The 72,089-nt window shown below is 38.2% G+C and overlaps 2 protein-coding genes across 4 annotated transcripts in view; one reads left to right on the top strand and one right to left on the bottom strand.

Moving 5' to 3' along the window:
- Positions 1–1,654, bottom strand: part of FLK (RNA-binding KH domain-containing protein) — a 6,370-nt gene extending 4,716 nt beyond the window's left edge. For 2 of the 3 annotated variants that reach the window (XM_090314603.1, XM_039021330.2), the window contains exons 1-2: positions 1,425–1,576; positions 379–790 (exon numbers count right to left, since the gene is read on the bottom strand). Coding sequence is in view for 2 of the 3 variants with exons in the window: in XM_039021330.2 (XP_038877258.1) it covers positions 379–771 (393 nt within the window). In the remaining variant the exon portion in view is untranslated. Of the gene's footprint in view, positions 1–378; positions 791–1,424 lie in introns of all 3 variants that reach the window. The other variant, XM_039021327.2, reaches the window with a different exon arrangement.
- A 48,365-nt stretch (positions 1,655–50,019) lies between these two features.
- LOC150035762 (uncharacterized) lies at positions 50,020–51,573 on the top strand. Its single transcript, XM_090314420.1, has 3 exons — positions 50,020–50,659; positions 50,894–50,952; positions 51,028–51,573. Exons 1-3 carry the CDS (start codon positions 50,020–50,022, stop codon positions 51,571–51,573), a joined length of 1,245 nt encoding a protein of 414 aa, XP_090170546.1.
- Positions 51,574–72,089: the final 20,516 nt, after the last annotated feature.

The following is a 72,089-nucleotide window of genomic DNA, read 5'->3' as shown; positions in this document are numbered from 1 at the left end:
ACAGCCATATAACTGATGTCACATGCTTGAATATGACAAACCAAGAGTACAATAGAGATTAAACAATTAACTGAAAAAAGTTAACGATCACCCAAACTTGATGCTCAGGCAAATTGGGCTAATCATCACCCCGTGCAATTCACAATATTTACCTACCTTGATACAGGTGCTATACATATTGAGAATACAAAACTTAAGAAAACCTAAGACAATAAATTTTTAATAAGCTGTAATATCCATAATGAAAGAAAATAAAAAATGGATAATCGCATTAATTTGATATTAAATCATCTGCATTTCACTAAATCCACATAATTTACACCAAAATACTATCCAATTATTAGGAAACAAGTTATTGTCTCAAGAGGGAAAACTTACAGCTCTTTCTGCTGTTCCTGGAGGACCATCAAGAATTTTAATCCGAGCTCTCGTTTCCTCAACTATTTTCTTGATAAACTCACCTTTGCGACCAATTATACTACCAACCTTTTGGGCAGGAACCAACATTCGAAAAACACTCTCTCCTGGCCATCCAGGCCACTTTTTCTCACTTACTACGGTCAGGGGATCCTCATTATGAACCTGTTTTGGCTCAGACTCTAAAGTTTCTGGTATGTGTTCATTCTGAAGATCGTGCAAGTTTTCTGCCTCCTGTGTATTTTCCTGTTCAAGAGTAGTCTCATGTACCTGAGCATTCTCATAAATTTGTGCACTCTCATCTACTTGATTGTCATCGACAACATGGGTATAGTTCTGTTCCACATCAGCCATGTGTTTCTTACAGATTAAACTGCAACAAACTACCATAATCAGTAAAAACAAACAAAATAATAACAATAACAATAATTAAAAACTGAAATTGCTCTCATTTGCATCAAAGTCCAGTGTATAAATTTCAAAATATAAAATAGAAAATCCCCAGGCCCTCAACTCCTATTAACAAGAGAAATTAGTAACAAGATTTGCATTCCTTAAGAGTTCCAACAGGGAAACCTCCAGCTTACATTTTACTTTCTAGAATAAGATAACAATATCCTGTTCTATCGCCATCGATAATTGAAAAACAAAAAACAACTCTAAGTGAACTTGACTATTAAAAAAAGATAAAAGAAAATCCCAACAGAAGAACGTACAAAATTGAAACATTAAGAAACACACAACTTTCAGGCGTACTCCCATCGAATTGAACCCTAGCCCTTCGAAAAATAAGACATTCAAAACATGCTATAGACCCAAAGACATATAACCATTCCATAACTTCCATTACAAACATGAACGCGAAAAAATTCAATAAGCCAACGAAATACGTAACAAAGCACAAGAACAGACAAAAAAAGACTACGGAAGAAACAAACCCTAAACATATCATTCACAAAAAAAAAAAAAAAAGAAAAAAAAAAGAAAGCAAGCTTATTTTGGCATACCTACAGAAGAATCGAGAAGAAGTAGAAGAAGAATGAGAGAACGGAGTAATTCGGACTGGAAAATCGAATGTGAGCTTCTAGGGTTTTAGAGATTTGGAGAGCAAGAGAGAGAGAGAAACAGAGGTCTTGCGAACACAATGGTAGACAAAGCCGGTGGATTTTATCTTATAAGCGATCCTTTTCTCTTTTTTTTCTTTTTTTTTTTAATTTTTCTTTTTCGTTTTTTATCCAAAGAGAATTGAGGAAATATTTTTTCTTTAATTTTGTAAAATTTATATATGTATATATAAAATCATGATATTAATTTGTCATCGACATTTAGACCGATATTTCTATTTTTCAATGAGTTTGACATCTTAATCTACATTTTTATTATATTATAAAAAAATCATAAAACATAAATCTAAACAATTTTGATTTTAAACTTTTATCTCGAATCCTAAAATTTTAATTTCATTAATTTTTACCTTAAAACTAATATAGTTGTTGCAATTTTATACAAAGTACTCATAAACTTTATATTTTGTGTCAACAATACTCTTTAACTATCAAAAATTTCAAAAATACTTTTAAACTTTTAGAAAGTGTTCAAAACTACAATTACCATTAGTTTTAGATGAAATTTTCATTTCGAAAATAACCTTGAACTTTCAAAATACCCTTAAACTTTAAATAAATAAATAGATATATAATTACCGTAAATATATGAATAGAAACTGTTAAAACTATTTCAAAAATATTCTCGAACTTTCAAAAGTTAAATTGATACTCTTAGAGAAATAGTTTTGCAACAACTTATTAACAATTTCTAATCATATATTTATAATAAAATTATTTTTTTCAAAATTTTTATTTAGGAGTGTTTTTTAATCTTTTAAAAGTTCAAAAATATTATTGACACAAAAAGCAAAGATTAAGGGTATTTTGTATAAAATTGCAACAATTATATTGGTTTTGAGGTAAAATTGATTTTACAATATCGAACTATATTACTTAGTACGTACAGTTAACGAAACAAATTATTTAAATGACTACAATAACGGTTGGATAGTCATTACACTTCTAAAATTATCAACATAATACAATTAATCCACTCTAGACCGTATGAAAACATAATAATTCTACTTTAATGGTAGATTTTTTGTGATTGAAATATATTACATAGCACATTCGATTAATGTTTTCTAAGAAAGCATACAATTCAAGTGACTACCATAATTTACCACTTGTGAAATTGGAAAAAGAAATTAAAGACCCTCGTTTTGGGCTTTTTTCTTGACAGTCCATGTTAGAACATTATGGGTTTTCTTGACTGGCAATGTCGAGGATTTATTGAAAGTACAAGGTTTTCTCGACGGCTATTATACTTTTTATTAGAGGTAAATTTAATCTTGGCATTAGATTTTTTTTTAAAAATTTTCACCAATATTTGCTGCACTCCCTTGCAATTTTGATGAATGTGAATTATTTTTACTTTTCTACTCCGCTTTTCAACAATTTTTTACATTGTAGTGGTGGTAGTTAAAAAAAGCTTTTACACGTAAAATTTTAATATAGACAATAAATATATAAAAACATGGTTTACAAATTAAATTTCCACTAACAAAATAAAACCATGGTTAGCAACCATGGTCTAGAATGGGTTTGGGAGTTGTGATTTTTTAAAAGAAAAATAAATAATTACAATTGATTTTGTAAAATTAATTTTTAAGCCAACAAATTTATTGTTTGGTTCTGAGCAATTTGAAATGATTTTAAACATTTAAAAGTGATTTTAAATTATTATGTTTAATTTAAAAAGTGATTTTAAAATTATCAAAATATTGAAAAAAAGTATTTTATATTTGATAAATTATTTTAGAAACTAAGAACTATTCTCATGGGCTCACACAATCACCTCAATCCCATTCTCCCGTAACAAAATTTCTCACTCATTAACAATTACATTATCTTGTCTATTATGCCCCCTCTTCTATTTCACAACTCTAAATAAGAATAAATCAATACAAGGGAGAAAGAAATGATTTTAGGGTTAAATCAAGTTTATTTAAGGTATTTTGGAAAATACATAAAATAGGAGGGGATTTTGTTGGTGATTCCCGATTAATCACCTTCTACACAATGACCATCCAAATGATACTTCAAAAACCAGTTTGTAGTGATTTAATTTGTTTTTTTAAAAATTAATTTTATTAAATTGTCAAACATCATCTTTTTAGGTAAAAATGATTTTGGCAAGGGGGAAATTGATTTTAGCCACTCCGAACACACTCTAAATAGTTTGGTCCGATAGCCTATTTTCATGTGTAACTAATTTTCTGTAAGTTTTTTAAATTTATTAAATTGACTTGAATATTACACTAACTGTTAATACCTTGTTGAATAGAAACTGTTAATACTATTTCAAAAATATTATTGGACTTTCAAAAGTTATATTAATACTCTTTAAGGTATTTTTGCAACAAGATACTGACGGTTTCTAGATCATGTGTTTACAATACAAATATTTTTAAACTTTTATTTAAGGGTGTTTTTTAAACTTTGAAAGTTCAAGAGTATTATTGACATAAAGTGCAAAGTTTAAGGGTGTTTTGTATAAATTTGCAACAACTATATTAGTTTTGAGGTAGAAGTTGATTTTACAAAATCAAACTATGTTACATAGCACGTACAGTTAATGTTTTCTAAGAAAGCAAATCATCTAAATGACTATCATAACTGTAGGATGGTCATTACACTCCTAAAATTATCAACATAATACACTTAACCCACCTTTGAACGTATAAAAGTATAATATTGTACTCTAATGATAGATTTTACGTGATTGAAATATATTACATAGCACGTTCAATTAACATTTCATAAGAAAGCATATCATGTAAGTGACTATCATGTCCTCTATTTTGTCACTCTCACAAAACATAATATATTGGTGGAGAATTGGGTTCTTTTGGTGCTAATTAAACTTCAATTTTCATAGGTTTTCTTTTTCATATAATCTTTTCAAATTTTTTTTTTATCTTTCATCTTTAAATTCATAAAATATTAAAAAAAAAATATGGCTTCTACTTTCATTTTTCAAATACACACATTCCCTTTAATACTTTTGTAGATAGTTGAGTTTGTCAAATTTGTGTTGGGTTTTAGCACTAGTATGTCCACTAATACTCCAAAAAAACAATTCTTGGTTTGTTACCACTACACTCTAGATACATAAACATTGCCAATAAAAAACAACGGGTCATACCCAACTACAACCCTAGATTACTGTCAAGTTAAAATCAAATGAACTATAAGAAATCAAATCTAAAGGCAACCAATTGTAAATCCCTAAACTCGATTTACTAGTTAATTATGCTTAAGTCCTCTTAATTATATGTTTAATGCCATATGAATCTATGTTTATGATAATTGTAATGTTTGTAATAATATGAAAGTGTAAGAACATGTATGTGATGTTAAGGGAGAAGAAAATTTCAAAGTCTTAAAAGAGAGCTCTCAGGTGGCGAAGGGAATAGCTAACACTTAGTAGAAAGGGGAAGTTTGGGTGTGAGGTATGCCAAAGGAAAGGATAAATTCTCTAAGTGTGAGAATGTAAGCTCTCGAGTACTTTGAGAGCAAAAAATATTCTAAGTGTTAAATGTTGAGCTCTCAGGTGAGTGAGAGGGACTAACACTTAGAAGGAAAACGAAAGGTCCAGCGACAAATTCATGTCAATGTATGCGGCCAGCCCTTCCAAAACGCTATGCGACCAAGTATTTAAGGAAGGGAAACTATGCCAGAGTATTGCCCATGAAGTATGTGGAAGATCATGAAGGAAGTTAAGTTAGCTATCGAGTTTAATGTTTAGCTGAGGATGGTGAGAGAAGTATGCAATCAACCTCATCTAAGGTAGAGAAGGCTAGTATAGGCAGCAAGTAAATAGCTAAGTTTCCTAGACAAGCACTCCAAAGGAGATGCTAAGGTAGAATGCTAGGATGGTCACAAAGGAATCAACAACCGCGAAGTTTAGGAGTTGGCAGGTAAAACTGCCATGGACGGATGCGATGTTGGGCCACCCAGTTGATATGAAGAGGTGTGTTAAGGAAGTAAAGATTGAGTACGTAAGGTGTGCTAAGAACACCTAAGACGAGGTAATGCAATTATGGCTAGGAGTATGCGATAATTATTGATGGCATCTAAGTGATCGCAAACTCCATGTGATGAAAATTAAGCTAAACATTCGATTTAAACACCGGTTAGTAGGCACAGTGGCAACCTTAGAGATGCTAAATTAAGGATTAGCATTCCAAATGGCGTGCAGTTGAGATTAGCTCATATGCAAGCTCAAGTATAAATATGGCTTGCAAAGAAGAAATTAGTTTTGCCAAATTTTGCTTACACCTAAGAAGAATTGTGAGTGCCTATGAAGCTCTGAAGGTACTAAGGGATTGTTGAGCAAGCTTGAAGAGACTTGAGACCTTTCAGTTGAATTAAAGAGGATTTGGTGCTCAAATTCCAAGGTAAACAACTAAGAAGTTTTGAGCAAATTCATGGAAAGGAATTTAGTCAATTGATGGTCGGAAATAGAGTTATGAGACTTAAAAGATTGAAATCTAAAATGATGTTATGGATGAATAAGTAGGCAGCTAGCTTGCCAAAGTATGCGACAACATGTATAGGCATGAAGTACGACACGTAGAGGTTGATTGACGCATAGCACAGAATTGTGTTCGTGGCCATTGAGCACCCAATAAAAAGAATAGCCAGACTTTAGCCAAGAGGAAGGTAAAGTGGCTAAGTAAGTGAATGCGATAAACTCAGTCATGATGCGATAAGATTTATATGTGCAATAATGAAAAGTTAAGTGTTATGTTGAGCTCAAAAGGGAGCTGATGATACTAACCAAGAGACCTCTTCTTGTTACAGGGTAGGTGCAAGTAGGGGAGACTTATAGACCCCTTGGATAAGTAACTTAAGACTGTGAGTGACAAGTTTTAATAAATGCTTTCAATGATAGTTTTCATGAATGGTTTTCAATGCATATGCAATGTATATGAAATTTCTATATCATGATTTATTTGACACAAGCCTTTTAAATGAATGTTGATCACATGATCCATGTTTCCAAAGGATGAAGTTATTTATGAACTTAGCATGCGTTTTTAGTATGTTAATGTCTACGCTCTTGTTATTAATTTAATTATATCATATATAATAAAATTCCCTCTTGTTAATTTGAACATTTCAAACTAACCCAAAAACTTATTCTCAACTTGAATCCATTGAGCTACCAAGGGGATCTTATGGACCTGTAGCTTAAAGCTCCAACGGTACGTGAATAGCTGGCTAAACTCTTTAATCACGATATCTACTATCCGTTAATTACCAGGCACTCCACTAAAGATCGATATCTGCACTCTTCGCACTACAGATATATTTCTGTGTCCATGGGTATAACCAATCAACAGTATGATGACCCTTCACAAATTGCTCGTAAGTACAACTGGGCCAAATTATCGTTTTGCTCTTGTAGTTACATCTAACTCATTAAGTACCACTGATTCTTCTAATGAACAATAGATCATAGGCCCACTATGACTAAACCCTTTTTTGGGCCAAGAAAAGGTGTGGCACCACATTGTTCAAGCCCCAAAATCAGCCCTTAAGGGAGCAATTTATCTACTTATCCCTACTTCGGAGAAGAAGTGAATTCCATCTTGTGTAGCTGAGTTTCCAGCTCCCCAATCAGACGAATTCCAAAAATGGTAGGCTTGTTGAGTCGGCGATCTGATCACTCTCACCCATGTAAATCAAAGGACCACCCTCATAGGCAGGAGTTCATAACTCACTCAGGACTAAGGTCATGTTACTTATGGTCATCCTAGTGAAATGAAAGTCTCAGTTATGAATGATGTTATATAACGAGACTAAACATTTCGTTGTCTGGTCTTATACAAACTCCTTTGTATAGAGTATCCCCGCTCACATGTCTAATACATGAATGATCAGGATCAGATCATTTGTAACACTTTACAATATTTGTAACACCTACAAAGTGAGCCACACTTGTATTGTCACTAGGATAAGGTATCCCTCCTTTATCCATATGCTACAGACCATTTAGGTTATCACTTAAAGCACGATTCACTTGTATGTTTCCACATACATGCTTAAGTTACAATGATAACCATGGATCTTAGTTTATTGGTTTGTGGTTAATGCAACTAAAATATCTCATAATTCATAGACTGAGGTGAATGAAATATCATATATTGTAAATCACAAAGTATTTGTTCATACATGTATTTACAAACTACAGAATCCTATGATATTTAGGGCATCAACACCAATAATCTCCCACTTGTCCTAAAGCTAGTGGGGTGTACAAGATAATCTAATTACAAGTACACTAAACAATAAACTAGGGCACAAACGCCCAGTACAAGATCTCTCACTTGCTCAAGTCCAACCGTGGTCTGTCCCATAGACCTATACTCTGCAAGTGACCCTCAAACACTGTATCCGTAAGGGCCTTCGTAAATGGATCAACAACGTTGTGCTCCGAAGCTATATTCGTGACAATCACGTCCCCTCGATGCATAATCTCTCGGATGAGATGGTATTTTCACTGAATGTGCTTGTTGCACTTATGACTCCGAGGCTCACGGGAATTCGCCACAACACCACTATTATCATAATAAAGGGTGATGGGCCTAGACATGTCTGGAATAACTTCTAGATTAGTCAGGAACTTCCTGAGCTAGACGACCTTCTTAGCAGCTTCACAAGCCGCTACATACTCAGCCTCCATGGTGGAGTCAGCGGTGCACCCCTGCTTGGTGCTTTGCCATACTACAACCCCTTCATTAAGAGTGAACATTGATCCTGAAGTGGATTGTCTAGAATCCTTATCAATCTAAAAATCAGAGTGCGTATATCCTGTAAGGATCAAATCCTTAGAACCATACACAAGCATGTAGTCCATCGTTCTCTAAAGATACTTGAGAATGTTTCCTGACGGTTGTCCAGTGACCTTGTCCTCGATTAGACTGATATCTACTGACTATCCCCACAGCGTAGCAGATGTCAGGTCTAGTACATAACATCGCATACATCAAACTGCCGACGACAGATGCATAGGGGACCCATCTCATTTCCTCAACCTCTTGAGATGTCTTAGGACACTGTTCCTTGGACAATGTAACTCTGTGCCGAAATAGGCCTCTCTTGGAGTTCTGCATCGAGTACTTGATCAACATCTTGTCAATGTACGATGCCTGAGACAGTGCTAACATTTTGTTCTTTCGATCCTGAAAGATCTGAATCCCAAGAACAAACTGAGCCTCTTCTAAATCTTTCATTTGGAATTGGGTCGCTAGCCAGTTCTTAACTGAAGTCAGTCTACCTACATCATTCTCAATGAGTAGGATATCGTTTACATACAACACTAGGAAAACTGTTGTTGTTGATGATTTTCTTGTAGACACAAGGCTCATCAACATTTTGGTCAAAGCCATAAGATTTGATTGCAATATCAGACCTTATGTTCCAAGATCGAGATGCTTGTTTTAGTCCATAAATAGACCGATTCAGCTTGCAAACCTTTTGCTCTTGACCTTGGGCTATGAATCCATCGGATTGCACCATATAAATGGTCTCCTCAAGATTGCCATTCAGAAAAGCAGTCTTGACATCCATTTGTCATATCTCATAGTCATAATATGAGGCAATGGATAGAAGGATGAGGATAGACTTCAGCATGACAATAGGTGAGAAAGTCTCCTCACGGTCAACTCCCTCTACCTGAGTATAACCCTTTGCCACAAGTCTAGCCTTGAAGGTTTGCATCTTCCCATAAGCACCCCGTTTCCTCTTGTAGATCCATTTACAACCTATAGGTGTAACCCCATCAAGTTTATCTAAAAGATCCCAAACTAAGTTGAAGTACATAGACTCCATCTCGAGATCCATGGCTTTGACCCATTCGTCTCTGTCAACATCCTCCATTGCCTTCTTATGAGACAACGAATCCTCAAGTTCGCCATTAACTACCATAGCTAGGATTTCAGTTAAACTCATATCGCAAACAGGTGGGTTTGCAACCCTCCCACTACATCAAGGTTCCCTCAACTCTTGAGGTGGATTTGACCTACTAGATGAACTTACATCAACAACTCTTGTTGAGGTAGCAGACTCTTCAACAACTCTTGTTGAAGATTCAACAATTTCTTTGGAAAACTCATTCAACACGATTTTGCTTCTAAGACTATGCTCCCTTATATGATCCTCCTCAAGAAAAGTAGTATTTGTCGATACCAACACTTTGTTTTCCTTAGGATCATAAAAATAACCCCTTCGTGTCCCTTTGGGGTAGTCTATAAATAGGCACAGCCTCGAACATGGTTCCAATTACTTAGTATTAGCCTCAAGTACATGTGCTGGGCAACCCCAGATGTGGAAGTGGCGTAAACTAGCTTAACGCCCATTCCACAACTCCAAAGGTGTTTTGGCAACACTTTTGGAGGGAACATAGTTCAGGATCTAAGCTACAGTCTCTACTGCAAAACCCCAAAACGAGTCCAGTAAGGAAAAGTAACTCATCATCGACCGAACTATGTCCAACAGGGTTCAATTTCTCCTCTTCGATACACCATTCTGCTGAGGTGTACCAGGTGTTGAGAGTTAGGAAATTATTCCATGTTCTATCCAATAGTTCTGGAACTCATAATCCAAAAACTTTCCACCTCGATCAGATCAAAGCATTTTAATCGTTTTACTTAATGCATTTTCAACTTCATCCTTGAACTCTTTGAACTTTTCAAAGGAATCAGACTTATGTTGCATAAATAAACATACCTATACCATGAATAATCATCAGTAAAAGTGATGAAATATTCATAGCCTCCCCTGGCTCGCACATTCATCAGACCACAAAAGACCGAATGCACCAACTTTAGAGACTCTTTGGCCCTATAACCTTTTCCAGTAAAAGGTTTTTTAGTCATTTTGCCTTAAGGCATGACTCCCACACAGGTAAAGAATTTTCTCCTAACTTGTTTAAAAGTCCATTCTTCACCAACCTCTCAATCTTATTGAGATTAATGTACCCTAAACGTAGGTGCCAAAGTTGGGAATTTTACTTAGGAGAAACTTTAAGTCGTTTGTTTTGAGTTACGACAATTTTAAACTTCTCTATGTTATGAAGGGAATTTGTTGCTAACGGCCTCAGCACATACAAATTGTTTTTCAGTTGAGCCGAACATATATCAACACCATTTTTCATAATAAACACTTTATTATCAGAAAAATGTATTGAATAATTGCATTCAAGCAATGACTTTATACAAAAATTTAGTTCCTCTTTAATTTGGGAACTATATACACATCATTCAAAATGATAAACCTATTTTTTAAAGTCAACTGGAGGCCTTCCACTGCCATAGCTGAGATGACGTGCCCGGTTCCAACTTGCATCGTCATCTCACCAGCATCAAGCTGCCGCCAGGAACTAATTCCCCAAAATGAAGAAAAAAACATGGTTAGTGACCTCAGAGTCAATAATTCAGGCAGAATCATCATTATGCACTAAACAAGTCTCCAAAACTAGTAAATCGTATTTACCTTATTCAACCTTCTTCTTCTCAGCCAAATAACATGGACAGTTCCGCTTCCAGTGCCCATTCTGGTTGTAGTGGAAACATTTTTCCTTTTCAACCTGCACTGGTTGCCTATCCCGTGAAGCGGCAGGTTGTGGGTTAGCAGGTGCCTTCCCCTTTTTCTTCCACTTGCTGATGCCGGAAGAAGAAGGTACAGACTTAGTTCCAAAGGTCAAACCTCTATGGAACTTCTTGGAAGATGAAGCAACATTTACCTCACCAACCTTCTTCTTCTTACTTTTCAGTAAAGATTGGAAAGTTTACAAATCATTCAGTAGAGTTGTAAGGTTGTAGCCAACCCTATTTAAAACAACATTGCTAACAAAGTGAAGGAAACTTTCTTGTAATGACCCCAAGATTATGCTAACCTAGCTGGCCTTATCGATGCTCGACCCGTTCATCTTCACCACGTTGAAATGGATCATCATGTTCAGAACATGTTCTCGAACAAATGTACCCTTTTTCATCTTGGAGTTGAAGATGAACTTCAAAGCATCGTTCCTGAGCTATGCGAACGATTATCCAAACATTCCCCTCAGGGACTCCATGATCTCGCGTGCAATGACCATGGGCTCATGCTTCTTGGCCAAAACGTCGTTAAGGCTGGCCAAGATATATGCTTGGTTCTTCTCGTTTGCCCGTGTCTTGCGCTCGTACGCCTCTTGAACATTTCGAGCAGCGTTGGGAGGTAGAATAGGAGGACACTCCTCTATAAGGACGAACCTCAGGTTATCGATGAAAAGTATCATGTTTATCGTGTTTTTTCAACTAGCGTAGTTCTCGCCAGTCAGTTTATTGACAGCTAAAAGCGATAAAGTAACGGTTGCCATAAATAAAAGTTGTTGAAAAAAGAACAAACTCAATAAGTCTACTTGCATTACCACTTTTAGCACCAAATAAGTTTTAGCAAAAAAAATTCTATTGTACCCTAAGTGACATCTATTTTGCAATGATGCTCCAGTGAGGCAGGACAAAAGTCATCGTTTGAGTGATCAAGTGCCCCTTCACTGGAATGAGACAATCTCAATCATTAGACAGAAACAACTCCATGTAACTAAATCTAACAGTCACCATTGTTCAGTCGAATTTTTTTTTTTTAACATATTTAACAATTCCGTGTAAGTGTAACCCCTCATTTTAGGCCTTAGAGTCCCACCCTAATGCGCCCATCGTAATGAAAAAGCAAATTAGGACAAGAGACTAAAGCAACCCTATCCATTTCTGGAGATCATATAAAGATTTGTGCAAATACAATCATCCTTTAGTGGGACACTCCCAAGGTGCCTCGAGGCGATGCACGAAAACGTTATCCAACCTAATGAGAGAAACTGAGGGATATGTTGTCACACGTCCCGCTCCCACTTACTATAAACATTCTCTCCATTCACCTTGGTATTGACCTACCCAAATTCCATCCTATAGGGGGACACTCCCAGGGTGCCTCAAGGTCGATCAAAGATAGATCTCACGGTGTGAACTTTTAGGGAGAAACATGTAGAGGTAAAATGAAGTATCATATACCCCAATTCCTCTCACCGAATGTTCTACCTAGGGATTTATTAACTTAGAAAATTCGGCTACTGATTTTAACTAAGTGAGTGTTTAATTTACTCAAAAACAACATTTGATTTTGATAATTAAACAAGATTGATTCAAGTTTCATTAAACACTTTAACAGACTATCATCAAATTTGCATGCATGCAACAAATCTATCTAATTCACCTTTCCAGGTAGGTTCTCAGGTAGTGTGCGACGTTTCCATCAACTTAAGTACCCCAGCCTAGCCAGAACAAGTCTTAGACAAAAGGTCCCTTATAGATAGATTTGGTATATATTTAATCTTTGATTAGTTAATTTAATCCTATTAAACCGAATTAAAAGATTAAACTTAGGTTTCTAATCTCATTAGACCCGCGATCTTAGGTTTATCTCAATCAAATTTTAAAACTCTTTTAAAACATGATTAAAGCCTAAGTTTGCATGCACCTCTTTCTTATTGATTTTAATTCTAATTTCATTAATTATAACTCTTATAAAAAATGAAACAACTAATACCAACCACACTGCTAAGCTAGCATTCACAAGGTATTTATAACTTTTATAAATAAACCTAAGTGTCATGCTTCATGCAATGTTCATTCATTACTAATATATAACTTTTATATAACAAGTAATGAACTAAGCATACATGCTAACATACACCCTTATACTATAACACTTATAATATAAAGATGATGCAAGAATATGCTTTGATGCATGCATATATTATAACTATTATATTATATGATGCATGAGTATGCTTTAATATAATTTAATCATGCAAACTACTATACTATAACACTTATAATATAAAGATGATGCATGAATAAATGCATAACCTATGGTGGGTTTTAAAACTATATAACATGCACTATGGCATATAAGTAAACATACATCACATGTACATTCAATAAAAATTGATGGATCGGGATAATTAGCCTCAAAACAAGAAAATTAAAAGCTAACTATCCGAGTCAACTAGTTTAAATAGGCGAACCAGGTCTTGAATTGGCCGGGCGAAGCCTCGTCACTTGATCATGTAGCATCTCCTTTAGATCGTCGAGTAATGCTTATCGAGTATAAACGATCGTGTAGCATGGATTGTGTGGCTAAGGACTATGCGATGAGCATGGAAGTTCACACGATCGTGCAGTGCACATTGAGTAACGCATGCCATGCAATCGTGCAAACAACGACTATGCGACGAGCATGATTGTCTACACGATCGAGTAGCAAGCATCGAGTGTCGTATTCGAGTGATCGTGTAGTTACTGGCTATGCGATGAGCATGCTAGCCTACACGATTGTTTAGCGCGCACATCATGCATCGAGTATCACATACTCTGCGATCATTTACTTCAAGTGTCTACGCAATCGAGTAACCAATGCAATATGATCGAGTAAACTCTTTACTCGATCACTAACATTAGCTATGCAATCGTTTAGCAAATACTACACGATCGCATAGTCAAATCTAAATGATCGTTTAGCTTGGGCTACATGATGCGACCATCGATTCATCTTCTTCCTCGAAGCGAACAACAACTCCTTGCGTCTAAAGCTTCATCATGAACAACTCAAACAAACAAAAACTTGAATACAGACTCGATAGCAAGTTAATTATGCCGAAAAATGTAGGGGCCCTTACAAATTAACTTTTGTAAACATAAAGAAAGCTTAAACAGAGGAAATTATCCCGTAAACATCCATCAACAGCATCCACAACCACACTTAACTCTTAAACACATTGCAAAATTCTTAAAACCCACTAAGATTGTAAATGACATTCAATACAACAATGGATTTTGGAAATCAGAACAACCTAGCTTTGATACCAATTGAAGGAACTCTAATTATAGAGGACCTTTGAGTGGAAGGGGATCGTTCCAAACTCCATTATGAATGAACTCAAACATTTACAATCATACAAAGACGATTATGCATTATAGATAAATTACAACATGCTTCTAATAAAAAACAAAGGATAAGAGAGACAATACCTTTGAAGAATTCTTTCTTTACGTATTTTCCTCGATCAGTCAATGGTGATGAAAATTATGGAACACATATGTGATATATGTCTTAGGGTATGCATTTATTCTCATGCATCGGTGGTCATGCGTTGGAATGGAAAGTATGCACTAACCTCATGTGCGATGATCATGCGTTCCTATCACAAGTTTTCTTGCGCTCTCGCCAAGTATAACGAGATCGCAAGTTTCTCGGGTGATCTGAGGTCGAACTTAGGGACTTGTAGCTAAATGTTATGTGGTAATGTATTTGCGGCGAAGAATAAAAAAATGTTGAGGGTTATGAGCTATGCACTACTCCTACTTTTAACTATTAGATTAAACGGTGGAAGTATGACCGAGAGGTAGAGACACGACAACTGTTAACGCGTAGTAAAATGCATGGAAAAATAGTTAAAATGGCGAGGATGTCTTCACTGCAACACCAAGCTTGACCGCAAGGGTAACCCCAGTCAACACAAGTTATGCGATCATGCTATACACACTTGATGAAGACACATGCGATGTATATGCGATAGTGTCGCGAGGCCTTATTTATAAGCCTCTATTCTCGCTCACGTGCTCTCACATATAAGCAAGATGACCGCATACCACCATGTCCTACTTAAAGGGTGCATACACTATATAGTAGCAAACGGAGCTTATTCCTAAGTTCCCCATTCTTGCTTATGCGATCCAATCCGCTCTCTCGAGTCTAGATTTGGTTTTTAACTACTCTCCCAAGTATGCCTAAATGATGAATGATGCACTCATAAGATAAAGCAATCGCATAAACATGGTTGACGTAAGATTATTCCTATCTCTAGTGAACACTTGCTTACATTACTTAATGCGATCAACTACTTACCCTCCCCGGTAGTTGGTTGCTGCTGGTTCTACTCATAGACAAGCATTGTGTTCGCTTATAGACAATTGTTGCTACAGCTTCACACTAAAAAAATAAGGTTTTCTCACAACACTCACGCAACGCACACCTCTCGGTGGTTTGCTACATGCTTCATATTCCTATGCCGCATGATTAAGTATGTGATACTCTAACAGTCTAACTTAGTGATGCATTGAAAGTAAAGGATGCTAAATAAATGAAGATATAGATGGAATCGAAGGAAAATATAGAAATGCATTGATCACAAAATATATTAATCTCTTAAGCCAAAATGTAATACAATACAAGGATAGAAGAGATATGGCGGGGCGGATGGAAGCAATGTCTTGCTTCCATCATATGTGTGTCAAGGCTGCTGGTGGTGCCATGGATGGGCGATGGAGTAGATTCTCTCGAGCTCTAACTCCGGCGGAGGCTCCGGTCGTCACTCGGAATGGTTGAAGGGATGAAGAACTCTCAAGACTATCTTCTCACGCTTTGGTCTGGATCACAAGGATCCACCCGAAGGTAGAAACTTGGATGATTTGAAGTTCTGCTCAACGACTTCTATTTATAGAGCTTAATCGCCGATAGCATCAATGGTCCTTCTCTGAAATTTTGTAGCTAACGGTGTGATGGACGTGATGGACCTGCTCTGAATCTCTGTTGCTAACGGTGTGGTAGGTGAAATGTCAACTTCACCTTTTGATACTCCCGAGGTATGCGTTCATGCTTGGTTTTCGGAGTATCAACGCATTCCACCACCCTTGCGGTCATCCCTCTATTATGGTTATACTCTGTAGCGCAACCTCTATGTGATGGGCGCATGCAGTTAATGGTCGCAACATCTATAAGTCTAGCGTATGCGACGCCTCTGCGATGGTGAGATTTCCCACATGCGGTCATCTTCACGATAGCCTGGCTTCTGCGCATGCGATCGATTTCTGCGTTTGCTACAAAAATGAACAATTGAACGCATAATAATACATAATAGTGGGTTAGCCGAGATTCTTAATGTCGATCGACGCAAGCTCTCTTTCTCATGAATTCTTAATATAACCGCTGCATTTTCTACTTAACAACCCTCATAATTCTAAATAAAAGGCCTATAATGACGTGCATTTCTACCCGTCATCAATCACCAACGCGTCAAATAGCACGAATGCAACGAGCAACTAGAACTTCCTCGATCACCAACAAGTAAAACTCGATCCTCGAATAGAACTAGACACCACCACAAGATTACCTTGGTATTCTCGGTTTGAGAATCCAGGAGTTGTGGGCTTTGTATGATTTTAGATAGAGGGATGGAGGAATGGAGGAGGAGAAGACATCGAGTATTGGACAGAAGGATTGTATAGAAAATGGAAGTCGATCGTGTAGTAAACGAGTACTATCGTATAGTAAACTTGATCCCTATCGTTTAGTCTCTCGATTAGCAATCTAATTACTTGTGAGTTTCGTTGAATGAATTTGAAAAACTATTTTTCACTTTATCCACTTTGCCATAATAACTGTGTATAACCACCCACGAAGGTCGGTTATTTAGAAAAAGAAATATCAATTATCATATAATTAATAAATTATAAATAAATACAATAACTAACTTATCATATTATATTTATAACCTATAATTTTAATATTTCATCATATGCAACATATAAACCATAGTTCTTTTCCTATTTTATGACATTTAATATAAATCATATTTATATTAATTCGTCCAATCAAATAATGTATCAAATACATCATACCAATTATATCATATATAATTGAATTAATTGAATTATATCATATATAATAAAATTTACTCTTGTTAATTTGAACATTTCAAACTAACCCAAAAACTGATTTTCAACTTGAATCCATTGAGCTACCAAGGGGACCTTATGGACCTGTAGTTTGAAGCTCCAACAGTACGTGAATAATCGACTAAACTCTTTAATCACGATATCTACCATCCGTTAACTATCGGGCACTCCACTAAAGATCGACAGCTGTACTCTTCGCACTACAAATATATTTCTATGTTCATTGGATATAACCAATCAACTGTTCAATTGAAGGAAATCTAAACATAGAGATCCAGTGAGCAAAAGCAGATCGTTCCAAATTTCATTGTTAAAGAACTCAAACAATTGCAAAATAGAGTTACCTTGGTATTCTTGGTGTGAGAATCCAGTAGTTGTGGGCTCTGTGTGACTTTGGATAGAGGAATGAAGGAGGTAGATGATCGAGTAAGTGGGAGATGGATGAATTCTATCATATAGACTAGATACTCGATTGTTTAGTAAGAAGAAGCCTATTGTATAAACTTTGCTACTCGATCGTGTAGCAACGAGTAACGAGTAACTATCATATAGTAAACTCGGAACTCGATCATTTGGTATCTATATGCCATCGTTTAGTAAAACGCTTTTATCGATAGCTTTTCTGTGAGATCAATCTGAATGAAATATCTGATTTTGGAAAACACTTTTATCTCACAGTTACCATAACTGTGTATAATCTCCCACTTAAATTGATTATTAAAGAAAAAGAATAATTATCATATAATTAATATATTATAAATAAATATGATAACCAACTTATTATATTATATTTATAACCTATAGTTTTAATATTTCATCATATGAAACATATAAACCATAGTTCTTTTTCTATGTTGTGGTATTTAATATAAATCATATTTATATTAATTCTTCCAATTAATGTATCTAATACATCAAATCAATTATATCACATATAATTTAATTAGCTCACATATAATTAAATTTCCTCTAGTTAATTTGAACACTTCAAACTAACCCAATCTTATTCTTAACTTGAACCCATTGAGCTACCAAGGGGACCTTATGGACCTATAGCTTGAAGCTCCAATGGAACGTGAATAACTAACTAAGCTCTTTATTCACGAGATCCACCATCCGTTAATTATTAGTCCACTCCACTAAAGACCGATAGTTGCACTCTTCGCACTACAGATATATTTCTATGTCCATTGGATATAACCAGTCAATAGTGCAATGACCCTTCACAAATCGCTCGTAAGTACAGCTGAGCCAATTTATCGTTTTGCCCCTATAGTTACATCTAACTCCTTAAGTACTACTGATTCCTCTAATGAAAAATAAGTTATAGTCCTACTATGACTGAATCCTCTCTTCCCAAGAGAGGGTGTGGCCACTATGTTCAAGACCTGAAATTAGCCTTTAAAAGAGCAATTTATCTACTTACCCCTGCTTCGAGGAAAGAGTGAATTCCATCTTGTGTAACTGAGTTCCCAGTTCCCCAATCAGACGAATCCCCAAAATGGTAAGCTTGTTGAGTTGGCAATCTGGCCACTCTCACCCATACAAATCAGAGAACCGCCCTCATAGGCAGGAGTTCCCAACTCACTCAGGATTAAGATCTTGTCATCTATGGTCATTTTAGTGAAATGTAAGTCTCAATTATCAACAACGTTATATAAAGAGACTAATCATCTTGTGGTCTGGCCTTATACAAACTCTTTGTATAGGACACTTTCGCTCGCATGTCTCCACATGAATGGTCAGGATCAGAACCATTTGTAGCACTTTATGACACTTGTAACATCTACAAAGCAGGTCGTATCCGTAGTGTCACCAGGATAAGGTACCTCTCCTTTATCCTTATACTACAGACCATTTAGGTTATTACTTAAGCATGATCCACTTGTATGTCTCCATATACATGCCTAAATTACATAAAATAACCATAGATCATAGTTTATTGGATTGAGTAAATGCTTATAAAATAACACTTATTTTATTAATACAATATGTTCACAAAGTGTTTACAAACTACAAGACTACCAGAAGAATTAGAACACTAATCCCAACAATGATGACCCTTCACAAATCGCTCGTAAGTATAGCTGGGCCAAATTATCATTTTGCCCTTGTAGTTACATTTAACTCCTTAAGTACCACTGATTCCTCTAATGAACAATAGATCATAGGCCCATTATGACTAAACCCTTCTGGGGCCAAGAGAAGGTGTTGCGCCACATTATTCAAGCCCCTAAATCAGGCCTTAAGGGAGCAATTTATCTACTTACCCCTACTTTGGAGAATGAGTGAATTCCATCTTGTGTAGCTAAGTTCCTAGCTCCCCAATCAGACGAATCCCCAAAATGGTAGGCTTGTTGAGGCGGCAATCTGGCCACTCTCACCCATGAAAATCAAAGAACCACCCTCATAGACAGAAGTTCACAACTCACTCAGGATTAAGGTCATGTTACCTATGGTCATGCTAGTGAAATGAAAGTCTCAATTATGAACGATGTTATATAACGAGATAAAACATTTCGTGGTCCGGTCTTATACAAACTCTTTTGTATAGAGTATCCCCGCTCGCATGTCTAATATATGAATGATCAAGATCAGATCATTTGTAGCACTTTATAACATTTGTAACACATACAAAGCGAGCCACACTCGTAATGTCACTAGAATAAGGTATCCCTCATTTATCCATATACTACAGACCATTTAGATTATCACTTAAAGCACGATCCACTTGTATGTCTCCACATGCATGTTTAAGTTACAACGATAACCATGGATCTTAGTTTATTGGTTTGTGGTCAATGCAACTAAAATATCTCATAATTCATAGACTGAGGTGAATAAAATATCATATATTATAAATCACAAAGTGTTTGTTCATACATGTGTTTACAAACTACAGGACCTTACGAGATTTAGGGCATCAACACCAACACCTTGTGTCAACAAGAAAATCATCAACAGTTCAATAGTTTTCCTAGTGTTAAATGTAGACGATATCCTGCTAATTGAGAATGACGTAGGCTTACTGACTTCGATTAAGAACTGGCTAGCGACACAATTCCAAATGAAAATTTTGGGAGAGGCTCAGTTTGTTCTTGAGATTCAGATCTTTCGAGATCGAAAGAACAAAATGCTAGCACTGTCTTAGGCATCATACATTGACAAGATGTTGATTAAGTACTCGATGCAGAACTCTAAGAGGGGCCTATTGCCTTTTTGGCATGGAGTTACATTGTCTAAGGAACAATGTTCTCACACACCTCAAGAGGTTGAGGAAATGAGATGGTTCCCCTATGCATCTTCCGTTGGTAGTTTGATGTATGCTTAATGGAAGGGTTGTAGTATGGTGAAGCACCAAGTAGGGGTGCATCGTGGACTCCACCATGGAGGCCGAGTATGTAGTGGATTGTGAAGCTGCTAAGAAGGTTGTTTGGCTTAGAAAGTTTCTGACTGATTTGGAAGTTGTTCCTGACATGTCTAGGCCCATCACCCTTTATTGTGATAATGGTGATGCTGTGGCAAATTCCCGTGAGCCTTAGAGTCATAAGCGCGACAAGCACATTGAGCAAAAATACCATATCATTTAAGAGATTGTGCATCAAGGGGACATGAGTACCATGAAGATACCTTCGGAGCATAACGTTGCTGATCCGTTTATGAAGGCTCTCACGGCTATAGTGTTTGAGGGTCACCTGCAGAGTATGGGTCTATGGGACAGACCACAGCTGGACTAGGGCAAGTAAGAGATCTTGTACTAGGCATGTGTGCCTTATTTTATTGTTTCGTGTACTTGTGATATGATTATCTTGTACACCCCACTAGTTTTAGGACAAGTGGGAGATTGTTGGGGTTGATGCCCTAAATCTCATAGAGTTCTATAGTTTGTAAACACTTGCATGGACAAACACTTTATGATTTATAATATATGATATTTTATTCACTCCAGTCTATGAAATATTTGATATTTTAGTTGCATTAACCACAAACCAATAAACTAAGATCCATAGTTATCGTTGTAACTTAAGCATGTATGTAGAGACATATAAATGGATCGTGCTTCAAGTGATAACCTAAATGGTCTGTAGCATATGGATAAATTAGGGATACCTCATCCTAGTGAGACTAGGAGTGTGGCCCGCTTTGTAGGTTTTACAAATGTTGTAAAGTGCTACAAATGATCTGATCCAGATCATTCATGTATTAGACATGCGAGCGAGGATATTCTATACAAAGAAGTTTGTATAAGACCGAACCACGAAATGTTTAGTCTCATTATATAACACCATTCATAATTGAGACATCCATTTCACTAGAATGACCATAGGTAACATGACCTTAATCTTGAGTGAGTTGTGAACTCCTGCCTATGAGGGCGGTCCTTTGATTTGCATGGGTGTGAGTGGCCAGATCGCCGACTCAACAAGCCTACTACTTTGGAGATTCATTTGATTAGGAAGCTGGAAACTCAGCTACACAAGATGAAATTCACTCCTTCCTCGAAATAGGGGTAAGTAGATAAATTGCTCCCTTAAGGGCTGATTCCGGGGCTTGAACAATGTGGCGCCACACCTTCTCTTGGCTCGAGAAGGGTTTAGTCATAGTAGGACTATGATCCATTATTCATTAAAGAAATCAATGGTACTTAAGGAGTTAGATGTAACTACAGGGGAAAAATGGTAATTTGGCCCAACTGTAGTTACAAGAGATTTGTGAAGGGTCATCGTACAGATGATTGGTTATATCCAATAGACACAAAAATATATCTGTAGTGTGAAGAGTGTAGCTGTCGGTCTTTAGTAGAGTGCCCAGCAGTTAACGGATGGTGGATATCGTGATTAAAGAGTTTAGTCAGTTATTCACGTACCGTTGGAGCTTCAAGCTATAGGTTCATAAGGTCCCCTTGGTAGCTCAATGGATTCAAGTTGAGAATAAGTTTTTGGGTTAGTTTGAAATGTTCAAATTAACAATAGGGAATTTGATTATATATGATATAATTGATATGATATATTTGATACATTATTATTTAATAGGAGGAAAGAATATAAATATTATTTATATTAAATGCCATAAAAATAGAAAAAGAACTATGATTTATATGTTGCATATGATGCAACATTAAAACTATAGGTTATAAATATAATATGATAAGTTAGTTATTGTATTTATTTATAATTTATTAATTATATGATAGTTGATATTTCTTTTTCTCAATAACCGACCTTAGTGGGTGGTTAGACAGTTTTATGGCTAAGTGGGATAAAATGAAAAATAGTTTTTCAAATCAAGAGAACAATAACAAGTTATCAGATTACTAATCGAGTGACTAAACAATAGGATCGAGTTTACTATACAATAGTTCTCTTTTCTAAACGACCGAGTATCGAGTCTATACGATAGACTTCTATCGTCTACACGATACTTCTGTCCATTACTCAATCGTCTCCTCCTCCATTCCAACTTTTCCCCCAATCCAAAATAAGCCAGAGCCCACAACTCCTGGATTCTCACACCGAGAATACCAAGGTAATCTTGTGGTGGTGTCTAGTTCTGTTCGAGGATCGAGTTTTACTCGCTGGTATTCGAGGAAGTTCCAGTTGCTCATTGTGTTCGAGTTTGTTCGAAGGATATATGTGAAGAAAGAGTTCTTCAAAGGTATTGTCTCTCTTATCTTTTATATTTGATTCGAAGCATGGTGTACTTTATTGATTAATGCATAATCTATTTAGTGTGAATGTAAATGTTTAAATTCTTTCACAATGGAGTTTGGAATGATCCGCTTCCACTCAAAGATCCTCTATAATTAGAGTTTCTTCATAATGGACCCCCAAGAAGTAATAACCATACTAATAATGTTCACAACTACCCAACGTCAATTACTGCTAACACTAGAGCTGTTACTTAATGATCATAGGAAGATAGAATACCCGCCACATCACATTAGACATCATATTAGGCAATTAGCATACTTTCGGCTAATCCATGAGTCTGATTTAAGTTGTCGTGAAAGCACGCAAATGGATAGAAGATGTTTTGCCATTTTATGTACTTTACTAAGGACAATTGGCGGATTAGTGGGAACAAAAGTTGTAGATGTTGGATATTGTATAGGGTATTATTATCTATGTGATGTTGGGTACCTAAATGCGGGGAGCTTCTTGGCACCATATAGAGGAGAACAATATCATCTTTTGGAATGGCGTGGAGGAGGGAATGCACCAACAACTGCAAGAGAAATGTTTAATATGAAACACTCTTCTACGAGGAATGTCATCGAGAGGGTACTTGGGCTGTTGAAAGGGAGATGGACAATACTCCGCGGAAAATTATACTACCTCGTGCAAGTCTAAACTCGGACGATCACGGCGTGTCGCCTTCTTCATAATCTTATTAATAAGGAGATGAATACTGGTGAAATGCCCGAGAATCTAGATGAGGTAGACTCACATTCTGCTAGCATTGGTGGGGACGAGATCAATTATATTGAGAGTTTAAATGAATGGACACAATGGAGAGATGAACTAGCACATAATATATTTTCTAACTGGGAGTTACGTAAATATCAGTAGCTTCACGTTTAGTTTATGGCTTTTTCAATGTATTTTTTTTAATTTCATGTATGCGATTTTGGAAATCAATTTCCAAATTTCTTAATATAATTAGATTTACTACCTTATACATTGTACATAACACATCATATGACAATTTCTTTCTTTACTACTTAAATTGTACTACGGTGTACATATAGCAGGATGACAAGTTTTTCTAGTACTCCAAAGCACACTTGGACGAGTGTTACACCCCCTCCCTAGCCTTAACCCCCAAGACCGGGAAGGGAGCATGAGGGTAAACTAGTAGTATTCCAAGACAACATTTAAATTTAACATTCCCCCCATATCTATTAAGGATTTCAACATGTTTACAACACTCTATCTTTCTTTCATACACATAGTTTAATTTCCTATATTCTTTATTACATGATCCGAGCCGTGCCCTGAGAATTTACCAAGTCCTAGTGTGATGGTGGTTAGCAGACTCATGGATTAGCCGAAAGTATGAGCTACTAAGCCCAGTGAGTGGTTCTTTTTAAAATAATAACATTTGGAAAAGTGTGAGCTACTAAGCCCAGTGAGTGGTTCTTTTTAAAATAATAATCACTTTGCAAATCATATTTTTGGGAAATCAATCACATAATCATAATTCCAGTATAATTTATGCATGATCATGTATATGTTCATTCAATCAACATTCTCCAGTCCCATGCTATACGTGGTATGCTCATATCATGGACACATTATCAATCATCATAACTCTTTATGGAAACTTACCTATAACCCACTTTTCCCGCCAATATGCACACCGACAATTCTTTATCCCGCTAGTCATGCTTAGGTACTTGACTATATTTCCCGTCGGTCGTCACCGACTATTATTTCCCATCGATCGAGGCCGACTATATTTTCCCGCCAAGCACCTTTGGTTAAGCATGCTAACTATGTAATCTGGGTATAATCTCAGTTTTCATAGCAATTTCACAAACAATATCATGGCAATCATCGTAACATCATAAGCATGTATTTTGCACTTACATATGCATTTATTCACATATCAAAGCATAAAGCTAAGTAAACACTCACCTTCAGCAAGTTTTTCCACTAAAATCACCTTCAGACTACCTTCTTGAGAATTCCTCCATATCAATGGAAATTCTTGAATTAATACTTGTTATATCAATAAATAGTGTCAAACTTAGCCAAAATATCATTATATATTGAAAACACCAGCTTACCCTACTCAAAATTAGCCAAAATACCAAAGTTAGCCTCTTTAGAGGTTATTTGGACCGAGATAGGGAACTGGGCGTTGGGTAGTAGGCAGAGCGGGCGTGCTGTGCCGCACAGGGCTAGCGCGTTTGGGCGTGCGCTGGGCATGATGCGCCGCACGGGGAAGGCAGCTGCGTTGGGCTAGCGCAAGGGATGCGTTGAGCAATGCACCCGCGAACGGACGGATGGACGCAGTGCTGCGTGTGCGTAGGGCGTGGGCTGGTTGTGCGTCCGGCTGCTTCAATGCCTCACCAACGCAACCTTGTTTCTTTTGATCTCCAATCCACTTAGCAGCCTAATAACTCAAACGTCACTCTCTAAATATGCTTTCAACCACGATTTAGGTGCTGGTATAAATGACTTCCCCTTGCCCAACTCCCCTATTTATAGCCTTTTCAAACTCACCCATGTTGATAACACAACTCTCATTTGTCTCACTTTGGAGCTGCCAACATTTAGTTTACCCAGCCTATCCTTAGCCTAGCCTTGAGTTGTTCTCTATCCAGCTTGTCAACCAAAATCCCTTTTGTTGCATGAAATCTCCTTCGCCCACCTCATGCTTGGGTGATAAGACTTCAATTTGCATGAAATCTCCTTTAGCCACCTTCTACTTGAATTTTATGTGATCTTCCTTTTGCCACCTAAATCCCTTAAATACCTCACATATTTCTCTACTTAAATTGTTTGTGTCTTATATTCGCATAGCAACTCACCTTTCCCTCATCAAAGTTCAATTTAGCCAACGATGAGTTGGTCATCACCAACGCATATGGTGGCCGCTCACCCTCGACGCATGGCTTGCTAAGTGTACTTGCTTGGCCTACTAGGCATGAACTCATGGTGCTGACCATCGACGTATGGTATGCTGCCTAGGTGCTTGCGCGCTGGCTCGGCCGCATGGACACGCTCGGCCGCATAGGCATGCTCGACCGCATGGGCGTGCACTTGGACTGGCGCATTGACGGATGGTTGCCTGGCAGTGCATAGGATGGCTCGCCCGCTTTCCCGTTCGATGCATAGGCAGGGCGCTCATCGACGTATGGGCTATGCGCTCGACATACACCATCGACGCATGGGCTGCGCACTCAATACATGGCCTGTGCGCTTGGCCTTGACGCATGCCCTGTGCGATTGGCGCATGGCTGGCGCGCCTAACATGCTCACTTCGATGCATGCTTGTTGCCCGTGTCCTCATGTATGCCTTTACGTTGGTTGTGTGCAACCCTCAGCCATTTTTCAAGTCTTCTAGCTTCCATCCTCCATGGCTTCTTGCGTCCAACATGTTTTAAGCCCTTCATAGGCATTTGGATTTTGGTCACCTTTTTGGATAATTTTGATGTTTTTCTCCCTTTGTTCCAATATCCTTACTTAGGATTTTTCTTCTCTATTTAACTTCCAACTTTAGATTTAATGTTAGGGTCTTACAACGAGGGAGGAAGAGTCAAAGTTGGTGGAATGTTTAGTGACTCTGGTTAAATTTGGTGGATGGAGATCAGACAACGGGACCTTTTGCCCTGAATACTTGGCACAGTTACAACGTATGCTCACTGATAAAATACCTGGTTGTACAATACAAGAGACCTCTACCATAGATTGTAGGGTAAGAAGCCTTAAAAGAACGTACCAAGCTATAGCAATGCATCACTGGGGAGAAAGTGACGTTCGATGGTTGGGTGAAGGTAAAGGGCTTCTGAACAAGTCACATATTTTGATGACTTAGCTTATGTCTTCAGCAAGGACCGGGCATTGGAGAAGGGGCAGAGACACCTGGTGACATAGCCTCAAATGTGCCAAGGCGTATGCTTGAAAGTGCTCCTACTGGAGATTCATAGAAACATGACCTGTCACAGGATGAGTTTGACAAAATCCCGACTGGTTTTGGTTTCGAAGGAGGCAATTCATCGAGGGGTAGTAAGAGAAAACATTATGGATATTAGTATGAGTTGGTTGAGGTTTTTAAGAATGCAATGAACTTTGCAAATGACCAACTGAAGTCCATTGCTGAATTGCCATGCAACAGAGGTTGAGCTACGTGCCAAGTTTGTGAATGCACTTAACGATATTCCAAAATTGCAGCCCGACAGAAGGTGAAGCTTATGAATATCATATTTTGCAATGTGCATAATACAGAGAGTTTTTTGTATGTTCCAATAGATATGAAATTGGAGTATTGCAAGATTCTTCTTTTAGACAATGTCTGACCAACTATTTTCATCACCTACTTCTCCATGTTTAATTTGGACATATCTAAATTATGGCTGCTACTTTATAATATTTTCTATGTTTCACTTCAACTATTTCATGAACATGAATGTGGTTTGGCTTCCTTTCTTTGTTGTTTGTGAAATTTCTCTATTTCTACATACATTAATGTGTTGGGTAATGATTAATATCCTTTGAAGAGAATGGAATTGTATTTGTTGCATGCTCACAAAGTTTGATACGTCAAACAAGGTTAAAATTGGTGGAATAAGGACAATGCAACATTCAAGACATTTTATACAAATTGGTGGAACAAACAATTTTATTTAGGTTCGTGAAAATATGATATTTCATTTAAATTTTTTTCCTTTGATATACGGAAAAGTAGAATCAATTGTGATATATACTAAGATAACATGCATTTAATTTACATATTATTATAACCAGCTATTATAATAATCTGCACCCCGAATACAAATTATTGTAACCCATACTATAATAACCTGCACATCAAACATAGACTATTATACCACATACTATAATAACCTGCACTCCAAACATAGACTATTATAACACAGACTAATATAACCCACAGACTGTCACAGACTATAATAAACACTAACTATTATAACCCACTTAGTGCCCCAAACAGATTAAAAACGCGTAGTGTTGGGATTGGTGTCCTTATTCTCCCGGTGGTCTCGTAGTTTGTAAACATTTATACACATATTGTTATTAATAAAATAATTTTTATTTTATAAGCATTTACTCAAAATCTAATAAACTAAGATCTGTGGTTATTTCATGTAACTTAAGCATGTATATGAGACATACAAGTGGATCATACCTTAAGTAATAACTTAAATAGTCTATAGTAGATGGATAAAGGAGGGATACCTTATCCTGTTGACACTACGGATACGACCCACTTTGTAGATGTTTACAAGTGTTGTAAAGTGCTACAAATGGTCTGATCCTGACTATTCATGTGGAAACATGCAAGTGAGGGTGTCTTATACAAAGAATTTGTATAAGACCGGACCACGAGATGATTAGTCTCTTTATATAACGTCGTTGATAATTGAGACTTACATTTCACTAAAATGACCAGAGGTGACATGACATTAATCCTGATTGAGTTAGGAACTCTTTCCTATAAGGGCGGTCGTTTGATTTGTATGGGTAGGAGTGGCCAGATTGCCAACTCAACAAGCCTATAATTTTGAGTATTCGTCTGATTGGGGAGCTGGGAACTCGGCTACATAAGACAAAATTCATTTCTTCCCCGAAGCAGGGATAAGTAGATAAATTGCTCCCTTAAGGGCTGATTTCGGGTCTTGAACATAGTGGCCACACCCTTTCATGGCCCGAGAGGACTTGGTCATAGTAGGACTATGACTTATTGTTCATTAGAGAAATCAGTGGTACTTAAGGAGTTAGATGTAACTACATAGGGCAAAATGGTGAATTGGCCTAGTTGTACTTACGAGCGATTTGTGAATAGTAATGCACTGTTGATTGGCATATGGACATAGAAATATGTCTATAGTGCGAAGAATGCAACTGTCAGTCTTTAGTGGAGTGACCAATAGTTAACGAATGGTGGATCTCATGATTAAAGAGTTTAATCAGTTATTCACGTATCGTTGGAGCTTCAAGCTACAGGTCCATGAGATCCTACTGGTAGCTCAATGGATTCAAGTTGAGAATCCGATTTTGGATTAATTTGAAGTGTTCAAATTAACAAGAGGAAATTAACAAGCTACGTTCGTTTATGCTCATACAACGTTGCTAGACGATCACAAGGAGTTGTTACACGATCAAAGAGACATGGCTTCACCCAGACAGTTCAAGACCCGGTTCGCTTGTTTGAACCGGTGGACTCAATGCTCTTTGTAATAGTTAGCTTTATTCTTAAGGATTTGAGGCTAATTATCCCGGTTCATCAACTTTTATATAATGTACATGAGATGTATGTTTGGTTATATGCCATATATATTTAAAACCCACCTTAGGTTATGCATATGTTCGTGCATCATCTTTATATTATAAGTGTTATAATATAGTTTATCGCATGATGAAATTACATTAAAGCATGCTCATGCATCATATAATATAAGAGTTATATTTATGCATGCATTAAGCATATTCATGCATCATCTTTATATTATAAGTTTTATAGTATAAGGGTGTATTAGAGCATGTATGCTTGGTTCATTATTTTGTTATATAAGAGTTATATAAAAGTAGTAATGAATGAAAAATGCATGGAGCATGACACTTAGGTTTATTTATAAGAATTATAAATACCTTGTATGTGTTGCTTCACATTGTAAATGATTTTAGTTATTTCCTATTATAAGAGTTATAATGGAAATTAGAACTAAAATCAATAAGAAAGGGTTGCATGTGAACTTAAGTAAAATCATGTTTTAAAAGGGTTTTAAAATTTGATTGAGATATACCTAAGTTCATGGTTCTAGTGAGATTAGAAACCTAGGTTTAATCTTTTGAATTGGTTTAATAGGATTAAATTGATTTGAATAAAATATTAAATTTGTATTAAATCTATCTATAAGGGACCTTTTGTCTAAGGCTGGTTTTGGCTAGGCTGAGGTATTTAAGCTGACGAAAATGGAACACCCCTACCTAGGAACCTACCTGGAAAGGTGAATTAGATAGATTTGTTACAAGTATGCAACAGTTGATCAAAGATTTCGTTAAAGTGTTTAATGAATGATGATCAAAAGTTGTTTAACTTTCCAAAGTAAAAGTTACTTTTGGGCAAACCTAAAAAGTCGCTGAAGCATTAGCCATGTTTTTTCTAAGTAAAATAAACCCTAGGTTTAAAATACTCAGTAGAAGGAAAAGATATATGTGATATGTCAATTTCACTCATGTTTCTCCCTTAATGTTCACACCGTGAGATTCATGCTTGGCCTCGTGGTTCCCTGGGAATATCCTCCTTTGAATGGTGTTTGCATGAGTTAATATCAAGGTGAATGAAGAGAATATTTATAGTAAGTGGGTGAAGGATGTGTGTCAACATGTCCTATGGTCTTCTTCATTGGTTTGCACCATGAGATCTTCTTGCACGGCCTCGTGGCGCCCTGGGAATGTCCCCATCCAGATGGTTTGTGCGGTTAGTCAATATCAAGGTGAACTTCAGAAATGGATAGGTTCGCTTTAGTTTTTGCCCCAATCGGATTTTTTCCCTTCGGATTGGCTGCTTGGGGCAGAACTCTAGGATCTAAAATAAAGGGTCACACTTATGGGAAATTGTTAAGTAAGTCAATGATTTCTTGATCAAATCAATGATGGCTAATCGTTATAGGAGCAAGAGTTGTTCTGGTGTAATGATTGGTTGAGAGTGTCTCAATTCAGAGGAGGGATAAATTGACTACCCTTCGATGGCTTTTATCTTAAACCACTGAAGCATCATTGCAAAACTAGATGTCACATGGGGTTCATTTAGATTTTGCTAAACTAGATTAGATTAGTTTTAAATAGTATTTGTTAAAATCTAATGTAGATCAATGTGTTTGTTTTTTCAGCAACATGTCATTGTATGATTTTCCGTTAGTTGCCTCTTTTAATTTGACTGATTACATACATTGGAAAAAGTCTCTTAAAACATATTTCATGGTAGGCGACCTCGAGTTGTCATGGTTGAGGAGTGTCCTCAGGTCTCGACCCTTGATGCACAACAAAATGTTCGTAATGGATATGAGGTGTGGATGAAGGCTAATTCGATGGCCCAACTTCACATTGTGGCTAGCATACCTGATGCATTGGCCAGAAGGGTCAGGAACATAATCATTACACGTAAGATCATGGACTCGTTGCAAGAATTGTTTGAACGTCAGTTCGCACTTTTTGAGCAAAAAGGATGGATGAAAAGGAAACCAGTAGTGTCAGTTCCAAAGATAATCTCCAGCCTTTCTTGAATGTCAAGGGACTAAAAGAGAAAGCAATTGTTGCTGACTTTGAAGAAGTTCATCGCCAAGAATTGTTCTCTAAATGGAATTTGGAGCTTATTTAGGTTCCGATACTGATCCCACTACTATCCAGAAGAGGAAAAAGTCTAAAGACAGTAAATGTGATTTATTTGTCTTAGAGACGTGTTTGGTAGAGAATGATGATTCTACCTAGATACTTGATTCAAGTGCTACCAATCACGTAAGTTCTTCTTACCAAGGATTTAGTTCCTGGAAAAAGTTGAAAGATGGAGAGTTAACTCTTCGAGTCGATACTGGTGAGGTTGTTTCAGTTGTTGCTGTAGGCAGGCTGAAGTTAATTTTGGATAAGAAACGTTATCTGTTACTGGATAACATTTATGTAGTTCCTCATATCAAGAGGAACTTAATCTCAGTTTCTTGTTTGATTGAACAAAGTTATTCCGTCTCCTTTTCTGAGAATAAAGTGTTTATTTTAAAAAATAGTATGGAGATTGGTTTTGGTTCAATGGAAAATAACTTGTATTTACAAAGACCGTTAGTCATAAAAGCCTTATTTAATACTAAAATGTTCAAAACAGCAAGAACTGCAAAAAGACCAAAGGTTTCTCCTAAGGAAAACGCCCATCTTTGGCATCTAAGGTTAGGTCACATCAACCTCAAAAATATTGAGAAGTTGATGAAATGTGGATTTCTAAATGGTTTAGAAGAAAACTCTTTGTCGGTGTGTAAATCATGCCTTGAAGGCAAGATGACCAAATGACCTTTTGCTGGAAAAGGTTATAGAGCTAAGGAAATCTTGGAGCTTATACATTCAGACCTCTATGGTTCAATGAGTGTTAAAGCTCGAGGTGGGTATGAATATTTCATCTCTTTCATAGATGATTGTTCAAGATATGGGTATCTATACCTAATGCAATATAAGTCTGATGCTCTTGAAAATTTCAAGAAGTATAAGGTTGAAGTTGAAAACTTGTTAGGTAAAAAGATAAAAACAATATAATCTGATCGTGGTGGAGAGTATATGGACTTAGAATTCAGAACTATATGATAGAACATGGAATCACGTCCTAACTCTCGGCCCTAGGTACACCTCAGCAGAATGGTGTATCAGAAAGGAGAAACAGAACCCTGTTGGACATGGTTTGGTCTATGATAAGTTATGCCCATCTTTCAGACTCATTTTGGGGATTTGCAGTGGAGACTGCATGTTACATTTTGAACAATATTCCCTCAAAAAAGTGTTTTGAAACACCTTTGAGCTCTAGAGAGGCTGTAAAGGTAGTTTACGCCACTTCAGGATTTGAAGATGTCTAGCCCACGTGCTTGTGGCTGAAAACGTAAAATTAGATTCCTTGTTATGCATGCACTGTGATGATAGATAATGTGCTACAAGCTCATGTCCCTGACAACAGCGCCATAAACTTGTAACGGTAAAATTAGATTCCTTGTTATGCATGCACTGTGATGATTGATAATGTGCTAAAAGCTCATGTCCCCGACAACGGTGCCATAAACTTGTAAAGTAAAATTTCATCTTTATGATATGTCACACAACACATGGATGATTATAACGCAAGTTTATGATATATGTTACTACTTCTAGATGTATGCGTTATTAATGAAATGCTGGTAGTATGCTATGCGTTGTTACAAGTTTCCTTGTGTTGAAACCAAGTATAATTTCACCGCAAGTTTCCCGGAGTGATTCGAGGTCGAACACAGGGATTGCATAGTTAATGCGTTACCGACCAGGGGTTTTTAAATTAATAACAAGTGTGTGTGTACAGGTATCTAAAATTGTGGTAAAGTAAAATTATACGGTAAAGTAAAGTTGCGGTAATAAAATAAAGTGCGATAAAAGTAAACCTAAGCTATTATGATACAAGATACAGGATACTGATACATGATACTGAGTTTGAGACTGACTGTGAAGATTATACAAGGGTCGTGTTATGCGGTGGCAAGTCTTTATGTATGAAACATAAATAGAAAAGGTAATTAATATACACATCACAAGTTCATTAATTGCGTTAAAGATATAACTATGGTTCCGCTTTCGCTTGGCATACACCTCTCGGTGATCGGCCATGTTCCCACATCTCTATGGTGAAACAGGGATGAACGTGATGAACGCAAGGTTGCTTCCATCTCTAGAAGTACTTCTCGCTTTAGTTAACGCATTCTTTCAACCTTCTCTCAACAGGAGGAATGGCATCTTCACTTCTGCTCTCACAGGTGAAGATGCCGTCTAGCATGCTTTAGCTAAACATATTCATTTCTTTACCACAGATTAATTTACTTGTTAGATTCATGCTAATTACCAAGGGATTAAGAAAACATCATGGAGAAAGTGATTACTAGAGGAACGGAAATAGACAGAAAGACGGAGATGAAAATGATCATGACATTCAATACTAATATTTAGCGTCTGATACATGGTGCAAATGATAGACTAAGAAGATGAATACAATTGATGACAAAGAGATAGAAACAAATACAGAAAAGTGCCAATGTCTTGACAAAGATCTGGACAGCGGATGTGCTTGCCTGCGGATGGAGAAGAGCTTCCCTCTCAGCTTGCTCGTCCGGTAGAAGTGACCTTGGTACAAATTTTCAAGGGGGGGGGGGGGATTGAAAGGATTTTCTCTGAGACTCACCTCTCGGCCTTGTCTCTTAAATCTTCCCAAATCTTCTCCGATCAGGCTCTTTAGACCAGTCTCTCCCTCAATATACAAATAGCAAAATATGCCCATATCAAGTATATTTTCCAATAGAATTTCATAGGCTATTTATAGGCTCAGCTTTGACTCTCTGCAGTGTGGACCCCACTTTATTGTTATGGCAATTTTGGAAATGGTGGAGTGAATATTCCTTCTGTTACACGACCAATCCCATCAAAAATGTACAACGGTCAACTGTACACGTGTCTGGATCCTCTGCAATTGTGTTGCTCTTTTGCATCTTCGATCGTGTGCCTGTATGCGGTGTTGTTTTTTATTACCGCATGCTGATCGCTTAGCTCTTGATCGATTGTCACATGCGCCGTCATTGCGTTGACCGTCTATTCATTTCTGAATGATTGGCACAATGCGACGTAGATGCGTTGTTCTTTTTATCTTGAGCCATGAACTCATGCGGTGACTTGATTTCCTACAAAACAGATTGAAATATTCTTTTCTACCATTGCAATGGTGTCAGTGGGTGTATTGACGACAATTTATAATTCTTGCATTTCTTAGCTAATTTCTCTACAATTGACACAACTTTCCTTTCTTTTGGCCGCAATATCTAAATAAAGCAGTATCAATAACTTGTATTTCTACAAGTTATCACACCCCCAAATTTAGATATATGCTTGTCCTCAAGCATATCTTCTACTAAGGCAATAATGCTCAATTCCTATCCTAAATTTTGCGTCGATTGGTTGCTCTGAATGGTCCACCTAGGCACATCACTTAACATCGCAATTTCCTTCTATCCTTGCTAATTCCTAATAAAGCCCTACTTTATTCTTCTATACTACAGATTTCTGCTCAAAAAAATGCTTTTCTAGTTTTAAAAAGAATGTTTACCTCTTCTTGTCAAAACAACTTGATGTGTCTGGATGCGGTGGTCAAACTTTGCGTCATTTGTTAGAGACTTTTGATCATGGTTACACCCTTCATTTTGGCTTGTTCCCACGGGTGTCATGTGAACATCCAACTACAATTGTGTGCCAATCTCAACTTTAACTCATGAATTTCAGAGGAGTTGTCTCGTGTTTCTTTTATTTATCTTTCTCATTTTTCTCTTTTCATATTGCGTTGTTCTTGGAAACCCACCTTCGTTTTGGCTTGTTCCCACGGGTGTCATGCAAACATCCAACTACGAGCAGAATCCTTTCACAACTTAACTCTTATCAAGTTAGGATTGTTTTTGAGGTTTCCTTTGCGCTGATATTGGAGTTTATATGTAAATTTATTAATTTTTTTTTAAAATAATGAGTGCATTTTTCTTAATGATAGCATCACTTGATCTCATCTGCATAGACCTTCCCCACCCCCAAATTTAGAGATGCGCAAGGTTCTCATTACGTTGTTTGGACAGAATAGACAAACACTTAGACAAAATTTCAAAAAGAAGCTTTGAGCAGAATTTTGAAGGATAAAAGGTAAAGTATTGCTATAGCCACGAATTAACTAAGTGTTAGTTAGAAAATACAAGGTGTGGGAAATGTTACTAAGTGTATGCATATTATACATCATGGCAGCGCAATGAATAATGCAAAAAGAAAGATTAAGAATATCGCAAATTTGACAAAGGATGATAAAAAACAGGCACAAGCATATAGAGAGAATTGCTACTCAGTTGTATTGAAAATTAACTAAGTATACAAGTAATTACAGATATTGCAATACAGAAAGTTTTTGCCTGTACAAAGAATTAAAGAATTTAATTAAACATATAAAAATAATGAATTAAATAAAATTAACAGAATGGCCACAAAAACAAATGTAAAGATTATTGAGGAGCAGGAGGTTCTGGACGAGGGTTCGGATGTGGTACTTGAGGAGCTTCTGCAAAAATCAAATGTTGCCTGAGATGCAGAGCAACCATGGGTCCATGAAGATATGCTGTAAGAAAATTAAAGTACTCATGGTTGCGCTTCGCTATCTGTCTTTGGTGCAGGTGAATCGTATAAGTGTTGCGCTGAATATTGATCAACACCTGCCTTGTCATGGCAGCACTGCGTTGTAAATGGTCGACTCGCTCAATTACCGCATCAATTATCTGGCCGAAGAAGGCTTGTTGTTGAGAGAAGAGTTATTGCTGTTGGGAGAAGAGTTGTTTGGGCAAGAAGGGACCGCATATCTGCTAACTCAACAGCTAAGAAAGCAACGATGGGTTATGCCTGTAATGCCTTGCTAGCAATGTTTTGGGGTTGGGCAGAAGTGCCTTCACCCAAATCGTGTAGGTCATCAACATGCGGCGGTGAAAGAGGAAGTTGCGGTGATGATGCTAAAGGTGATGATAGGGCTGCTAGGTATGCAGTTGGAGAATCTGGATGAAGGAGAAGATTGGTAAAGTGCTCGGGAAAGGAAGAAGAAGGTTGTGTAGGAGCGCTTGGAGGGCGAATTATTAAGGGTAAAGGGTCCAAGGGTTCTTGTTCTTATGTTGTTGAGTCTTGGATTTTCTCCTTTCCCTTATCATCTCTTCGCTGTTTCTTCTGCTTGGGCTCTTGTGGCACATTCAAATCAATGTTGGGCCTCTTCAAAAGGAGCTCAGGGCAATGTGGGGAATCTTTAAGGAGCAACCTCAAAATCTTGACATTTATTAGGCCGTGAACTTCTGCCATTGGCTCTTCATCAATGCCCACACCCAGTGATAGGCATAAACTTGAAACTGTCCATGGGAAGAAGTACTGCCCTCTTATGTGCCCCATAAAACCTTGAATTTGTCTTGTGATCAACTGGCCCACATCGATTAGAATGTTGCGCGCAATGCAATATGCGGCCATGACTCGATCCCTCGAAATTATTTTGTCATGGGAAGTTGGGATCAACCGTCGTTTGACCAAATAAACCCAAAACTGCGCCTTAGGAAGCAATGTCTTGGACGCCAGGGTCCTGATGCCTTTTAAAGAAACCGTCCACTTAGTGCCCGATTGCATTAATACTTGCAGCGCATCTTCCATCTGCTCTTCAGTGGGATCATCAATGATTTGATTGCCCGGTGCATTCGAGTTATCCTTCATCTGGTATAGTTCATTGATGTACCTTGCACTGGAAGACACCATTTTCCCTTTTATGGTCACTATATCCTTGGTATCATGTACCCGTCCGTGGTAGAAGTCGCACACTACCTCTAGAATGACAATGGCTGGGCACTGGCAAAATGTGTCCCATCTATGTTCTACGATCACGCTCTTAACTAGGTCTAGTAGTGGCGTTGGCGCAAGGAAAAAGCCCATCTCCATCAGCAAGTCATCGTTCTCCTTCTTTCTTGATGGACGTACCTTTGCCAACATGGGCTTGCTGCTCTTTGCAACTTCTTTGCCCTTTTTCTTGGTCAACGCAAGGCAGGATTGCTGCCTTTGTTTTCTCGCTCTTTGCGTTGTTCCTCTCTTTCCCGTTCCACAAGTTCTTTCCCTTCTTCTTTCTTAAGCACTGCACGTTTGCTTGGCGCTTCTTTTCATTCTCTTCCTCTTCTTCTGCCTTCTTTTTCTTTTCTTCTTCTGCCTATTCTCTCTCTTCTGTTTCAAACTCTCTTTCAAACTGCTCGGAAGCCAGTAGAAGGCGTTGTTCCTCTTCGAGCCTTCTTATTTCCTTGATTCTCGATATTTCATTATTGCGGCGCACTTCCTCATCTTGTAGTCTTCTCTTTCGACTACCCTCTGTGATGATGAGTTTTGCCCGCATCATTTTCTCCTGCTTCTCTTCCTCCTCTTTTCTTCTCCTCTCCTGCTCTTCTAATGCGTCAATCAAAATTGGAGGGTCCACGGTTGACCTTTGCGGCACATTCTCCTTGCGACGCCGCATCAAGGGGGTAACATCTCCTTCTTCTCCTTCGTCAGTTGCAACCGTTTGCGTTCTTTCAGGTTATGCTGTTTCTCTAGGTTGCGCTAATTTCCCCTTGTTCTCCCTTACGGAGGTGGATTCTCCGTCTAGCTATGGGCTTGTAGCCCTCTTCTTCCTTTCTTCTTCCTTCTTCAGGCGCCTTTCCTCCCGCCTGCATTCTTTTTTCTCATTCCTTTCTTGTCTCTTCTTCAGTTCGGCCTCCTCATCTTCTTCATCCTCTTTCCCTTTGATCTTTTTCTCTGCTTTGTTTAGATGGGATGGCTTATCTCCTCCACCCTTCTTCTCCTTACTCTTCTTCTCCTTCTTCTCTTCAGCCTCTTCAAGATGCTTCTCTGCCGCCGCATCCTCCAAAGCGACTCTGATGGGTCCTTCATAGGATTCTACTTGCGTAGTTTCCTTAGGATCCACGACGACCAGAGCGCTTCTCCTTGACTCCTCTTCCGTCACCTCCTCCGTAAGCAGTGCCTGGTTTATAACCTCAGCCTCAGGTAGTCCTCCTCCTTTTTCCATGTTGCTGAGAATGCTCCGAAACACCTCCTTATCGTCTTGTCTCTTTTTCTCACTTTCAGAGGAGAATGTTGGTGTTGGGAGTGGGGTGCTTTCAAAACTCTGCCCCCTCTTGAACTGGAGTGGCCTGGTTGCTAAAGGGTTTCACCGGGGTCTTCCAGCGATTCGAGGGATAATCTGTGGCTGAGCAGCGAGTCGGGGACTGGCTGCAAGGAATGCAGCCTCTCGCGTGGTAAGCTGGGTTATCGAAGGTGAAGAAGATGGCTGGGAAGTCTGGTCTGCCATGGATGACGGAGTAAAAGAAAACTGGAAATCGTTATGGTTCTGGGAAGAAAGAAAGGTTTGGTATGCAGAGACAATTTTAGGGTTTCTTTTTGCAAAATGAAGCAAGTAAACAACCTAAACGAAGAAACTCGCTTTTATAGGTTGGGCCTTGATGGGCCCAATGCGGATACTGCGGTGGCAGGCCTCGAGCTACTAAAAAAGCTTGCCGTTCGCACTTCTTACATTTATGAAGTTGCAGAGTTGTACGTCCTTTCAGCTGCAAATTCATCATGTCCTTGGAAGCTGAAACGATTAGACTTCTCTGTTTGCAAAAAGAATATTCTTTGGAGTTTTATTCGAATGGGCACAGGGTAAAGAATTAACGCAATGAATTCATCAACGCAAATGCATCTTTGCAGAGGACGGGCAACAATGCATGTATTCCCGCAACACACCCCTTAACTAAATGCATTTCTGGAGGACCAAGCGCACGGTATTTCTACCAGTGCATCACTACCTCAACATAGTGCATCTTTGCTAAGGGCGAGCAAAGAACACATACGAGCACAACACACCCCTCAACGCAATGCATTTGAGTTAGATGAATGCAAAGTGTATCTTGTTGGTACAAGATGCACCCATTAACGCAATGCATACCAGATGTTGATTGTTTTATTATTAAAATTTTATTTTTATTTTTATTATTTTTTTCATCAATGCAAGCCATAAGGACCTTGCGGTAATAATTTTCTTCTTATTAACCAATCATTCACCAGGTTTAAGAATAATGCATTTATGACAGAAAAGTTAAGAAATTAAAGAGATTACAGAAATAAATGCACGAGAATTAAATGAATCATAAATTCATAAAGCATTGAAAGAAAAATTGAATGAAGTAGTAAATGAAAAAGTTCGTAAAACAATAAAGACATGAATTTAAAAGAAAGCATGTAAACATAGAATTGAGATATGAACTGGAAGATAGTTTTCTTTTTTATGAATGCAATCCACAACTCCGCAAGCGATCCAGCTTGCCTTCCCAATGTCTTCAGGGACATTGCTCCTTTCCATGAGATCCCGAGGCTTCAGAATTGTTGGGCAACGTTCCAGGTGTTCTATTTCGAAGTTCGGATGCCAGCTGCCCCACTTGAATCTCCAAATTCCTTATTGAAGACGCCTGCGCCTACATCACCACATCATTTTTATCCATGTATTGCTTGAGCAAGGCCTCCAATGAATTACTAGAGGTGTTTGAAGATGAGGGTTGTTGATTGTGCGATTGCCTTTGTTGACCCTGATTTTGATTGTGGTGAACAGGTGGAGGGTTTCCTTGATTCCTTAAATTGTTATTTATGGTTACTTGGCGCACCTTGGTTTTGATTCCCTCCCCAACTAAAGTTAGGGTGACTTTTCCAACCAAGATGATACGTATTACTGAAAGGGTTATTCTGAATTGCACATACTTGCTGCATGTTCGATGGGCACATTTCAGCTGCATGGCCTCCTCCACAATTAATGCAACTAATTGTGGCCACTTGTGTCGGCGCATTGGGTTGCGCTATTGTTTGGGAAAGGGCACCTTGATTAAGCGTCATCAACTAGAGGATAGAGGTTACTGCGGCCATTTGAGCGGCCAAAGTAGTTATTGTCTCCGCAGGGACAATGGCATTTTCATTTCTTCTTCTTTCAGAGACTCTTCCTCTATATCCATCGTCTACCCAGTCATCCATATTCCGCGAGATGCGGTCAAGGATGACCTTGGCCTCAGTATATGTCTTATCCATAAAACCTCCTATTGCGGAGGCATCAACAATAGCCTGCATTGATCTGTTCAGGCCATTATAAAAGGTCTCCATCAGGACGCAATCGAGTATCCCGATATGCAGACAATTTTTCACCAGTCTTCTGAATCGCACCCAAGCGGTGCTAAGGGTCTGTTATCCATCTGTTCAAAGTTCAACACATCTTTCCGTCGCCTTGCGTTGACAGCCAGAGGGAAGAACTTCTTCATGAACCGTTCAACCAACTGATCCCATGAAGTAATCTCGTTCAGCTCCAGTGAATGAGCCCATCTTTTGGCCTCGTCCTCAAGGTGTAAGGGAAGAGATATAATCTGATACCTTCAGGGGTAACTCCAGGTATTGAGAAGTTGCCGCACATTTCGACAAAACTGGTCAGGTGGGCATGTGGGTTCTCACCTTGCAGACCTCCAAACTGCCCTACATTCTGGATCATTTGAAGAATGACCGATTTGATCTCGAATCTTGCGTTCTCCTCAATGATCGACCTTGAAATTCCGGATGAAAAATCATATAGATTGGGCGCCGCATAGTTTCTCGTCGGAATGTTGCGGTCAACAGCAAGAAAAGCTGGATCTTGCACTGGCCGTCCCATCCCTTGATTTTCTGTGGGAGCCATATTGTCATTATTATTATCTGTCATGTTGGCCTTCTTTCCCCTCGCTTGGTTCTGGCGTGCCCTTGTGCGAAATGTATGCTCGATCTCTGGGTCAGTCCCAGTACTCATAAACTGTCAGTCTGCTCTCCGCGATGAACAACCAGTACAAAAAGATCTGTCCTGCAAAATATCACAAACATACTCAACAATAACCGTTACCAGTCCCCGACAACGGTGTCATAAACTTGATAATGTAAAATTAGATCTTTATGATATTTCACACAACGCATGGATGATTATAATGCAAGTTTATGCTATATGTTACTACTTCTAGATGTATGCGTTATTAATGAAATGTTGGTAGTATGTTATGCGTTGTCACAAGTTTCCTTGCGTTGAAACCAAGTATAATGTCACCACAAGTTTCTCGGAGTGATCCGAGGTCGAACACAGGGATTGCGTAGTTAATGCGTTACGTTCGTGATATATGTGACCGGGGGTTTTTCAAATAATAAAAAGTGTGTGTACAGGTATTTAAACTTACGGTAAAGTAAAGTTGCTGTAATAAAATAAAGTGCGTTAAAAGTAAGCCTAAGCTATTATGATACAAGATACAGGATACTGATATATGATACTGATTTAAGACTGACTGTGAAGATTATACAATGGTCGAGTTATGTAGTGGCAAGTCTTTGTGTATGAAACAGAAATAGAAAAGATAACTAGTATAAACATCGCAAGTTATTAATCGCGTTAAAGACATAACTACGGTTCTGTTTTCCCTTGGCGTACACCTCTCGGTGATCGGTCGTGTTCCCACGTCTCTGTGGTGAAACAGGGATGAACGTGATGAACGCAAGGTTGCTTCCATCTCTAGATGTACTTCTCGCTTTAGTTAACGCATTCTTCCAACCTTCTCTTGACAGGAGGAATGGCATCTTCACTTCTGCTCTCACAGGTGAAGATGCCATCTAGCATGCTTTAGCTAAACATATTCATTTCTTTAGCACATATTAATTTACTTGTTAGATTCATGCTAATTACCAAGGGATTAAGAAAACATCATGAAGAAAGCGATTAATGAAGGAACGAAAATAGACAGAAAGATGGAGATGAAAATGATCATGACATTCAATACTAATATTTAGCGTCTGATACATGATGTAAATGATAGACTAAGAAGATGAATACAATTGATGACAAAGAGATAGAAACAAATATAGAAAAGTGCCAACGTCTTAACACAGATCTGGACGGTGGAGGGGCTTGCCGGCGAATGGAGTGAATGTAGAGAAGAGCTTCCCTCTCAGGTTTGCTTGTCCAGTAGAAGTGACCTTGGTACAAAGCTTCAATGGCGGGGATTGAAAGGATTTGCCCTGAGACTCACCTCTCGGCCTTGTCTCTTAAATCTTCCCGGATCTTCTCCGGTCTAGCTCTTCAGACCAGTCTCTCTCTCAATATACAAATATCAAAATATGCTCATATCAAGTATATTTTCCAATAGAATTTCATAGGCTATTTATACGCTCAGCTTTGACTCTCTGCAGTGTGGACCCCACTTTATTGTTATGGCAATTCTAGAAATGGTGGAGTGAATATTCCTTCTGTTACGCGATCAATCTCGTCAGAAATGCACAATGGTCAGCTGTACACGTGTCTAGATCCTCTGCAATTGTGTTGCTCTTTTGCATCTTCGATCGTGTGCCCGCATGCGGTGTTGTTTTTTATTACCACATGTGGTTGAGATTGTGTTGATTGCTTAGCTATTGATTGATTGTCGCATACGTCGTCATTGCGTTGATCGTCTATTCATTTCTGAATGATTGGCGCAATGCGACGTAGATGCATTGTTCTTTTTATCTTGAGCCATGAACGCATGCGGTAACTTGATTTCCTGCAAAACAGATTGAAATATTCTTTTCTACCATCGCAATGGTGTCAGTGGGTATATTGACGACAATTTATAATTCTTGCATTTATTAACTAATTTCTCTACAATTGACGCAATTTTTCTTTCTTTTGGCCGCAATATCTAAATAAAGCAGTATCAATAACTTGTATTTCTACAAGTTATCACACCCCCAAATTTAGATATATGCTTGTCCTCAAGCATATCTTCTACCAAGGCAATAATGCTCTATTCCTATCCTAAATTTTGTGTGGATTGATTGCTCCGAATGCTCCACCTAGGCACATCATTTAACATCACAAATTACTTCTATCCTTGCTAATTCCTAACAAAGCCCTACTTTATTCTTCTATACTACAAATTTCTGCTCAAAAAAATGCTTTTGTAGTTTTAAAAAGAATGTTTACTCTTCTTGTCAAAACACTTGATGCATCTGGATGCGGTGGTCAAACTTTGGGTCATTTGTTAGAGATTGTTGATCATGGTTACACCCTTTGTTTTGGCTTGTTCCCACGGGTGTCATGCGAACATCCAACTATGGTTATGTGCCAATCTCAACTTTAACTCATGAATTTCAGAGGAGTTGTCTCATGTTTCTTTTATTTATCTTTCTCATTTTTCTCTTTTCATATTGCATTGTTCTTGAAAACCCACCTTCATTTTGGCTTACTCCCACGGGTGTCATGCGAACATCTATCTACGTGCAAGCTCCTTTCACAACTTAACTCTTACCAGTTTGGGATTGTTTTTGAGGTTTCCCTTGGTTGACATTGGAGTTTATATGTAAATTTATTATTATTTTTTTTAAAATAATGAGTGCATTTTTCTTAATGACCGTATTACTTGATCTCATCTGCTCATACCTTCCCCACCCCCAAATTTAGAGATGCGCAAGGTCCTCATTGCGTTGTTTGGACAGAATAGACAAAAACTTAGAAAAAATTTCAAAAAGAAGGTTTGAGCAGAATTTTGAAGGATAAAAAGTAAAGTATTGCTATAGCCACAAATTAACTAAGTGTTAGTTAGAAAATACAAGGTGTGGGAAACGTTACTAAGTGTATGCATATTATACATCATGGCAGCGCAATGAATAACGAAAAAAGAAAGATTAAGAATATCGAAAATTTGACCAAGGATGATAAAGAAGAGGCATAGGCATATAGAGAGAATTGCTACTCAGATGTATTGAAAATTAACTAAGTATACAAGTAATTACAAATATCGCAATACAGAAAGTTTTTGCCTGTACAAAGAATCAAAGAATTTCATTAAACATAGAAAAATAATGAATTAAATAAAATTAACAGAATAGCCGCAAAAAAAAATGTAAAGATTATTGAGGAGCAGGAGGTTCTGGACGAGGGTTCGGATGTGGTACTTGAGGAGCTTCTGCAAAAATCAAATGCTGCCTGAGATGCGGAGGAACCATAGGTCCATGAAGATATGCTGTCAGAAAATTAAAGTACTCATGGTTGCGCTCCGCTATCTGTCTTTAGAGCAGGTGAATCGTATAAGTGTTACGCTGAATATTGATCAACATATGCCTTGTCATGGCACCACTGCATTGTAAATCATCGACTCGCTCAATTACCGCATCAATTATCTGGCCGAAGAAGGTTGATGTTGAGAGAAGAGTTCTTGCTGTTGGGAGAAGAGTTGTTGTTGTTGGGCAAGAAGGGACTGCATATCTGCTAATTCAGCAGCTAAAGAAGCAACGGTAGGTTATGCCTGCGATGCCTCGCCAACGACATTTTGGGGTTGGGTAGAAGTGCCTTCACCTAAATCGTGTGGGTCATCAACATGCGGCGGTGGAAGGGGAAGTTGCGGTGATGATGCTGAAGGTGATGATAGGGCTGTTGGGTATGCGTTTGGAGAATCTAGGGGAAGGAGAAGATTGGTATAGTGCTCGGGATGGAAAGAAGAAGGTTGTGCGGGAGGGCTTAGAGGGCGAATTATTAAGGGTAAAGGGTCCAAGGGTTCTGGTTCTTGCGTTGTTGAGTCTTGGATTTTCTCCTTTCCTTTATCGTCTCTGTGCTGTTTCTTCGGCTTGGGCTCTTACGGCGCATTCAAAGGGAGCTCAGGGTAGTGTGGGGAATCTTTGAGGAGCAACCTTAAAATCTTGACGTTTATTAGGCCGTGAACTTCTGCCATTGGCTCTTCATCAAAGCCCACACCCAGTGATAGGCATAAACTTGAAACCGTCCATGGGAAGAAATACTGCCCTCTTATGTGCCCCACAAAACCTCGAATTTGTCTTGCGATCAACTGGCCTACATCAATTGCAATGCCGCATGCAATGCAATATGCGGCCATGACTTGATCCCTCGAAATTGTTTTGTCATAGGAAGTTGGGATCAGCTTCCATTTGACTAATTAAACCCAAAGCCGCGCCTCAGGAAGCAATGTCTTGGACGCTAGGGTCCTGATGCCTTTTAAAGAAACTGTCCACTTAGTGCCCGGTTGCGTTAATACTCGTAGCGCATCTTCCATCTGCTCTTCAGTGGAATCATCAATGATTTTGTTGCCCGGTGCATCTGGGTTATCCTTCATCTAGTATAGTTCATTGATGTCCCTTACGCTAAAAGACACCATTTTCCCTTTTATGGTCACCATATCCTTGGTGCCATATAGTCGTCCGTGGTAGAAGTCGCACACTACCTTTGTAATGACAATGGCTGGGCACTGGCAAAATGTGTCCAATCCATGTACTACCTTTGTAATGACAATGGTTGGTCTGGTAGTGGCGTTAGCGCAAGGAAAATGCCCATCTCCATTAGCAATCATCGTTCTCCTTCTTTCTTGATGGATGCACCTTTGCCGACGCGGGCTTGCTGCACTCTGCGACTACTTTGCCCTTTTTCTTGGTCAATGAAGGTGGGATTGCTGCCTTTGTTTTCTTTCTCGCTCCTTGCGATGGTAGAATAGAGTATTTCAATTTCTGTTTTGTAGGAAATCAGTCACCACATGCGTTTATGGCTCAAAGATAAAAGAAACAACGCATCTACGTCGCATTGCGCCCATCAATCGAGAACGAAGAGATGATCAACGCAATGACGGCACATGCGACAATCGATCAAGAGCTTCGCGATCAACACAATTTCAACCACATGCGGTAATAAAAAATAACACTGCATGCGGCGATCGATCAAAGATGTAAAGAGCAATGCAATTACGGAGGAGTTTAACAAGTGTACAACTTTTAGTTGTGCATTTCTAACGGGTGGATTGCATAACAGAAGTAATATTCACTCCACCATTTCAGGAACTACCATAACCATAAAGTGGGGACCACAATGCAAAGAGCAAAGCTTCACCTATAAATAGCTTATGCTTCACTAAAAATAGACTTGAATAAATAGAAACGTGTATATACTGATCTGAGTGAGAGACTGGTCTAAAGCGATTTCTAAAGTAGATCTGGGATAATCAAGAGACAAGGCCGAGAGGTGAGTCTTCGAGCAAAGAATCCTTCCAATCCCCGTCATTGAAGCTCTGTACGAAGGTCACTTCTACCAAAAGAGCAAGACTGAGAAGGAAGCTCTCCTCTCCATTACTTCCACACGCAGGCAAGAAAAACCTCTGTCTAGGATCTGTGTCAAGACGTTGATACTTTTATGTATTTGTTTCTAATCTCTTTTTGATCACTTGTATTCATGTTCTTTACTCTATCATTCACACCATGTATCGAACGCTTAATCTTAGTATTAAATGTTATGATCATTTGTCATCTCTCTGTCTATTTCCGTTCATCCATAATCCAGTTTCTCCATGATGTGTTCCTAATTCCCTGGGTAAATAGCAAGAATTAAGCAAGGAAATTAATTTGTGTTAAGGAAATAATTATGTTTAACTAAAGCATGCTCGATGGCATCTTCACCTGTGAGAGCAGAAGTGAGGATGTTATTCCACCTATCGAGAGAGGGTTGGAAGAATGCGTTAACTAAAGCGAGAAGTACTTCCAGAGATGGAAGCAACCTTGCGTTCATCACGTTCATCCGTGTTTCACCATAGAGATATGGGAACGCGGCCGATCACCGAGAGGTGTACGCCAAGGGAAAGCGGAACCTTAGTTGTATCTTTAACGCAATTGACAAACTTGCATTGTTTTTACTATTTACTCTTTCCTCCTCTGCTTCATTCATAAAGACTTGCCATCGCATACCACGATCCTTTGTACAACTTCCCAGTCAATCTCGACCTTAATATCATGTATCATGTATCTTGTATCATCTTAGTTTAGGATTTTATTTTCAACATTTTATAATGCAATTATATTTTCACCGCACTTTAAATTCCTGTTTAAACAACCATTCTTTATTAATTGTAAAACCGGTCGCATGTATTACAAAAGTAACGCATTAACGAAAATAATCCCTGTGTTCGATCTCGGATTATTCTGAGAAACTTGCGTTGGAAGTATACTTGGTTTTAGCGCAAGGAAACTTGTGACACACATTACTCTATCGAATACTACAAGCATATCATTAACAACGTATATTTAGAAGTAGTATCACATAAAGACTAAAGATATAAAAACATCGTGTCAAGTTTATGGCACAGTGCACGCATAATAAGGAAATCATTCTTTAGCATTACAAGTTTACGGCGCCATTGCCGGGGATAGGTAACGGTTAGTGTTGAGTGCTTTTTTGGTATTTTGCAGGGCAGATCTCTTTGTAATGGCAATTTATCACGAAGAGCAGTCTGATGGTTTATGAGTACTGGAATTAATCCAGAAATTCTAAGTTGACCCAAAGATCAGGTGTATTTTTCGGCAAGAGCACATCAGGACTAAGTTAGGTGAAGAGGAAACATAGCAGATAATAATGAGGCACCTGAAGGAAATTAAGAGGTGAACCAGCCAGTGCAAGATCCTGTACTTCTTACTGTTGACCCCAACATCCCAATGAGGAACTACGCGGCGTCGAACTTTTATAACTTCTCGCCCGAAATTTCAAGACCCACGGTTGAGGAGAATGCAAGTTTTGAGATAAGGTCGATAATGCTTCAAATGATTCAAAATGCAGGACAGTTCGGAGGTCTTCAAGGAGAAGACTCGCATGCTCATTTGACCCGTTTCGTGGAAATATGCAACGCATTCTCCATACCTGGTGTGACTCCAGAAGGAATTAGATTGTATATCTTCTCGTATAAACTGCGAGATGAGGCAAGGAGAGCGCCGAATGAAATCAACGCATGGGATCAGTTGGTCGAGAGATTTATGAATAAATTCTTCCCTTCAGCCGTCAACGCAAGGAGATGGAGAGATGTGTTGAATTTCGAACAGAAGGGTTATGAAACTTTGAGCACTGCCTGAGTGCGATTCAGGAAATTAGTGAAGAACTGTCCACACATCGGGATTCCCGATTGTGTTCTAATGGAGACATTTTATAATGGCTTGGATCGATCAAATGCAAACAGTTGCTGATGCCTCCGCGGCAGAAGGATTAATGGACAAGTCGTATGCAGAAGCAAAGATCATCTTAGATCGCATTTCGTGAAATACAAATGAGTGGTTAGATAACGGGTATGAGGAAAGAGGTTCGGAGCAAAGAAGAGTAGAAGTTGCCATTGTACTAGCTGATACAATGAACACCCTGGTAGACTAGATGACCATAATGACTTCGCTCGTTCAGACTATTGCTATTCAGTAAGGACATCTCTCTCAAGGATCAGCGCAAGCCAATGCGTTGACACACGTGGCCGCAATAAATTGCGTTCAATATGGAGAGGGACATTCAGTGGAAGTCTACCCATGGAATAAACAATCTGTATACTCTGTCTATAATGAACCGTTCAACAACACCTACACCCCTGGTTGGCGGAATCACCCAACTTTCAGTTGGGACGGGAATCAAAACCAAGAGAGCCAAAGTAATCATCAGAGTAGTTATCATGGAAATCGAGGCAACCCTCCGGTTTTCATTAATCAGGATCACAGCCCAGGTAATTTTCAAAGTATATCACCCTACGACCAACCGTTCTTTCTGACACCTCTTGCAGTACCTTGTCTTTGGAATCGTTATTGAAACATTATATTGAGAAGAGTGAGGCGATTAAACAATCACAAGCTTCCTCCCTTAGAAATTTAGAAGAGAAAATTGAACAGCTTGCGATCGAACTTAAGAATAAAGCACCTGGTACCCTGCCCAGCAGTTCGAGAGCATCGGGGCCATGTGGTAAAAAATAATGTCAAGCAGTGACATTGAGAAGTGGAAAACAACAGTCCCCGTGCCACCAGTACCGGACTCAGTAACAAGACTAGTAGACTTAACCATCAACGATGGCCATTCAACCGTAAATGAAAGAATTACCAGTTCGGAAGAAAATACATTTATAAAGGATGAGTCTGAGCAAGACTTAAATTCAAAATCACCGCAACCTCCAGGACCTAAAACACAGCAAACACAGGACCATAATGAACAGCCAATTAAATAGGAAATACGACGGGATCCTCTACCTTTCCCGTCCAAGCTGAGGAAGAAAGATGATAGTAAACAATTTCTGTTCTTCAACAACTTCATATCAACATTCCCTTAATAGAAGGTTTGGAACAGATGCCGAGCTATGTAAAATTCCTCAAGGACATACTTGCTAACAAGAGAAGATTGGGGAAAATGAAACGGTCGCATTAACATATGAGTGTAGTGCGCTGTTTCAAAACAACATCCCCACCATAATGAAAGATCCTAAGAGTTTCACATTGCCCTGCTCAATAGGGGGAAAGAAGGTCAGAAATGCGTTGTGTGATTTGGGGGTGAGTGTAAACCTAATGCCCTCATCAATCTTCAAAAAGTTAAATATCGACAATGCAAGACCAACCACAATTACATTATAGTTGAACGATAGATTAATAACGCATCCCGAGGGAAAAATAGAGGATGTACTTGTGCAAGTAGATAAGTTCATCTTCCTTACTGACTTTATCATATTAGACTATAAAGCTGATGTTGAGGTGCCTATCATCTTGGGTCGCCCATTTCTTGCAGCAGGGCGAGCACTGATTGATGTATAGAAATGAGAACTTACCATCAGGGTTGATGATCAGCAAGTTAAGTTCAACATTCTCAACACGTTGAAATACCTGAGTGATATGGAAAATTGTCAATATGTTGAGGAATTGCAAGAAGAACCTTGGCACGAGCCTCTAGAAGAATCGGAGGACGAAGATTTTGGGATCGGCGGAATGTGGGAGGAGAATTGCACCACAATTCAAATTGAGTCAGTTTTTGAAACAATTAAGTTATCTGAACGAACAACGCAACGCACTAAACCATCTTTAGAAGAACCACCCATATTAGAGTTGAAGTTGTTGCCTGTGCATCTCAAATATGCTTATTTAGGAGGCAACACTTTACCGGTTATTATATCTGCCTCGCTGAGCAAAGAAAAAAAGGGCGCACTTATCCAGATCCTGAAAAACAACGCAAAAGCTCTGGTATGGACCTTAGCAGATATTCGGGGGATCAGTCCTTCGTATTGCATGCATAAGATTCGTCTGGAAGAAGGAAAAACAGGATCTATAGAAAGGCAACGTCGATTGAACCTTGCCATGAAGGAGGTTGTGAAGAAAGAGATAGTGAAATGGCTTGATGCAGGCGTCATTTACCCCATATCAGATAGCAGTTGGGTAAGCCCAGTGCAATTTGTTCCAAAGAAAGTGGGAATGATGGTCGTCACCAATAGCAAGAATGAGTTAATTCCCACAAGGACCATTACGGGGTGGAGAATCTGTATGAATTACCGCAAATTAAATCTGGCCACTAAGAAGGACCACTTTCCACTCCCGTTTATTGATCAGATGTTAGATTGACTTGCTGGGAATGAATTCCTTTATTTTCTTGACGGTTACTAAGGGTATAACCAAATTACGATTGCACCGAAAGATCAAGATAAGACGACTTTCACGTGCCCATTTGGCACATTTGCATTCTGTCACATGCCGTTTGGACTCTGTAATACACCAGATATCTTCCAGAGGTGTATGATGACAATATTTTCAGATTTCTTGGAGAAGTCAGTTGAGGTATTTATGGATGATTTTTCAGTTTTTGGCAATACTTATGACTCCTGTTTATCAAATCTTGAAAAAGTCTTGAAGGGATGCGTTGAAATGAATCTCGTTCTGAACTGGGAGAAATGTCACTTTATGGTTGAAGAAAGAATTTTCCTAGGTCAGAAAATATCAAAGGTAGGATTGGAGGTTGATCAAGCGAAAATCGACACAATTTCCAAGTTACCACCACCAGTAAATGTGAAAATACTTAGGAGTTTTCTGGGACATGCGGGGTTTTATCGAAGATTTATTCGCAACTTTTCTCAGATTGCAAGGCCCCTAAGTGTGCTCCTCGAAGCTAATCGCGAATATGATTTTGATGATACATGCGTTGAAGCATTCCACACACTAAAAAATGCGCTCATCACTGCACCCATTCTGATTACGCCAGATTGGACGCAACCGTTTGCACTGATGTGTGACGCTAGTGGATACGCAGTGGGTGCAGTCTTGAGTCAGCGCAAAGATAAGGTTTTGCATCCTATATATTATGCTAGTAAAATGTTGAATGATGCACAGAAAAATTATACAACCACCGAAAAAGAAATGCTCGTAGGGTATTTGTGCTGGAGAAATTTCGACAGTACTTGATTGGAACAAATGTTGTGGTGTATACTGATCATTTTGCGATCAAATACCTTAAACAAAGAAGGATGCGAAACCGAGGCTGATAAGGTGGGTGCTGCTCCTTTAAGAATTTGACCTAGAGATTAAGGATCGAAGTGGCACCGAGAACCAAGTCGCAGATCATCTGTCAAGGTTAGAAAATTTCGAGGTTCAGGAGAAAGAAAAATACATTGAAGAAAGATTCCCTGACGAACTACTGATGTCGGTATGCGTTAATGTTCCATGGTATGCGGACATTGTAAACTTCATTGTTTGTGGCTAAGTACCAGAAGACTACACATACCAACAGAAGAAGAAGCTGAGACATGACGTCAAGTTTTATTTGTGGGACGACCCCTTATTGTATCGACTTGGACCTGATCATATTTTGTGTCAATGCGTTCCTGAGTAGGAGACTAAGCACATTTTGGAGCTTTGTCATGAGTCCCCTTATGGAGGACATTTTGGGGGGCAGTGGACCACTGCAAAAGTCCTACAGAGTGGCTATTTTTGGTCGACACTATTCAAGGACACCCATGCCCATGTTGTACAGTGCGATAGATGCCAGGGAACAAGGAATATGTCTAGAAGAAATGAAATGCCCTTGACTTCAATCTTAGAAATCGAATTATTTGATGCATGGGGAATCGACTTTATGGGCCCATTTCCACCTTCAGAAGGTCATCAATACATTCTGGTCGCGGTTGACTATGTATCGAAGTGGGTTGAGGCCATCGCATGTGCTAAGAACAATACGGCCACGGTGGCAAAATTTCTCAAGAAGAACATCTTTACCTGATATGGGATGCCCCGAGCCTTAATCAGCGATAAAGGCTCACATTTTATCAACTACATAATCACCAACCTGTTGACTAAGTTTAACGTCAGCCATAGAGTTGCAAGCAGAAATTTCTAACAGAGAGATCAAAACTATCTTGGAGAAGGTAGTCAGTACCTCCAGGAAGGATTGGTCACCCAAGCTCGATGAAACACTGTGGGCATATAGAACTGCCTTCAAAACTCCAATTGGCATGTCCCCATATGCTCTGGTCTTTGGAAAAGCTTGTCATCTACCTCTCGAGTTAGAAGACAAGGCAATGTGGGCAAGTAAGAAGCTGAACTTTGATCTAGCAAGCGCGGGGAAAGTCTGGAAGTTGCAATTGAACCAGCTAGTCGAGTGGCAAATGAAAGCCTATGAAAATGCCAAGCTGAGAGAACAAAGAAATGGCATGATGGCCGCATAAGCAACCGAACATTCTTCGAGGGTCAACAGGTACTTTTGTTAACGAGCGTTTGCGATTATTTCCAGGGAAGTTGAAGTCCCACTGGTCTGGACCATTGCGATAACAAGATACACTTTGCATCCATCCAACCCAACTGCATTGCGCTGAGGGGTGTATTGCGCTCGTATGTATTTTTCACCCGTCCTTAGCGAAAACGCACTATGTTGAGGTAGTGTTACGCCAGTAGAAATACTATGCGCCCGTCCTCCAGAAATGCACTGAGTTAAGGGGTGTGTTGCGATGATACATGCGTTGTTGCCCGTCCTCTGCAAATATGCATTTGCATTAATGGAAACATGGTGTTAACCTTTAATCTTGCACCCGTCTGAATCAAATACAAAAGATAATTTCATTCATTTTTCTATGTATAGAAGCTAATTACTTGATTCTTTGTATATTGCGTTATTTGTAATCCTTTGCATACTTGGTTAATTTTTAATACAACTGAGTAACAATTCTTTCCGTATGCGGTAGCCTCTTATTTATCATCCTTTGTCAATTATTGTGATGTTCTTTATCTTCTATCTTGCGTTATTAATTACGCTGCCTTGATGAACTATATGCATTACCTTAGAAACATTTCCCACACTTTGTATTTTCTGACCAACACTTAGATACTTCGTAGCAATAGCATTACTTTACCTTTTATCCTTCAGAACTCTGCTCAAACCTTCTTTTTAAAATTTTGACTCAGTGTTTGTCTATTCTGTCCAACAACGCAATGAGGACCTTGCGTATCTCTAAATTTGGGGGTGGGGAAGGTCTGAGCAGATGTGATCAAGTGGATGCGGTCATTAGAAAATGTGTTCATTATAAAAAAAAAAAAAAAATATATAAAATAAAAATATATATAAATTTTTCATACAAAACTCCAATGTCAGCATAAGGGAAATTCCAACAACATCCCAACCTGATAACCTGATAAGAGTTAAGTGGTGAAAGGAACCTGCTCGTAGTTGGATGTTCGCATGACACCCATGGGAGCAAGCAAAAAGGAAGGTGGATTTTCAAGAACGACACAATATGAAAAAAAAATATGAGAAAAAAAATAAGAGTATAAGAGACAACTCCTCTGGTTAGCAAAAGTTAAACTTAGCTTAAAATCAAGAGTTGAAGTTGAGATTGACACACAACCGTAGTTGGATGTTCGCACGACACCCGTGGGAACAAGCCAAAACAAAGTGTGTAACCATGATCAATAGTCTCTAATTAAATAACGCAAATTTGACCACTGCATACGAATCGTATCAAGTTGTTTTTGCATGAAGAGGTAAACATTCTTTTTAAAACGAGAAAGGAATTTTTTAGTAGAGATTTGTTGTATAAAAGAATAAAGTAGGGCTTTGTTATGAATTATCAAGGATAGAAGGAAATTGCGTTGTTAAGTAATGTTGCCTAAGTGGAGAATTCAGAGCAACCAATCGACGTAAAATTTAGGATAAGAACTGAACAATATTGCTTTAGTGAAGATACGCTTGAGGATAAGCATATATCTAAATTTGGGGGTATGATAACTTGTAGAAATACAAGTTATTTATACTGTTTTCTTTAGATATTGCGGCTAAAAGAAAGAAAAGTTGCGTCGATAGTGTAGAAATTAGCTAAGAAATGCGAGAATTATAAATTGTCGTCGATACACCCACTAACACCTTTGCAATGGTAGAATAGAGTATTTCAATTTCTGTTTTGTAGGAAATCAGTCACTGCATGCATTAATGGCTCAAAGATAAAAGAAACAACGCATCTACATCGCATTGCGCCCATCAATCGAGAACGAAGAGACGATCAACGCAATGACGGCGCATGCGACAATCGAACAAGAGCTTAGCGATCAACACAATTTCAACCGCATGCGGTGATCGATCAAAAATGTAAAGAGCAATGCAATTGCGGAGGAGTTTGACAAGTGTACAACTTTTAGTTGTGCATTTCTGACGAGTTGATTGCATAACAGAAGGAATATTCACTCTACCATTTCAGGAACTACCATAACCATAAAGTGGGGACTATAATGCAAAGAGCCAAGCTTCATCTATAAATAGCTTCTGCAAATTCACTAAAAATAGACTTGAATACATAGAAACGTGTATATACTGAGTGAGAGACTGGTCTAAAGCGATTTCCAGAGTAGATCCGGGATAATCAAGCGACAAGGCCGAGAGGTGAGTCTCTGGGCAAAGAATCCTTCCAATCCCCACCGTTGAAGCTCTGTACGAAGGTCACTTCTACCAGAGGAGCAAGCCTGAGAAGGAAGCTCTCCTCTCCATTACTTCCACACGCCGGCAAGCAAAACCTCCGTCTAGGATCTGTGTCAAGACGTTGACACTTTTCTGTATTTGTTTCTAATCTATTTTTCATCACTTGTATTCATCTTCTTTACTCTATCATTCACACCATGTATCGAATATTTAATCTTAGTATTAAATGTTATGATCATTTATCATCTCTCTGTCATTTTCATTCATCCATAATCCAGTTTCTCCATGATGTTTTCCTAATTCCCTGGGTAAATAGCAAGAATTAAGCAAGTAAATTAATTTGTGTTAAGGAAATAATTATGTTTAACTAAAGCATGCTCGATGGCATCTTCACCTATGAGAGCAGAAGTGAGGATGTTATTCTGCCTATCAAGAGAGGGTTGGAAGAATGTGTTAACTAAAGCGAGAAGTACTTCCAGAGATGGAAACAACCTTGCATTCATCACGTTCATCCCTATTTCAACATAGAGATATGGGAATGCGGTAGAGATATGGGAACGCGGCCGATCACCGAGAGGTGTACGTCAAGGGAAAGCGGAACCTTAGTTGTATCTTTAATGCAATTGACAAACTTGCATTGTTTTTACTATTTACTCTTTCCTCTTCTGCTTCATTCATAAAGACTTGCCATCGCATACCACGATCCTTTGTACAACTTCCCAATTAGTCTCTACCTCAGTATCATGTATCATGTATCATGTATCTTGTATCTTGTATCATCTTAGTTTAGGATTTTATTTTCAACATTTTATTAACGCAATTCTATTTTCATCACACTTTAAATTCTTGTTTAAACAACCATTCTTTATTAATTGTAAAACCGGCCGCATGTATTACAAAAGTAACCGATTAACGAAAACAATCCCTGTGTTCGACCTCGGATTATTCTGAGAAACTTGCGTTGGAATTATACTTGGTTTCAGCGCAAGAAAACTTGTGACACACATTACTCTATCGCATACTACAAGCATATCATTAACAACGCATATTTAGAAGTAGTATCATATAAAGACTAAAGATATAAAAACATCGTGTCAAGTTTATGGCACAGTGCACGCATAATAAGGAAATCATTCTTTAGCGTTACAGTCTTTAGTGGAGTGCCTGCTAGTTAACGGTTGGTGGATCCCGTGACTAAAGAGTTTAGTCGGTTACGTACCGTTGGAGCTTCGGAGCTAGAGGTCCATGAGGTCCCCTTGGTACCTTGGATTCTATTGAGGATCAGTTCTTGGTTTTGATTTGAAATGTTCAAATTGACAAGAGGTATTTTGATTATATATGATATAATCTATATGATGTATGAGATACATCTAGTGGAGGATTGATGTAAATGAGATTTACATTAAGTATCATGGAATAGAAAAAGAACTATGGTTTATATGTTTCATGAGATGAAATATTAAAACTATAGGTTATAAATATAGTATGATAAGTTGGTTATTAGATAATTAATACTTTTTCTTTTAAATAACCAAAGTAGTGGGTGGTTATTGGATCATGGTAACCGTGAGTTTAAAAGGAAAATGGTTTCCTATTTTGAAAAGAATTTTTTTTTTTTTTTACAAACATTTGAAAAGTTTTGAGTTTTCTCTCCGTGAAAAGAAACTCACGTAAGTCGTCAAGTAAATTCAGATTTACTAAACGACGGCTGGGCAAGCTAAACGATCGTGCAATATTTACTAAACGATCGCATAACTTTGCTTGACGATCGCTGGCTCAAGGTAAACGATTGTGTAGTGTTTGTAGGCGACAGATCGAGCTAAACAATAGACTAAACGATCGCATAGATTTTGCTAAACGATCGCATAACCTTATCTAAACAATTGGGCATCGACCTATACGATAGGTCTTCGCCATCTCCCATTTGCCCAGTCATGTACGCGATCGTTTTTTCCTCCATTCGTCTACCTCATACTAAGTTCGAACAGAGCCCACCCTCTGGATTCTCACACTGAGAATACCAAGGTCGCCTTGTTGGTGGTGTCAGGCTCAACTCGACACCGTCGAGGTTCTCTGGAGGCCGTTCGTGGTGCTGTGGAGGTCGTTCACTATTGTGGAGGAGTTCGTGACCGGGGAGATCGTTGAGGATGACCGCAAAGTGTTCGTGTTGTGTTCGTGCGGTGTTGCAGTTGTGTAGATCGAGCGTTCGAGGCTACTGTTGTTCGAGCGTTTGTGTGCATCGGAGCATGGAGACGCATCTTCATTTATGTGTAGAGTTTGATCTCTGCTCATTTGAGTTTATTCATGTTGTAATTTCTTTGTATGAATTGTATAACCGTTTGTATTGAAGTCGACTGTAAATATATGTTCATTCATGATTGTAATTTGGAATAGTCTTGTTCTGCTGCTCACGGAAATCCCGATTCTGATTTCCTTCAAAGATTGCCTTTCTGAATGGTAATCTTGAGAAGACCATCTACATGGCTCAACCAGAGGGACTCATTGTTCCAGATCAAGAGCAAAAGGTTAGCAAGCTTAATAGGGCCATTTATGTGCTGAAACAAGCATCTAGATCATAGAACATTAGATTTAATAGTGCGATCAAATCATTTGGCTTTGATAAAAATGTTGATGAGCCTTGTGTTTATAAGAAAATCATCAACAACTCAGTAGCTTTCCTGGTACTGTATGTGAATGATATCCTACTCATTGGGAATGATGTAGGTTTTCTAACTAACATTAAGAAATGGCTAGCCGCCCAATTCCAAATGAAAGATTTGGGAGAGGCACAGTTTGTTCTAGGGATCCAGATCATAAGAGATCATAAGAACAAAAGGTTAGCCTTGTCTTAGGCATCGTACATTGATAAGATGTTGATCAGCTACTCGATGCAGAATTACAATAGGGGTTTATTACCCTTCAGGCATGGAATTATTTTATCCAAGGAATAATGTCCTAAGACACCTCAAGAGGTTGAGGAAATAAGACGGATTCCTTATGCATCGGCTGTTGGTAGCCTTATGTATGCAATGTTATGTACTAGCTCTAACATTTGCTATGCAGTAGGGATTGATAGATGATATCAGTCCAATCCAGGATTAGATCACTGAACGGTGGTCAAAACGATTCTCAAGTATCTTCGAAAAACGAGAGACTATATGCTTGTGTATGGAGATAAGAATTTTATCCTTATAGGATACAAAGACTCTGACTTTCAGACTGATAGAGATTCTCGAAAATCAATATCAGGATTAGTGTTCACATTGAATGGAGGGACTGTAGTTTGGCGAAGCATCAAGCAAGGATGCATCATGGACTCAACTATGGAAGTCGAATACGTAGTTGCTTGTGAAAAAGCTAAAGAGGTTGTTTGGCTTAGGAAGTTCCTTACAGATTTGGAAGTTGTTACAAATATTTCTTTGTCGATCACTCTCTATTATGATAACAGCGAGGCTGTGGCAAATTCTAAGGAACCTTGGAGTCACCGAAGAGGAAAGCATATTGAATGGAAGTATCATTTGATCAGGGAGATTGTGCATCATAGTGATGTGATAGTCATGAAGATCGCGTCGGAGCACAACGTTGCTGATCCATCTACAAAGGCTCTCACGACTAAAGTGTTTGAGGGTCATCTGGAGAGTTGGGTCTACGAGACATGCCGCACCTTGTCTAGGGCAAGTGGGAGATGATACTGGGGTATAGAGTATGCCTTAGTTTATTGTATATTGTACTGTTTTTATGTATTGTACATTAGTCTCCCGAGGTATTAGGACAAGTGGGAGATTGTTGGAATTGGTGTCCTAATTCTTCTAGTGGTCTCGTAGTTTGTAGACATTTGTACACATATTTTTATTAATAAAATAATTGTTATTTTATAAGCATTTACTCAAAATCCAATAAACTAAGATCCGTGGTTATTTCATGTTACTTAAGCATGTATGTGAGACATATAAGTGGATCATGCCTTAAGTAATAACCTAAATGGTCTGTAGTAAATGGAAAAATGAGGGATACCTTATCCTGTTGACACTACGGATACGACCCGCTTTGTAGATATTTACAAGTGTTGTAAAGTACTACAAATGGTCTGATCCGGACCATTCATGTGGAGATATGCGAGCGAAGGTGTCCTATACAAAGAGTTTGTATAAGACTAGACCACGAGATGATTAGTCTCTTTATATAGCGCTGTTGATAAATGAGACTTACATTTCACTAAAATGACCATAGGTGACATGATCTTAATCATGAGTGAGTTGGGAACTCCTACCTATGAGGGCGGTCCTTTGATTTGTATGGGTGAGAGTGGCCAGATTGCCAACTTAACAAACCTACCATTTTGGGGATTCGTCTGATTAGAGAGCTGGGAACTCAGCTACACAAGACGGAATTCAGTCCTTCCCTAAAGTAGAGGTAACTAGATAAATTGCTCCCTTAAGGGCTAATTCCGGGTCTTGAACATTGTGGCCATACCCTCTCCTGACCCGAGGGGACTTGGTAGTAGGACTATGACTTATTGTTCATTAGAGGAATCAGTGGTACTTAAGAAGTTAGATGTAACTACACATGGCAAAACGATGAATTGGCCTAGTTGTACTTACGAGCGATTTGTGAAGGGTCATGCCTTGTTGATTGGTCATATGGACACAAAAATATATTTGTGGTACGAAAAGTGCAGCTGTCAGTCTTTAGTGGAGTGACCAACAGTTAACGGATGGTGGATCTCGTGATTAAAGAGTTTAATAGTTATTCACGTACCGTTGGAGCTTTAAGCTACAGGTTCATGAGGTCCCATTGGTAGCTCAATAGATTCAAGTTGAGAATCAGATTTTGGGTTAATTTGAAGTGTTCGAATTAACAAGAGAAAAATCAATTATATATGCTTTAATTGGTTCAATGTATTTGATACATTATCATTGGAGGAATTAATGTAAATATGATTTATATTAAATACCATAAAATAGAAAAAGAACTATGGTTTATATGTTTCATATTATACAATATTAAAACTATAGGTTATAAATATAATCTGATAAGTTGGTTATTATATTTATTTATAACATATTAATTATATGATAATTAATTATTCATTTTCTCTAATAGCCGAATTGAGTGGGAGGTTATTGGAATATGGTAACTATGAGATAAAAGGAAAATGGTTTTCCAAAATTAGATTGACGATTCATTCGGAATATCTCACAAAAAGGCTATCAAGTAAAAGGTTTTACTAAGCGATAGCATCAAGAGCATACACAATCAAGCTGACTATACGATAGTTACTCGTTTACTTGTTGCTAAACGATCAAGTAGCAAAGTCTATACGATAGGCTTCCATCTTCTAAACGATCGAGTATTTCATCCATACGATTGACAGTCTTCATTTCCCACTTACTTGATCATCTACTCGATCGTATACCTCATGCTTTCCTTAATCCATAATCATACAGAGCCCATAACTTCTAGATTTTCACACCAAGAATACCAAGGTAACACTTGTGGTGGTGTTCCTGTTCAGTTCGAGGATCGAATTGGACCCGATTGGGATCGAGGTTCTTGAAGAAACTCTTATACGAGAGTACCTATGAGCAGAAGCGATTCTTTCCAATTCATTGTGACATAATTTTTACATATACATTCATACATACAGATATGCATTAACAACTAAATTACTAGTATGCTTTCAAATAAATACACAAGAGAACAAGGAACTTACCAATTGAAGACTTTCTTCTTGGAAAATCTCGCTCTCTCCACGAACGACCTCTTTGTGCTCTCGCTATAACAGAAGGCTATCGTTCAACAACACCCTGGTCGTCTACCACGAATGGCTTTACACGAACAGTAGGAAATGGGGACGACAACACCACTCGGAGCCCTTAGTATTCTCGGAGTGAGAATCCAAAGTGTGGGCTCTGTTTGGATTTGGTAGTGGTGAGGAGGAAAAGAAATCGTGTAGAATGATCAAGCAAGTAGGAGAAGGCAACGACTATCGTATAGTCAAGACGCTTGATCATTTAGGCAAGGTACACGATCGTGTAGGAAAAGCTAGGTGATCATTTATACGATCATTTAGAAAAGATCAAGCGTGAAGCGATCGTTTAGTAAACTATGGGCAATCGTTTATTAAGATGTGAGTTGCTATCGTATAGGCTCTCAATTCACTAAGTGATACGATGCTAACAAATTAACTGCGTGTTTGCAAAAATGAAAACAATTTTCATTTTATTATTCAGTTACGAAAATGAAATTGAACTTCCCACTAACGCATGGTTAAAGAGAAAATGCCAGGCAATTATCCCATAACTGTCTAATTAATAAAAATATATATATATATAATCACATTATATTCATAACCTATAGTTTGATATCATATATCGACCATAGTGTTTTCTCCTCTACTTGATATAAATCATATTTATATCCGTTTTCCTCCAAATTAATGTATCTCATACATTTAGTCATTCATATCATATATAATTAACCAGTTCAATTATATCATATATAATCGAATTCCCTCTTGTCAATTTGGACATATCAAACTGACCCAAAAATTGAATCTCAATTTGTATCTAAGCTACCAAGGGAACCTTATGAACTTATGACTCGAAGTTCCAATGGTACGTGAATAGTTGACAACTATTTCGCCACGAGATCCACCATCCGTTAACTACTAGGCATTCCACTAAAGACTGATAGCTGAACTCTTCTTTCCACAGATATATTTATGTGTCCATCGGATATAACCAACCATCAGTACAATAACCATTCACAGATGCTCATAAGTGCAACTAGGCCAATTTACCGTTTTTCCCCTGTAGTTACATCTTACTCCTTAAATACCACCGATCCCTCTAATGAACAATACAACATAGTCCAACTATGTATGGACACTTCTCAGGCCAAGAGAAGTTGCGTGGCGCCACATCGTTCAAGCCTTGGAATCAACCCTTAAGGGAGCAATCTATCTACTTATCTCTGCTTCGGGAAAGAAGTGAATTCCATCTTGTGTAGCTAAGTTTCCAGCTCTCAAATTAGACGAATCCCTAAAGTGGTAGGTTTGAGTCGGCGGCCTGGCCACTCACGCCCATGCAAATCAAAGGACCATCCTCAATGGCAGGAGTCCCAACTCACTCAGGATTGAGGTCATGTTACCTATGGTCATCCTAGTGAAGTGAAGTCTCTATCATGAACTGTGTTATATAACGAGACGTTTACACTTCGTGGTTAGGTTTTATACAAACTCTTTGTATAGGATGCCCCCGCTCGCATGTCCTCACATGAATGATCAGGATCAGATCATCTGTGACAAGTCACAACACTTGTAACCATTCCACAAAGTGGGTCGCATCCGTAGCGTTACCAGGATAAGGTTTCCCTCCTATATCCATATACTACAGACCATTTTGGTTATCACTTAAGACATGATCCACTCGTATGTCACCACATACATGCTTAAGTTACATAAAGACAACAAGGGATTTTAGTTTATTGGTTTGTGATAAAGCAAATAAAACATCCAATGTGAAAAGTAAAGAAGTGAAGTAAATATATTATATTATACATCACAAACGTTCGTACAAACTGTTTACAAACTACAGAACACGAGACTTTAGGGTATCATCCCCAACAATCTCCTACTTGTCCTAAAGCGAGTGAGGTGTACATAAAACTAGTACAAAACAATAAATTAGGGCATAAAAGGTCAGTACAATAAAATCTTCTACTTGCCCTAGTCTAGCCGCAGGCGGTTCCGTAGACCCATGCTCTGAAGGTGACCCTCAAACATTGTAGCCGTGAGAGCCTTCGTAAACGGGTCAGCAACGTTGTGGTTCGAAGCGATCTTCGTGATGATCACGTCCCCTCAATGCACTATCTCGCGGATCAGGTGATACTTTCGCTCTATGTGTTTACCGCGCCTGTGACTCCTCAGCTCTTTGGAGTTCGCCACAGCACCACTATTATCACAATAGAATGTGATGGGCCTAGACATACCAATTATGTCAGAAACTTCCTGAGCCAGACGGCCTCCTTAGCAGCTTCACAAGCTGTTACGTACTCAGCCTTCATAGTGGTCAGTGATGCACCCCTGCTTAGTGCTTCGCTACACTACAGCTCCTCCGTTAAGAGTAAATACTGAACCTGAAGTGGACTTACGAGAGTTCTTATTGTCTAAAAGTCAGAATCCGTGTATCTAGTAAGGATCAGATCCCTAGATCCATATACGAGCATGTAGTCCCTCGTTCTCCAAAGATATTTGAGGATGTTCTTCACTGTGGTCCAGTGACCCTGGCCTGGGTTAGACTGATACCTACTGACTATTCCACAGCATTGCAGATGTTTGGCCTAGTACAGAGCATCGCGTACATCAAACTTCCAACGGCAGATGCATATGGGACCCGTCTCATCTCCTCAACCTCTTGAGGCGTCTTAGGACACATGTCCTTAGACAAAGTGACTCCATGCCTGAATGGTAGTAGGCCCCTTTTGGAGACCTGCATCAAGTACTTGAGCAACATCTTGTCAATGTACGATGCATGAAACAACGCTAGCACTTTATTCTTACGATCTCGAAAGATCTGTATACCCAAAACAAACTGAGCCTGTCCCAAATCTTTCATTTGGAATTGGATCGCTAGCCAGTTCTTAACTACAGTCAATAGACCTACATCATTCCCAATTAGTAGGATATCGTCTACATACTAAGAAAACTACTAAAGCGTTGACGATCTTCTTGTGGACACAAGGTTTATCAACATTTTGGTCAAAGCCATACGATTTGATCGCCGTATTAAACTGAATGTTCCAAGATCGAGATGCCTATTTCAGCCCATAAATGGACCAATTCAGTTTGCAAACTTTTTGCTTTTGACCTTGGGCAATGAATCCCTCGGGTTGCACCATGTAAATGGTCTCCTCAAGATTGCCATTCAAAAAGGTTTGTCTTCACATCCATTTGCTAGATCTCATAATTATAATAAGCAAAAATGAACGGGAGGATGCGGATCGACTTTAACATGGCAACAGGCGAGAAAGTCTCCTCATAGTCGACTCCCTCCACCTGGGTATAACCCTTTGCCACAAGTCGAGCCTTGAAGGTTTTCACCTTCCCATCAGCACCCCGTTTCCTTTTGTAGATCCATTTACAACCTATAGGTCTTACCCTATCAGGCCGATCTACAAGATCCTATACTGAATTGAAGTACATCGACTCCATCTCGAGATCCATGGCTTTGACCCATTCATCTCAGTCAACATCCTCCATTGCCTTCTGATAAGACAACGGATCCTCAACGTCGCCATTTGCTACCATAGCTAGGATTTTCGTGAAACCCAGATAGCGAACGGGCGGGTTCGCAACCCTCCCACTATGTCAAGGTTCCCTCAACTCTTGAGGTGGAACCGACCTACTAGATAATATATCATCAATAACTTTTGCTGATGAAGCAGGCCCTTCAACAACTCTTGTTGAAGTTTCAGTAGTTTCGTTGGAAAGCTCACGTAAGATGACTTTACTACATGGACTGTGATCCCTTATATGATCCTCCTTCAGAAAAGTAGCATTCATTGAAACAAACAACCTATTTTCCAATGGATCATAAAAATAACCCCCTCGTGTACCTTTGGGGTAGCCTACAAAGAGGCATAACCCAATAGTGGGACGCATCCAATAATGTTACCAGGATGAGATACCCAATTTCATCCATATACTTATTAGACTATTTAGGCTATATACTTTTAACTTGATCCTGTTTATGTCACCACATAAAATTAAAGTATTCGGACTATAGCCATGGATATGTTTATTGGATTTTCATAATTGAATGCAAAATCAACATCTTTATTGAATAAATTACTCAATAATATTTTATTGATAAATAGAATATTTAACATGATGTGTGAGTTTTAGGACATTCCCAACAATCTCCCATTTGGACTAAAACTCCAGTGAGAACAAATATATACAATATAATGTTGAGAAATAGAATGGGAAAATACAATAAACTAGGGCAAATACAATAAACTAGGGCATCTATAACACCATAGATATTCTCCCACTTGCCCTAAATTACACAACTCAGAGTTCTAGTCCAACCAGGTGGCCTTTGAACACTATAGCTGAAAGGGCCTTTGTAAATGGATCAGCAAGGTTGTCTTCAGAGGAATTCTTTGTGACGATCACATCTCTTCGGTGTACTATCTCTCTAATGAGATGGTAAATTATTTCAATATGTTTTCCACGTTTGTGACTCCTTGGTTCTTTCATATTTGGCAACAACACCACTATAGTCACAATACAGTGTGATAGGTAGGTGCATATCTGGAACTACTTCTAAATCAGCCAAGAATTTGCATAGCCATACTGCTTCTTTAGCCGCTTCACATGCAACTACATATTTCGCTTCCATTGTGGAGTCAGCGATACAACTTTGCTTAATGCTTCTCAAAACTATAGCTCCTCCATTGAGAGTGAAAACAAATCTTGAAGTAGATTTCCTGGAATCTATGTCAGTCTAGAAATTAGAATCAGTGTATCCTATAAGGATCAAATTTTTAGGTCCATACACAACCATATAGTCCTCGTTCTTCTTAAATACTTGAGGATGTTTTTGAAAACAGTCCAATGACTGTGTCTCGGATTGAATTGGAACCTGCTGATGATTCCAATTGCAAAGCATATGTCAGGGCGTGTACATAACATTGCATACATCAAACTCCTAACTGAAGATGCGTATGGAGTTCTTGTCATTTCCTCAACATCTTGAGGTATCTTAAGACATTATTCCTTCGACAAATGAATTCCATATCTAAAAGGTAACATACCTTTTTTGGAATTTTGCATATTATATCTTGACAACATCTTGTTAATATAAGATGACTGAGGTAGTGCTAGTGTTCTATTTTTTCGATTTCGAAAGATCTATATCCCTAGAATGTATTGAGCATCACCCAAATATTTCATTTGGAATTGTGTTGTTAACCATCTCTTTATGTCAGCAAGGAAACTTGTGTCATTCCCAATGAGCAAGATATCATCAACATAAAGAACTAAGAATGCTACAGTCTTGTTGACTATCTTCTTGTATACACAAGGTTCATCAACATTCTGTTCAAAGCCATAAGATTTGATCACAGTGTCCAACCTTATATACCAGGATCTGGATGCTTGTTTTAATCCATAAATGGATCGATTAAGCTTACAAACTTTTCGTTCATGTCCTTTTTCGATGAACCCTGATGGTTGAGACATAAAAATACTTTCATCAAGATAGTTATTTATAAAAGTTGTCTTGACATCCATTTTCCATATTTCATAATCATAATATGTGGCAATGGAAAAAAGTATTCTTATTGATTTTATCATGGCAACAGGAGAAAAAGTTTCTTCATAATCAACTCCTTCTCTTTGGGTAAAACCTTTTGCCACGAGTCTGGCTTTATAGGTTTGCACCTTGCCAGCTTGGCCTCATTTTCTCTTGTAGATTCATTTGCAACCTATAGGTGTAATCCTATGTGGTTGATCTACAAGTTCCCAGATAGAGTTGAAGTATATAGACTCCATTTCATCGTCCATGGCTTTTATCCACTGTTCCTTGTCAACATCTTCCATTGCTTTTTTAAAGTTTAATGAATCCTCTAAAGCATCATCCTGTATGATGTTCTGAGTTTCTATTAAACCCATATAGCATTCAAGTTGTTGAATAACCCTCCCACTACGTCGAGGCATCCTCAACTCTTGTGATGGACGTGACGGGACAACAATCGTTGTTGATGGACCAGCTTGATCAACACCTCTTGTTGATGTTTCTGCAGTATCTTTAGTCATTTCTTGCAATATTAGTTTACTGCGAGGTAGATGCTTTTTTATATGATCTTCTTCCAAGAACGTAGCATTTGTCGATACAAATACTTTGTCTTCTTGGGGATCATAAAACAATCCTTCTTTTATTACTTTGGGATATCCTATAAAAAGGCATAATTTCGAACGTGTTTCTAAGTTTTTAGGATTTTGTACTAACACATGTGCTAGACAACCCCATATACGAAAATGACGTAAACTCATTTTGCGTCCTTTCTATAATTCATACGGTGTTTCTGAAACACTTTTTGAAGGAACAATGTTTAAATAAATACTGCAGTATGTACCACATAGCCCCAAAAGGATTGAGGTAACTGAGCATAACTCATCATAGATCGGACCATGTCTAACATGGTTCGATTTCTCTTTTCTGCAACACCATTTTGTTGTGGTGTTCCAGGTGTTGTGAGCTAGGATTGAATTCCATGATCTACTAGATAGTTTTGGAATTGTAAATCCATATACTCACCACCTCGATCAAATCGAAGTGTTTTAATTCTTTTACTTAACAAATTTTTTTTGTCTCAGGCTTAAATTCTTTGAACTTTTCAAAAGTTTCAAACTTATGACTGATTACGTAAATATAGCCATATCTAGAGTAATCATCAATAAAACTGACAAAATACTGATAGCCTCCTCGAGCTTTAATATTCATCAGACCACATAGGTTTGAATGTATAAGTTCGAGAGGCTCTTTGGCACGAAGACCATTGTCAAAAAAAGATCTTTTAGTCATTTTTCCCTCAATACATGATTCACATGGAGGTAAAGAACTATCTTCTAACTGATTTAGATGACCATTTTTTACCAATCTCTCAATCCTATTGAGATTAATGTGACCAAGTATAAGGTACCAAAGATAGGCATTAGGAGAAAATTTCCACTTCTTATTTTGAGTCTCAACCATTTTAAACATCTCAATATTTAGAAGGGCTCTTGCTTCAGTTGGTTTTAATATGTACAAGTTATTTTCAAGTCTTGCAGAATATGAACACCTCTTGAATAAACAAACACTTCATTACATTCAAAAGATATTCTGTACATATTTTCTAGCAAACAGGAAATGGAGATCAAGTTTCTTTTCATCTTAGGTACATAATATACATTCCTAAGTAAGATAAAATCATCTCTAAAAAATAGCTTGACATCTCCCACTGCTTGAGTTGAAATAACTTCACCCGTTCCCACCTTGAAAGTCATTTCCTGTTTAGAAAGTCCTCTCCAAGAACTAGTTTCCTGTAGAAAAATGCAAACATGATTAGCGGCGCCTGAATCCAATATCTAGGTACGGTGAGTATTCTCCACTAGACATGTTTCAACTATTAGTAAATCAAATTTACCTTGTTTTTCCTTTTCTGCTTTCTTTTCAGCCAAATACTTTAGGCAGTTACGCTCCCAGTGCCCATCTTCACCGCAATTGAAGTATTTTCCTTTGGGAGTTTTGTTTTTGTTTTTCTTGACAGTGATTTTCTTTTTCCCTTTTCCTTTTTTCTTCATTTGTACGGATTTATCTTTCGAAGAAGAAGGAAGATACTTCTTATTATCAGTGGGTTTCGTTCCAGACGTAGACCCTTTATAAAACTTCTTAAGTTTAAAAACAACAATTATTTCTTTTTCTTCAGTTTCATCATCGACTGATATGTCTGTAACTCATTCTACAACGTAGTCAAATTATAAGTAATTTTGTTCATAACAACATTGGTTTTAAATGGTAGATAACTCTCTGGGAGAGATTCCAATATCATACTTACTTGACTCGTCTCATCTATCATCTCCTCATGAGCCTCAGCAATATTAAAATGGACCATCATATCGAGAACATGTTCTCTTCGTTAGTTCCATCTTTGGTGTGAGTAATGTAAACATACTTAATGGCTTCATGTCAAACAGAGGATGGCGGTTGCCCGAACATCTCTTGAAGCGACACCATTATCTCACAGGCGGTGGGCATAACCTCATGCTTCTTATTAAGTACATCAGATATACTTGCTAAGATATAGGCCCGAGCTTTCTCATTAGCCCTTGCCCACCTATCATAGATGTCTCAAACATTTCAGTTCACTGTTGTACTGGGAACTGGAGGACATCCCTCCGTCAACAAAAACCTCTCAAATCATCCACAACTAATATCGTATTGATGTTGGATTTCCAGTTTGAATATCCTTCACCATTAAATTTATCGGAAGCTTGCAATTATATGATTGAATTCGACATTGCTGAAACATTTTAAACAAACTCTATTAAATAATTATGTATCTAAATCCATTTTTAGCAAAATAATAAAGTACCCAATAAATCTCTATTTATTTACAAGGATACTTTAGTGATTTAGAACAATTGTTACCAAGGGGCAGTCAAGAATTCCTTCACAGAAGCAAGACATTTCTTGACCAAATACTATATCAGAATAACTTTTTACTCCTATAGTTCTTTTGGTTATCGTTTTCGGTCAAGATCTTTACTAACAATTAGTAATTCTTGTAAGTATGACCCACCATTTTCAGATCTTATAGAACGGTATGAATATACCCCCAAAATAGAAGACAATATCCAAGACAGAACTATATGACCCTATTCATTTTACTGAAGCTTGGGTTGTTCCAAATCCTATGTTACAATCCTCCGAGGGGATCGCTGTGGTTAACGACTAGCTAGTGCCGCCTAAAAACGACAGCATATGCAACATAGGAATCTCACGGTTCAAACTAATGGAGGAGACCATAGGATAATGTTGACACATTTCCTTCACCCACTTACTATGAACTACTTCACTCATTCACCTTGTTATTGACCCATGCAAACACTTTCTGAATGGAGCAGTCGTGGTAAAAACGACACGAAGTCGAGCATGGATCTCACGGTATGAACTTTTGAGGATGTGAGAGCTAATAACTATATATCGAATATATTGTTAATCTCCCACTGAAGTGTTCTATGTGTTTGGGTATTTACTTAGGTATAATACGACTAAATTTAAACAACCTAAGTCTAAGTGGTTTAAACAAGTATAACGCTTATAATTAGATTTTAACCTACGATGTCTAAGTGTTTGAACCATTTTTAAACCTCACACCACTCACGTAAGCTCATAAAATCCATTAACAACGCTCAATCTTTCAGTCATAATCCCTAGGTAGGAGGTGTTCCGTAAACCGTCAACTTAAGTACCCCCAGCCTTAGACAGGTTTATGAATTGATTTGAGTTTGTAACCAAATTTTATAAAGTAACAATCTATTTTAATGATTAAAACTAGTTGTTAACCTAAGTGAACATGCAACTGTTCTTTGTTATGGATTTTAGACATCTAACCCAATTTTATAACAGCTTACAAAATTTTAGACATGCTAAACATCCACAACATTCAACAAAGGCATTCAAAATCTAATATAACTATTAGATTAAATAAAAGAAACCCTAACATGAATAATATATATTATAACATTTTATAACATACTTTCAATGCATGTAACATGCTTCCTACGGTGGGGTTTTAAATCTACATGACATACTGTATGCATATACATGAATTATTTAATTATTACATACATCACATGCGTAAACAATTAAACACAAACTGATATGATTTTAGTTTTGGCATAAACAAGCAAACAAAAGCCTAATTATTATAAACAGCTTTAAAATCGCTTCTGAACCGCTCAAACCGCTCCAAACCGAACCCAAGAAACTTGAACCGAACTGAAAAAGACTGAACCGGACCAGCCAAAAACCCTTTGAGGTTGAATCGGATGGGACCTAGAGAAAATCGGTCGAACCAACTGCTCGTGTAGCACTGAAGTCTATCGTCTAACACGATCGCCTAGTGTCGGGCAGAGGTACACGATCACTTAGTATCGAGCAGAGGTACACGATCGCTTAGTGTCTTCTATCTATCGTATAGTATCATCGTTTAGTGCCTGGGTGGAGCTACACGATTGCTTAGCACCATCGCATAGCGCCTCTTGTCATCGTTTAGCGTCCGCCACAGCTACACGATCGTGTAGTGCACTTCAACACATTGTTTAGCTTCCACGCAAAGCTACACAATCATGTAGTGTTATCGCATAGCATTTCAATGCATCGTTTAGCTCCCACAAGTACACGATCGTCTAGCGTATAACATCATAACAACCAGCACCCGTAGCTACACGATCGTCTAGCTTTTCTTCACATCGTTTAGCACATGGAGCTAGACGATTGTCTAGCGTTTAAACCTTAACAACGATATTTGAGCAGAAGCTGAAAAATTGGAATTTGTAGCTCGACCCTCTTCACTTGTTTCTTCAATTACATCTTAATTTCAACTCTAATGACTCCAAATAAATTACAGACTCTTGATAACACATGTAAGTTCATGAATCAAGAGCCAATTACAAATTTAATTAAGAAATTAAAGAGAAATAAAATGCCAAAATTGAAAAAAACCATATCAGTACATCAGTTTCATATATCTCATGAAAAACACCCACCACACCAAAATTAAATAGAATTGAATGGTTATATGATGCTCTGAAACCAATTGTAAGAGTATATGAATATGCAGCATAAGTAACAAGGATCAATAAGTATTTTAATTCATTAATTTTGGCAAAAACTAAAGCATGTTCATCTAATATAAGAGGGTTTGAAGTCAATACCTTTGTAGAACTCGATTCTCAGTTGTTGTCTTCTCCAAAACTTATCATGAACTACCTCAAGATCTTCCACAGTATCCTCTTTAGAATGAGTTGTGGGACTCAAGAACAGCTTGAACAAAAGGAAAACTTGGGAGAAGCTCACTGCATCAACCCGTTTGAAGAACTCTTTCTTCAGCATGAATTTTTCTAAAAAAAAACTCTTTGAATGCATGCCTCAAATTCACTCCAATCTTCTTTATTTATTGTAGGTTAACATGCAAAGAAGATGGCTGCATGAGATGCAGCTCATGCTTGGAGTAATTGAAGAAAATGTGAATGGTTTTTGAGTGAGCTAGTTGAAGATGGTAATGGAAAAACTCATTTTCCCATTTTGTGCAAATTTTTGTAATTTTCAATTTTCCAAAAATGATTTCAAAATCAATTTGATTTTAAAACTGAAAATATTATTAGTTTTGTAAAATTAATTTCATAAATTAATTTTCTAATAAAATTAATAAATAATTATTTAAATAATTCTAATTAATTTAA

Source organism: Benincasa hispida, chromosome 6 (assembly GCF_027475165.1).
Source record: "Benincasa hispida cultivar pf3 chromosome 6, pf3_genome.v1.1, whole genome shotgun sequence".
In the NCBI taxonomy this organism is placed as follows: Eukaryota; Viridiplantae; Streptophyta; class Magnoliopsida; order Cucurbitales; family Cucurbitaceae; genus Benincasa; species Benincasa hispida.
The sequence above is the reverse complement of the archived record's forward strand: the minus strand, read 5'-3'. Positions and strand labels throughout refer to the sequence as shown.

Bases quoted from the DNA above. Each gene is read 5' to 3' on its own strand.
- LOC150035762 (XM_090314420.1), top strand. From the start codon at position 50,020: ATGGAAAATTGTCAATATGTTGAGGAATTGCAAGAAGAACCTTGGCAC. The intron at 50,660-50,893 runs GTATGAATTACC...GTAATACACCAG, and splicing joins CATTACGGGGTGGAGAATCT to ATATCTTCCAGAGGTGTATG. The intron at 50,953-51,027 runs GTATTTATGGAT...AAAGTCTTGAAG, and splicing joins TCTTGGAGAAGTCAGTTGAG to GGATGCGTTGAAATGAATCT.